The sequence below is a fragment of the Capsicum annuum genome, chromosome 5 (assembly GCF_002878395.1).
Source record: "Capsicum annuum cultivar UCD-10X-F1 chromosome 5, UCD10Xv1.1, whole genome shotgun sequence".
NCBI classification, from domain to species: Eukaryota; Viridiplantae; Streptophyta; class Magnoliopsida; order Solanales; family Solanaceae; genus Capsicum; species Capsicum annuum.
The window spans coordinates 197,680,258-197,741,205 of NC_061115.1; the positions used below are offsets into that span (position 1 = coordinate 197,680,258).

General features: G+C 36.2%; 1 protein-coding gene and 1 long non-coding RNA gene across 3 annotated transcripts; one reads left to right on the top strand and one right to left on the bottom strand.

Annotated features, from left to right (window-relative positions):
- Positions 1-6,141: 6,141 nt before the first annotated feature.
- LOC124898968 lies at positions 6,142-10,940 on the bottom strand. 2 transcript variants are annotated; one of them, XR_007056121.1, is made up of 3 exons: positions 10,315-10,940; positions 7,880-7,980; positions 6,142-6,583 (listed from the first exon to the last, which is right to left on the bottom strand). It is a non-coding gene; the product is annotated as an uncharacterized LOC124898968 (long non-coding RNA). The 2 variants fall into 2 exon arrangements; XR_007056122.1 differs by having other exon boundaries at positions 7,880-7,972; positions 10,315-10,921.
- Positions 10,941-42,173: 31,233 nt separating this feature from the next.
- On the top strand, positions 42,174-44,441 carry LOC124898597. The gene is made up of 3 exons (XM_047412232.1): positions 42,174-42,529; positions 42,674-42,788; positions 44,376-44,441. Exons 1-3 carry the CDS (start codon positions 42,174-42,176, stop codon positions 44,439-44,441), a joined length of 537 nt encoding a protein of 178 aa, XP_047268188.1.
- Positions 44,442-60,948: the final 16,507 nt, after the last annotated feature.

Consider the following 60,948-nt stretch of genomic DNA (forward strand, 5'->3'; position numbering starts at 1 on the left):
CCGAGTTTAAATTTTGACCTTTCGGAGTTTAATTTTTTGTCGGAATGGAGTTTTTTCTTAGTTTGTTTCTTGTAGAATTTTTGGTTCCGTAAGACTAGAAGCATACGCCTCCCGAATCTTCAAATTTTTCCCCAGAAATCCTCTACCCCCTTGCCTTCTTCCCCTCAATCCCTATTTATAGTGGAAGACACTGATTTTTCTATTTAAAAATAGAGAAGACATATCTCTAAAATTCGAATTCCGAACTGGCCCTTCTAATTTGGATTGGATTTTGGATTTTGGATTTTGTAACACACAATCTTGAGCAAGAAAGTCAAAAAGATGGCTCCTAGGCCTGCAAAATTTAAAGATAAGATGAAAAGATAGAGTTTTTTATGATTTTTGGATCTTTGTTGGTTGAGTTTCAGTGTTGGGTCGGGTATCAGTCATTGTTGGCCAAAGTTGGGTCTGCCGATGGTATCGAGTTGATTTATGGGTCGGAGCGGTTGGTGATTTTGTCATTATTTGTTGGGTGGTCGTCGATGTTGATGTTGACATCGCTATTGTGTGTTGTTGTTGAATACATTGGGACCACATGTAATTTCATCCAAACTCCACACTAGTATGATATTGTCCGCTTTGGGTCAAGTCCTCACGGATTTGTTTTTGGGCACCTCCCAAAAGGCCTCATACTAGTGGAGTTGGGTGAGACTCTTAAATATTGGACATGTATCCTCTATTTCTCCGATGTGGGATTGATTTTATTCCCAATAATCCTCCCCTCAAACCAAGACCACAACACTCGTGACCTCTCTTTCAGTGATAATCCATTTGATCTGGCTAGCCATCTTTTACCGCCACTACCAACCAGTGGGACACGCCGCTTGACCACTACTTGTCAAGAAGACTTTCGACACAAGGCATCAACCATAAATCTCAGCTACTGGGTCACTTCATATGATCTGCCAAATATCTTGTACCGCCGTTATCACCAAATGGGACACGCTGCCTGACCACCACTCCCTAGAAAGACTTTCAACACAAGGCACCACCAACAGATCTCCAATCTTGTCATCACACTAGGAATTTCTCACCAACCGCAGTCCACTACTCCGACACACCCAAACCTGGGCTCTAATACTACTTGTTGGGTCCGCGTGTAACTCCGCACTAGTATGATTTGTCCGCTTTGAGCCAAGCCCTCACAGATTTATTTTTGGGCACACCCCAAAAAGCCTCATACTAATAGAGTTGCATAGAGTTGCATGAAACTTTAAATATTGTACATGTTTCCTCTATTTCTCCGATGTAGGGTTGATTTGCTTCCCAACAATCCTCCCCCCAAACCAAGACCACACCACTTATGACCTCTCCTTCAGCGATAATCAATTTAATCGCACTAACTATCTAATATCACCATAACCAACTAGTGGGACACGCCGCTTGACCACTACTTGTCAAGAAGACTTTCGACATAAGGCATCAACAGTAGATCTCAACTACTAGGTCACTTCATATGATCTGCCAAACATCTTGTACCACCATTATCACCCAATAGGACACACTGCTTGACTACCACTCGTCAGGAAGACTTTTGATACAAGGCACCACCTGCAGATCTCCAGTCTTGTTGTTACACTGATAACTTCTCACCAAATACAGTCCACTACTCTGATACACCCGGTCCACTACTTCGACATACCCGAACCTGGGCTTTGATACCATTTGCTGGGACAACGTGTAACTTCACCCAAACTCCGTACTAGTATGATAATATCCGCTATGGGCCTAGCCCTCATGAATTTATTTTTGGGCACATCCCAAAAGGCCTCATACTAGTGGAGTTGGGTGAGACTCTTAAATATTGGACATGTATCCTCTATTTCTCCGATGTGGGATTGATTTGCTTCCTAATAGAATATTGTCCTTGAATGGGTTTTTTCCGTGGTTGTGTTGTTATCGTGTATTGCTGTTGATGTTACTCGTTTGTGGTAATGGAATAAAGAGGAAAGATGAGGATTTGGGTCGAGTTGTATGGAATGGGCTGGGGTAATTCTATAAAATAAAAAGGGGTTCTTGGGCCATTTAAAATATAGCCAAATGGTAGGATTAAATTATTTATTGAATAGCCAATATTTTAGATCCTTAGTCAATTAATTTAAATTTCAACCAAATTGATAAATTAATTGGTTAATTACATTGCAATTATGACCAAATCAATTTCAATTATGGTTAATTCAATAAATTGACTAAATTGAATCGAAATTCGAAATGATTTTACATCGAACTTAGTCCCGAGCTTCTTAAAAAACCAAACAAATAAATTTTCTTAAATAAATTATTTTGAGACTAAATTGTGGTTAAATAAAATCTCTAACTATTTGAATCAATTTTCAAAATAATGCTTGGTTAAAATCTATTTTTTGTAAATTGATTATTTAAGTAATGAAATTATACAATCTCGTATGTATGAATATGCAAAATATAATCGCTACTTGAAATGACAAAGTCACCTAGATAAATAATTGATTTTTTTATCTGAAAATTAAATATTATAATTTTATTTAAAATCAAAGACACTCAGGATTAAACTTAATCATGGAGGGAAAAATTAGGTATCAATACCTAGTCTTACTGGCAGTCTCTTCAACTAGCAGTCTTTCACCTACTCTATTTGTCCCTTAGCTAGACAACCTCATTTACCTTTTATTGATAACACTTTCTCTTTATCTTCCCCTTTTGAGTTGATCTATATTGATACTTGGGGGCCTTATCACTCCACTACTTATGATGGTTTTCGTTATATCCTCACCATTGTTGATGACTATTCCCGTGCTACCTGAACACATCTAATGGGTTCCAAAATTAATGCATTTGATCTTCTTAAGGCTTTTCTCACTTTGGTGGAAACTCAGTTCAATGCTTATGTTAAGGTAGTTCGTAGTGATAATGCTTTAGAACTTGGATCTTCTTTGTCTGGTTCTCAGTTCTTTTCCTCCAAAGGCATCATTCACCAAACTTCTTGTCTCTACACTCCTCAACAAAATGGAGTTGTTGAGAGAAAGCATAAATTTCTCTTAGAAACTGCTAGGGCTTTGCTTTTTCAGTCCCATCTTCCTATTAGGTTTTGGGGGGATTGTCTTTTAACAGCCACTTACCTTTTTAATCGGTTTCGTTCCCCTACTTTGCATCACAAGAGCCCTTTTGAATTACTTCATCATAAATCACCCTCCTATTCCCACCTCAAGGCTTTTGGGTGCTTGTGTTACTCAACTATCCCTATTCTTTATAGAAATAAATTATCCCCTTCTAATTCTTTGTGTTTTTGTTGGATATCTTTTTGCTAAAAGGGGTTACAAGCTTTATAACTTTCTCTCCAAGACTTGTTTCATTTCTAGGGATGTTGCCTTTTATGAAACCACCTTTCCTTTACATTCACTCTCTTCCCATACCCTACTTTCTTATCTATTTCATATTTCTTTCTTTGATGACCCTGCTTCTCCTCCAACTGCTTCTGTCTCTACACATGAGTCTACTGTATCCCCTGCTTTAGTACCCCTTATTCCAGCTTTTGTTCCCCCTTCTAGAAAGTCTTCTAGGGTGTCCCATCCTCCTGTTAAATCTTCAAGATTATATGTGTCATTCTTTCTTTCTTCCTTACTCCACCTATTCTCCTTCTTGGGCTTCTTTACATGGTTAACTATCTATTTGTAAGCCTCACAGTTACTCTCAGAAAGCTGTATTTCCTTAGTGGCAAGATACAATGAGACAAGAGTTTTATGCTTTGGAGTCCACTAATACTTGGTCTGTTGCCCCACTTCCCTATAGAAAGAAACCTATTGGTTGTAAGTGGGTTTACAAGATCAAGTATAGGGCTGATGATTCTTTGGAAAGATATAAGGCTCGATTAGTGGTCCAGGGGGTACTCAGGTTGAAGGTGTTGATTTTTATGAAATATTTTCCCAATGATCAAAATTTCCACTATCAAGACCCTTGTGACTGTGGCTATTAAGCATCGTTGGTCTCTCTTTCAACTTGATGTTAACAACGCTTTTCTCCATGGGGATTTGGATGAAGAAGTTTACATGAAACGGCCTCCTGGACTTACTGTTTTTGATTCTTCTTTTTCTATGATTTGCAAAATCAATAAATCATTATATGGGCTTCGGCAAGCCTCTCGTTAATGGTACGCCAAGTTGACTCATGCCCTTCAATTGAGGGGTTATGCCCATTTTCTTAATGATTACTCTCTCTTCACTAAAGGTTCGGGGGATTCTCTTGTCATCTTAGCTGTCTATGTTGATGATATTATTTTGACTGGCACTGATCTCAAAGAAATTACTGATCTCAAGTTGTTCCTCCATGAATAATTTAAGATAAAAAAAAAAAATTAGGTTTGTTGCATTATTTCCTTGGTATTGAAGTATTATATTGTGACACTGGTGTTCTCTTGCATCAAAGTGAATTTGTTCATGATCTGCTTATTGATTATCATTGTGATGTTTCATCTCCTGTGGTTTACCCTTTGGAACTAAATTGTAAGTTGTCTGTTGACATGGGTGATCCTTTGGAGCAGCCTAAGGTTTACCGTAGCCTGGATGGCAAGTTGAATTTTTTAACTCATACTCGGTCGGACCTCTTTTTTGTTCTCCAATATTTGAGTCAGTATTTGTAGTGCCCTTGTGTGCCTCACATGCAGGCTGCCTTACATCTTTTATGTTACCTGAAGGGTTCCCCTGGGTTTGGTTTATTTTTTAATAATTCTACTGACTTCTCTTTACAAGTTTTTTGTGACAGTGATTGGGTTTCTTGCCCGAATAGTCATCGTTTTGTCACTGGGTTTTGCATTTTAATTAGAGGCAGTTTGATTATCTGGAAGTCCAAAAAAATCCAGTGGTGTCCCTTTCATCTGCTGAATCTGAGTATCGCTCGTTGAATAAGGCTATGGGTGAACTCACTTGGCTTTTCCATCTCCTTTCTGACTTTGGTCTGCACTCTTCTCTACCAGTTCTAGTGTTTTGTGACAGCAAGTCTGCTATTCATATCGCCAAGAATACTATATTCCATGAGTGAACGAAGCACATCGAGTTGGATTGCCACTTTGTCCGGGCTAAACTAGGTGTTGTCTTGATCACTTTGCATCACACTCCGAGTGCTTCTCAAATGGTTGACATTTTCACGAAGGCCTTACTTGGTGCTGCTCATCACTTTCATCTTTGTAAGTTGGGAGTTATCTCACCCTCCAACTTGAGGGGGTGTTAAGCTACATGATAATATCATAGCTATTGGTGGAGTGGGCTAGTCCATTGTATTTGTGTATATATTTTTGTATGATGCCCATATGGTGTATAAGGCTCAATATCTTATTTATTATCTGGTTTTATTACTTTATTTCAGGTCATGTATATATATTATGTAACCCGCATTATGTGGAACACAGATTCATAATTGAAGAGATCAGTTACAAGCATTAGATATTTTCCTCTCTCTTCTTTCTTCTTAAAGCTTCATTTCTCACATAAGTTTTGCTCTGAATATGGTATATTCTTATTTCTAATATACTTTAATATATGATAGAATTAAAAATGAGGTTAAATCTGTGTAGGAGCTAATACATCACCAGCCGTAATTTTGATCCTCAAATCAAGTAATTAGATTAGTCACTTACAATGAGAAAACTAAAATGATTTTCTTTAACTATTAAAGTTTGTTTCTATTCATGGTGTTGGTAAAAGGGATAGATTAAAAAGTCTTAATGTAATGATCATTGAACAATTGGGGAAAGTGTATCAGTTTATAAAAATAAGGAAAGTGAAAGGGATAAGATGTGTTGTACAACTATAAATAAAGTCACATGTGTGGTGGGTGAGCTCTTAAGGGAATAGGCCAGTTAACGGGTCAGAGAATAAAAATGGCCCAATTGTAGAATCAGGCCCAATTCGTAGATATGAGTCCAATAGTTGAGGAGTCTATAAAGTCACCTATTAAGAGCGTGAAACGTATGCAAATTCTGGTAAATTCAGTTACAATTCCCTAACTACTTTTCCCTTCTTCGATCCTCTTCTTCTCCTTACCTAAATCATTTTTCTTCTTTCTTTCTTATGTTCAAGTTCACCAATGGAGTTAGTTAGTGATCAATGTTGTAATAGTATTTCTACACGATTAATAAAAGAACTCCTGTTTCTATTATTGTTTTGTTATCAAATTTTATTTTCAATTCTTAATACATAATAAAGTGGTATCAGAGCCTTTTCTTGGCACCATAACTATAACCGAAACTCATGCAAAATCTATGGAGGAAAGTGTCAAAAAATTGGAGAATCAATTTCAAAACTACATGACAGAAACTAATAAAAAATTGGAGTCAAATATCTCAAAAATGGACGAATTGCATTGCAAATTGAATATGATGATGGAGAAATTCTTCGCGAACAAGGATGGCATTCTGGGTAGTGGAACAGTAGAGAGGCATCCTTCAAAAACTTTGGGTAGTAGAGTTCGAATGATGGATTCCCAGGATAATTCTAATGGAAGGTCGTACAACCACTTCACGAGGTCCAAGGTAGAATGTCCTTACTCTGAGGAGGGTGAACCTCAGTCGTGGCTGCAAAAATGTGAAAGGTATTTCAGATATCACCACATAGTTGATGCTAAAAAAAATTAGAAACTGTCGTGCTGCATTTGAATGGGAGGGCCGAGTCTTGGTTTTTATCTTACCAGTTGAGTAAGGGTATAGTCAGGTGGAAGAATTATGTAGAGAAAATCTGTAAAAGCTTTAATGATTCTTATAATAGCAATCTTAACCTACTGGGGAAAACTAAGCGAGTAGAACAAAAAGGGACATTGACGGAGTATTTAGAAAAACTTGAAGATTTGAAGGCTTGGGTTTTTATCAAATATCCCACCATCTCTATAGATTTTTTGTTGTGATTTTTCATTAAAGGATTGAAAGAAGAAATTAGACATATTGTGAAAATATTAAACCCATACATTTTTAGTCAAGTTATAAAGAAGTCTAGACACAAGGAAGAGTGTTTAGATGCCATGAATAAGAGGAGTAGAATAACTATCAGGAAACAGTCAAGCCACTATAATACAGGCACTGGTGTTACAGGTCAAAATCTTCTAGTTATATGCCAATAGAGGGCAATTATAACTCAACATTATCAGGGTCCAAGTTGTTCGAGGCTAGAAAAGCAAGAAGGGAGTATTATAGGTGTGGGAAGAAGTATTTCATAGGGCATCAGTGTAAAGATAAGCAATTAAATACTCTAAGTGGAATCACTGGACAAGAAGAGAAACTTGAAGATTCAGTAGAAAAAGTTATGAGAGACCTTCAGATATTCAAGAAGTGATTCTGGATGAATCTATCAGTTTACATGCACTATCAGGTACTATTGCTTCAACCACTATCAAGTTGAAGGGGTGGTATAGGAAGCAGGGTCTTATAATTTTGGTAGACAGTGGTAGTACCCACAGTTTAATTGATGGTAGCAATGCTAAGCAACTTGGGTGTGTAGTACAAAAAAACTTTCCTATGAGGACGACTGTATCAAATAAGAGTCATTTGATGAGTTACCATTCTTCCCCTTACTTCAAATGAAAGATACATGGAGTAGATTTTGAATTTAAAGTTAGATTACTGGAGATTGGTGGATGCGATAAGGTATTGGGGGTAGACAGGATGAGGTAATATAATCCAATCTTATTTGATTTCATTGCTTGTAAATTGCAGGTTAGTATGAAGGGAAAAGGGTAGAATTAAATGGATATTCTGAAGAAAGAAAGTTACAGTCCTTGTCAACATCTGGGGTCAACAAGTTGCTGAAGAAGGGTTAACTTTTATGGGCTCACATGTTCACACTGGAAGCTATTGCAGTTGAGTCTAAGACAGTCATACCTGATGAGATCAATAGAGTCTTACAAGACTTTCTAGAGTTTTTCTCTAAACCAAAATCCTTGCCACCAAATAGAGGTCATGACCACTCCATCCCTATCAAACTTGATGTAAATCCAGTCAGTATTAGACCCTACAGGTATAATTATTTTCAAAAACATAAAATAGAGAAACAGGTTAACGAAATGTTACATAATGGTATCATACAACCCAGCCATTCCCCTTTCTCATCCCTAGTTTTATTGGTTAAAAAAATGGTACTTGGAGGTTTTGCATTGATTATAGGAAACTTAGTAAGATGACAATCAAGGATAAATTCCTTATACCATTAGTGGATGATTTAATGGATGAACTGAGTGGCTCTTGTATTTACTTTAAGATCGATCTTAGAGCAGGGTACCACCAAATAAGGATGACGGAAACTGATGTCTATAAAACTGCATTTAGGACATTATAAGTTCAAAGTAATGCCCTTTAGCTTGACTAATGCCCCTGCCACTTTTCAAGGGATTATGAACTATGTTTTTCAACCCTATTTAAGGAAATTTGTGTTGGTTTTATTTGATGATATATTAGTGTATAGTTCATCTGTACAAATGCATGCTTTACATTTAAGGAAAGTGATAGAAATATTGCAAAAAGAACAGTTGTATGCAAAAATGTCTAAATGTTATTTTGGACAAAACAAGGTGGAATACTTGGGTCATATAATCTCAGGTCAAGGTGTAGCCACAAACCCCACAAAGATTGAGGCCATGGTCACTTGGCCTGTTCCTAAGTCTATTAAGGAACTAAGGGGTTTCCTAGGACTCACAAGTTATTATAGGAGGTTTGTCTAGTCCTATGGCATAATTAGCAAGCCATTAACTAATTTTCTCAAGAAGAATTTATTTAAGAGGACTAAGGAGGCAGAATTAACATTTCAACAGATGAAACATACTATATCCACTGTACCAGTACTTGCCATGGTTGATTTTACAAAGCCCTTTATTGTAGAAACTGATGCTTGTTCTACTGGCATGAGGGTTGTCTTAATGCAGAAAGGCAGACCTATTGCTTATTTCAGCAAAGATTTAGCTCTCAAACACAGGGGTCTATCCACATATAAGAAAAATATATGTCTGTTTTATCTGCTGTAGACAAATGGAGGCATTACCTTTAAGGAGGACATTTTATAGTGATAACAGATTATCAAAGCCTAAAATACCTATTGGAGCAAAAGGTTACCACTGCTTTACAACAAAAAGGTCTTACTAAGCTTTTAGGTTTGGATTATGAGGTATAATACAAGAAAGGGGTCGAGAATAAGGTGGTTGATACTCTTTCTAAGAGGGAAGGGGAAGATTCTACTCTCATGGCCTTGTCTACCACTCAGACTACTTGGTTATAGGAAGTAGAAGACAATTATTCAGCTGATCCTATTGCATCTCAGTTATTTATCACATTAATTATCTCTCCTACCAGTATTCCTGACTATTCCTTATCCCAACGTATCATCAGGTTCAAGAATAAAATCTACATTAGGAGAAATATTACTTTGAGATAGAAGATTTTGGAGGCCTTGCATCAGTCTTCCTTAGGAGGTCACTCAGGTCAACAAGCTACTTACAGAAAAGTCACTTCTATATTTTATTATCCTAATTTAAAATTGGAAGTGTGTAAGTGGGTTAGTGAATGTGATGTTTGCCAACTGGTGAAGAATAACAGACCCGCCACTATGGGTTGTTACAACCCCTGCCTATTCCTCAACAGGCTTGGCAAGACATTTATCTAGATTTTATGGAAGGACTACCTTGTTCCCACAGTAAAAATATAGTTTTGGTGGTCATCAATTGATTTACTAAGTATGGACATTTTTTAGCAATCAAACATCCTTTTACTGCCCAAGATATGGCTGACTTATTCATGCGGGAGATACACAGATTACATGGTCTTAGGAAGACCATTGTCTTGGATCGGGACACTTGTTTCACTGGTCATTTTTGGCAGCACCTTTTTAAGACACTGGGGACTAAAGACACTGGGGACTAAACTTACTATGATTATAACCTATCATCCTCAAATGGATGGCCAAATTGAACAACTGAATCATTGTATGGAGGCTTACTTACATGCTATGGTCTTTGGATATCCTAAATCCTGGGTGAAGTGGCTTCATTTGGCAGAACTAAGGTACAACACTAATTACCATACTTCTCTTAAAACCACTCATTTTCAAGCCTTATACGACTACCCCCTCCCCCCTTCCTCCCCCCACTCAATTACCCGTAGGGTCTTTGCCCCTTTATAACCACGACCCTGCCAAAGTAAGTGTAGCTCAATGACAATAGGTGATTCAAAAATTTTGATATAACTTGACACAAGCACAAGCACGTATGAAGTTCTATGCAAACCATTTCAGAACTAAAAGATCTTTAGAAGTGGGAGATCTAGCTTACCTAAAATTACAGCCTTATTGTCAATCTCCAATTGATGTGCACAAGAATATCAATTTGTGCGCGCATTACTTTTGGCCTCAAAAGGTGTTATAGAGGGTCGGCGAAGTAGCTTATCGCCGTGAACTACCGCCAGGTTCACAGCTACATTCGGTTTTTCATATTTCCTAGTTAAAGTGATCAGTTGGTCCAGTTATATCTCCTCAATCTCAACCTCCGGCATGTGATGACTCCGAACACGTTTTGATTCAACCCATTACTATCTTAAGTAGAAAAATAGTTAAGGTTAAAGATGGTGTTGGTAAGAAAGTTTTAATTGAATGGGCAAACCTTGGCGTGGACAACGCTACTTGGAATGACTGGGGATATATCAAGCATCGATTTCCCAAATTTTTTGCTGCACAATAACATTGAGGACAAGGTCATTCATCGTAGGGAAAGAGATTATAATGTTCACTGATTAATTGGGGAAAGTGTATCAGTTTATGGAAATTAGAAAAGTAAAAGGGATAAGATGAATATGTTGTACAACTGTAGATAATGTCACCTGTATGGTAGGTGATCTCTTAATGAAATAGGCCAGTCAACAGGTTGGACAATAAAAATGGCCCAATTGTAGAATCAGGCCTAATTCGTAGATCTGAGTCCAATAGTTGAGGAGTCTATAAAGACACCAATTAAGAGCGTGAAATGTACGCAAATTCTGGTAAATTCAGTTACAATTCCCTAACTACTTCTCCCTTCTTCTTTGATCCTCTTCTTCTCCTCACCTAAATCATCTCTTCTCTTTTTATCAGGTTCAAGTTCACCAATGGAGTTATTTAGTGATCAATGTTGTAATAGTATTTCTATATATTGATTAATAAAAGAACTCCTGTTTCTATCATTGTTTTGTTATCAAATTTCATTTTCAATTCTTAATACATAACACTTAATGAGGATAACAGATGGCCCTTGAAATTCCAATACCAACAGAACTAAAGATTAATTTTAAGATTCCTAAACCCAAACCTATTAACATTTTTTTTTATTGTTAGAATACTAAAGTTTCTTACTGATTAGAGAATCTTACGATCTTACGTCTTATTTTACTGGAGATTCTTTTAACCTATTCTTCATAGTATTACTTTCTCTATTGACCATCTAGAAGCAGCAAATTACATGAGATGACCCCAACAGTGGGTGACTATATTTTTTTATCCTTCATAATTTTTTTTTAGAAATTAGCCTTTCTTTCTTTTTATGAATAGGACAAGTACCTTTTTCCCCTCTAACTTCAAATGTTTTTATACTTTTCATGTTCATTTGTCTCGCAAATTCTATTTCTTTTCTTCCTTTTTTTCTTTTCACTTTTTTTATTCTTCTTTTTTTTTAATTTATTTTTCTCATCCTTTATTTTCTTTTTTTCTTATCTTATTTTTCTCAAACATTATTTATTTTTCATTTTCTTTTTAAAAAAAAATTTACATGTATCAACCTTTATTTTTTTCTTTTCTCATTCTATTTTTTTTATTTTTCTCAAACTTTATTTTATTTTTTCCAACCCATATTTTTCTCTTCTCTTTTTTTTGTCTCGATCTTTATTTTTTTCCTCTTTCTTTTCTTCTCTTTTATCTTTTTGCTCGACTCTTATTATTCTTTGCTAATGAAAAGAAAGTTGAATAATTCACAAAGAGTATCTTCTTTCTTTGATATTGAAGTAAACTTAAGGGCGTGAAAGCTCTTAGGTTAAGTCTTGCCTCTAAGACAAGAGTTATAGAACATCTCATAATGTAAACCCCCGAGTCTGCACCCCAAATGCCACACGATGCTTACGACCCCAAAGGACCACAAGCTAACCTATGATTGAAATCTGTTGTGAGCACTGAGTAATAATACTGTAATAAATATGGAAAAATAGGCTGAAATACCATAAGGTTCAAAACCTAATATATTGATAAAGGATACCAACTGTAATAATAATTTGTACAACTGAATACTGTTTGAAAGTCTAGTTTGAAAGCCTCTATCTATCTGAATATGGAGTTGATGGAACAAGTCCCCAGCTAATTTAGACTACTGAAATTAATTGAATACTGAAATAATGAAATGATATGATAACTTTATCCTTGAATTATAAGGACTCACCACTAGGTCTGTTGCTAATAGTATGGGCTGCTAAGTTCGGTCAGGATCCCATGTGCCTGAACCTATAATATAAAACATCATAGCACAAAAGAAAAGGTATGCATTAGTACTTTGAATGTACTGGTATGATAATTGAGGGCTGATATACAAAGGTTCATATGCATGAACAATAACTAACTGAATAGCATGAATACAACTGAATGAGAGTACATGTATAACGAAAATTGATGAAATACTATTTATGCAATAATGTGCACATATCTACATACTCTATGTTTGAGATCATAGTAACACTGGATTTTGAGTTTTGATAACTGAACGACTAATACCCGAGTTTATGGATAACTATATTACTGATAGATGAGTGACTGTTTTTGATAGTCCTAATTCTGTAGAACTGAATTGAGTTATATATTGAGCTGGGTGACTGTGTCTGATAGTCCTGATTTTGTAAAACTGAACTAAGTTCTATACTGAAACTGAAACGAAAACTGTGAAAGGTAATCATATAATCGACATGCCCCTCTCTAAACTGATTGGGGTCCAATCTCTAACCCCATCTGGAAGGGTTTCAGTATTGTGCCACAAGTAAAAACAAGTGCTGAGTCACCCTCATCTAGAAGGTGCTCTGAACAAGTATGGTGGTACCCTAACTGGCAGGTAAAATACCCCCCTCAACCCTTAACTGGCAGGTTGATGTCTCAACCTACGCTGGCTACGTAGTTCTAAAATACCAGAAGTGCTTCTAAGTATCACACCCTCTCTGGCAGGTGATTCCCCAACCTTGGATTCACTCGGTGATGAATCCTACTCCCAACTGAATAGACACTAAACTAATTTCTAAACTGTTCTAGGCTAGACTGTACTGTTACTGATCGTGTTAACTAATTGAACTGGAATGAGTTCACTGAGTAGCGTAACTGATTGAGGGTTCTGAGTTTTATTTGCTGATTGGATATACTGAGTTTTGTACTGACTAAATGCTACTGTACATAACATTACTGAGACTATTCTGAAGCTACTACAGTTCTAGGTAAACAACTAGATTGTCAGGTATTAGATACCTCAGGACTCGATAACATGAAAAGTAAAGCATAGCATGATCTTGAAAAGCATTACAATGTTCATAACTCATTCATAGAGATATTTTAAAAAACACTTGTAAGATATAAGCTTGTACATATGCTAGCATTTCATGATTTTCCCATTTAATCCACACGATCAATTTATCAAACACTTGGAGAACATAATCTATGCACATAATACTAATCAACATGTAGGCATCATGATTTCCAATCCCAACTTAAAAATTCAAGGGCTTTAACATGATTCACATAATACTACACATATGTCCACTAAATTTACATGAATCTTGTAATAAATCATGAATTATAAATCCAATTTATATCATAATCATGAATACATTCAAGCCCAACATGGAATTCATGAATTCAATAAACTTGAAGTTTTAAAAGAGGTTCTTGAACTCCAAGGGTGGAAGAAAACCCTTGGATGAACTCTAACATCCTTGGTTGTTAATTCTCTAAAAGTTGTGGAGAATTTCTTGAAGCTTGAATTGGAAGCCCTAGGGTTTTGTTTCTTGAGTAATTTTGAGAATAATAAGTGTTTTAGCCCTAAAAATGACTTAATCTCGTGTTTTTGGGGCTGAATATGGGTGGAAAATGACCCAATTACTCCTCTATACATGGGCTTTTAATGAAAAAATGTGTCCAGTAATGCACAGATCGGCATGCCGCATTAATGAAATCAATGCAATGACCAACGCGCCGCATCGAGTTTGCTTTGGTTCACTAGAATTGCATTGAAAATTGGGAGAAAATTATCTGTCGACACGATGGGTGACGTGACGCTTTGAGATCGCATCGACCCACTATTTTGGTCACCTGAACATGGTTTAAATGAATCTTAAAAAATTTAAAACTCACCTGAAGTGACCTACTGACATTCCTAATCATGAATAAATCTATAAATCAGTACTTTAAGGTCATAAGGGTCATGAAATAGGATCTCTAATTTACGAAGGCTAAAATACTTCTAAGTATAAACACTTAGCTGAAATTTCTAAGTCTGGGACCTCTTTTCAAGCTTTAATGGACTAAGTTAAGCTTAGAATTTGGCGGGGTCTTACACATAAGTTTAGATATAATGTGGTAGTATCAACTCTTGCCCACAATGCGTAACTTGTTGTTTGAAAATCCTTGGACTAATTTTTCCTTTAAGGTAAGAGTTATAGAGCATCTCATAAATGAAGAAACAATGTGATAGTGTCAACTCTTGCTCATAAGGCGCAACTTGTTGTTTAAAACTTCTTGGACCGAGTTTTGCCTCTAAGAAAAGAGTTATAGAATAAAATCAAGACACAGTGTGGTAGTGTCAACTCTTTCCCATAGAGTGTAACTTCTTATTTTAAATTCTCTGTGTTAATTCTTACCTCTAAGGCAAGAGCTGTAGAACACTTCATAAATTAAGACACAATGTAATAGTGACAATTGTTGCCCGTGGGGCATAATATGTTCTTTTGGCGGGCTAATTCTTTCCTCTAAGATAAGAATTATATAACATCTCATAAATTAAGATATAATATAGTAATACCAACTCTTGTCCATGGGGCATAACTTATTATTTAAAAGTCTTTGGGCTAAGTCTTTCCTCTAATACAAGAGTATAGAGTATCTCATAAATCAAGACACAATATGATAGCCTCAACTCTTGCCCATAAGCATAACTTATTGTTTGAAAGCCCTTGTGCTAAGTCTTGGCTCTAAAGTAAATGTTTTAGAGCATCTCATAAATCAAAATACAATCTGGTTGTATCAATTCTTATCCATGGGGCATAAATTGTTGTTTGAAAGTCTATTGGCTAAGTCTTTCTTTTAAGGGGAAAGAGTTATAGTCATTTCACAAATCAAAATACAATGTGGTAGCATCAACCATGGGGTGTAACTTTTTGTTTGAAAGCCTTTGGTCTAAGTCTTGCCTCTAAGTCAAGAGTTATAGAGTATCTCATAAATTAAGACACAATGTGGTAGCTTCAACTATTGCCCACAGCATAAATTATTGTTTGAAGATCGTTAGCGTAAGTCTTTCCTCTAGGCAAGAGTTATAGCGCATCTCAGAAATCAAAACACAATGTGGTGGTGCCAGTTCTTGCTTATGGCAGCGTAACTTTTTATTTCAAAGCCCTTGGTCTAAGTCCTGCCTCTAAAACAAGAGTTGTAGAACATATCATAATCAATACACAATATGGTAGTGTCAACTTTTGTCCATGGGGCATAACTTGTTGTTTGATGGTCCTGTGGCAAAATCTTTCCTCTAAGGCAAAAATTATAAAGCATCTCATAAATCAAAACACAATGTGGTAGTATCAACTCTTTTCCATAGGAGAAAAATTATTGTTTGAAAGTCCTAGGGCTAAGTCTTGCCTATAAGACAATAATTATTGAACATATCATAAATCAAATCACAATTTGGTGGTGTCAACTCTTGCCCATGAAACGTAACTTGTTGTTTGAAAGTCCTTGGGTTAAGTCATACCTCTAACACAAGATTTATAAAATATCTCATAAATTAAAATAAAATATGGTATAATGTTAATTTTTTTTCACGGGGCATAACTTGTTTTTGGAAGGAATTAAAGAAAACAAAATAAAAATAATAAAAGTTGAAGAAAAAATATTTGTAAAAGAAGAATCAAAGAAAAAAAATATAAAAGAAAAAGATAGAAGTTTAGAGGAGAAAAGAAAAAAACTAAAAGAAAATAGGTTGAGAAAAAAGAAAAAAAAACAAAACAAAAATTAAGGTAGAGAAAGACAAAAGAGAAAAGAAAAAATAAAAATCAAACAAAAATAAAAAATAAAAAAATAAATAGAAGTTGAGAAGAGGGAAAAATAGTAAAGGTTGTATTTTTTTTAAGAAGAAAAAAAGAGGAAAGAAAAAATAAAATCAAAGTAAAAAATAAATAAAAAATTAGAAACTGAAAGATAAATAAGCGTATGTGGTTGTTTAAAGTTATTTGAGGTATAAATGGGAAAATAGGTAAAAGTCCTACACACAAAAAAAAAAAGGAAAAATTAATTTTATAGGATTTTTTTATGAGGGACAAAAAGCAAAGTCACCTACTATAGAGGCTATTTATGTAGTTTACCCGTGTAGAAGTAAGTGTTTGTTTTCCTTCAATTAGTCAATCAACAATATGTCTTGAATTGGTCCAATGTATAGATTGGATTTTGATCTGTAGATTCAGCCCAAAAGACATAACATTATTAAGGCCCAACAAAGCATCAGGGCTAATGCCACAATACCAATGAAAATGAAACTAACAGAATTTGTAATAATGATTTGCTTACATAGGCCATCTATGATCAAGATTTTGAGGATTAGATAAAAAAAAAAGGAATTTAAGTTGAATTTAGATGACTCTTGTTAATAAAGCTAGGGGTGTGAATCGGCCAATTCGGTTCAGCTTTGGACATTATCGGTTTGGTTAATTGATTTTTGATTTGCAAACACACTAAACGAATAACCAAATTAATAAAATATTTGTTATAGATTTCCAATTTATCGATTTTTGATCCTTCATGATTCGATTTTTAGTTTAACCCATAAGAAGATGCTCCTCTTATTTTATTTTTTTTGCTTTCTTTTCTTGTTTACATTTATACATATATATATATATATACACACACACACACACATGCATACACTACCTCCATTCATAAAAGTCTACAAAAATTAGAAGTAGAAGCAAATTCAGATACATTATTATTAAAATAAATTTATTTTTAATTTGGTTAAGTAGCAAACTTAAATGCAGTATCAATGATAGCAATCTCTCAAAAAGAAAAATAATGTCGGTATATAATTTACACTAATGTGTAGAGTCTCATTAAACCAACGACTTTAAAAAGAAAAAAACAACACTAAAATAATTATAAAAAATAGGATATGTATTTAATATCTAAAGCCACTGTTATATAACTAAGGATAAAAGTATAATTTTTATATATTCGTATTGGTTATCGGTTCAACCATTAACTAAAATCTTAAAATAAAAAATCAAACCGATAGCCCAATAAAAACACTACAAAATCATTATAAATCGTTAATCCAATAATTAGATACCGATAAATTAATAATATTTTTTTCAATTTGATTTATCAATTAAATTAATTTTTGCACACCCCTAAATAAATCGCATGAGAGAAATACATCTTCACACATTTGTGACTTGACTAAAGAACTACTATAATGATAGTATAAATTGTTATTTCGTTTGTACTTCGGGTACACAGAATCTGTACATTACAACACCAACTTCAACTTGAGTTCAAGTATAAACAAGAACACAATGAAGTATATCAAATACCCTTAACACAATATCAAAATGACCTTTTCAAGAGGTGTATTATATTTTTCAAAAATTAAGATGAAATAAAAAATAGCCAAGTCGTTCGAATTCACAAATTTTTCTTAAGGAGATAATCCCCCTCACTATGCCCAAGATTGTGAAATTTTTTCTCCCTGGATAAAATGGCTAACAGGCCAATAGTAGCGGTACCTCAAACGGTTGGAATATCTTCGAACTCACAGAACATTTTAAGTGATCACACAAAATATTTTTGACACAAGAAGAGAAATTTAAATCTGAAAATTTCATACTAAACCTGTGGAAGAAACCAGGTTTATATAGCCATAACATGCCTCTTCTAAAAAGAGTCAATGGTTCACTCCAAAGGTTACACCTTTGCTGTAAGTTCATGTCTGTTCATCAAAGATTGCATCTTTTCCTGAATAGTCATCTCATTTCATGAATCAGTGTGTCACTTCATTGAAGGATTACATCCTTCTGAAGCATTATTTTGAACCATTGCAACCTTCTGTAGCCTCAGTTCAGAACAATGTATCATTTCTTAAGCACTAGTTCGAAAATAATGCATCAGTTTACTTGAAACAGTGCAACAGTTACAGCATGTATATATAAATGGAGGTCCGAAACTGCAGAAAAAATTTGACTACATTTTTTCTTGGCATTCTTCGGAATTCAAATAAAGTTTGTCCAAAAATATAGATCTCATTGATCGATCATTTTCTAAATCCAAATCCAAATCTGAAGCCAAAGCTGAGCCGAGCGAGCGACGATGACGACGGTGTGAGGCATATATTATTTCTTGCCTCACTTGTCTTGTGGAGTAAGTGTTCTTGATTATAAACACTTTCAAGTTCTCTTCTTCCACCAATGTGGCAGAAAGAGTAAACTTTCTAATTTGGGAGTACACTTTCCATTTTAGTGTCTCCTTCCCCTCCACTATTTTATTCTTCATTTTTACATTCACACTTCTTTCATATACTATGTACCCAACAATCCCCCACATGAATGGAGAATGTCTATTTTCATAAAATTTTTACGAATAAGTATGTGATCATCAATCAAAGACTGATTGCATCTGGATAAGTGGGTTTCCCTTTGAACTTTCCATAGTGAACATATATCGGATGTACTCGGTCAATTGGTAGATTTGATATCTTTGAACCGTCGAGCTTTAATGTACACCTAGACAATACATGTCACACAACCAGTCTTTTAACATTTATGGTTCTCATGGTTTTGTTCTTTTCAGCCATGAACACGTCCCGGTTTCATGAGAGCTTAGAGAATAGGTCTTTACTAACATTCTCTTTGAAGTAGCTTCCACTTCACCCTTGCATAGGTGATTTCTAAATGTTCAATCCTGTAGATTAAACAATTTGGTCAAATCTACCAAATTTAGATAATCATTAAAAGACTTTTCACCTTAAGTCTTATCCTAGTTTACTACACATTGTCTACATCATGAGAATGGGTTGGGAATTGACAATGTTGAACCTGTCAGACACAAGTTTTTTTGATCTCCATGAACCTAGATCTTGGGATCTCCAGTCTGTTAGGTAGAGTTACCACAATGCTGACTCGTCCTAGGCCTTAAACCCATTCCCTTGGATGTTCTTTCTACTCCTTCTCTAGATAGGCCTTTTGTAAGTGGATCCGACACATTATCCTTTGACTTTACATAGTCAATAGTGATAATTCCACTAGAGAGAAGTTCCCTAACGATATTATGTCTCCGTCATATGTGACAAGATTTACCCTTGTACATCATGCGTCCTACCCTACCTATTGCCTCTTGGCTATCATAGTGTATACATACTGGTGCAACTGGCTTGGGCCAATACAAAATATCTTCCAAGAAATTTTGGAGCCATTCTGCTTCTTCACCGGCTTTATCTAATGCAATAAATTCAAATTCCATTGTAGAGCGAGCGATACAAGTCTGTTTGGATGATTTCCAAGAAACTGCTCTTCCACTAATAGTAAATACATATCCATTTGTGGATTTTAATTTGTTCGATCCGGTGATCTAATTTGCATCACTATATCTTTCAAGTACCGTAGGATATTTATTTAATGCAAAGCATAGTTTTGAGTGTATTTAAGATATCCCAAAACTCTTTTCATTGCCATCCAATGAGTTTTGTTGGGATTACTCGTGTACCGACTCAATTTAATAATTACACATGCTATGTCTAGTCGTGTACAGTTCATTATATACATTAAACATCCTAATACTCTTGCGTACTCCAATTGTGAGTCACTTTCACCTTCATTCTTTCGAAGTACAAAGTTCACATCTAATGGAGTCTTGGCAATACCAAATTCCATATCCTTGAACTTTTCAAGTACTTTTTTGATATAATGAGACTGTGACAATGCTAAACCTTGTGGAGTTCAATGGATTGTTATACCAAAGATCACATCTGCCACTCCAAGGTCTTTCATATCAAACTTTCTCTCGAGCATTCATTTGGTTGCATTTATGTCACAAATATCTCTATTGATGATCAACATATCATCCACATATAAACAAACAATGACTTGGTGATTTAGTGTGTCTTTAATATATACACATTTTTCACATTCATTTATCTTGAATCCGTTTTCCAACATGGTTTGGTCAAACTTTGCATGCCATTACTTAGGTGCTTGTTTTAGTCCATAAAGTGACTTAACAAGTTTACACACCTGATTTTTTTTTCTGGAACCACAAAACCCTCAGGTTGTTCCATGTATATTTCTTCCTCCAAATCTTCATTTAGGAATATGATCTTCACATCCATTTGATGGATTTGAAGATCATATACCGCCGCCAATGCAATTAACATTTGAATCAAGGTTATCCTTGTTACTGGCGAGTATGTATCAAACTAATCAAGGCCTTCCTTCTATTTGAAGCCTTTAACTACAAGTCTTACCTTGTATTTGTCAATAGTATCATCCGCCTTCATTTTCTTTTTGAAGATCCATTTAGAACCTAACGGTTTATTTTCGGAAGGAAGGTCAACCAATTTCCATGTATGGATGCTTAAGATTGAATCTATCTCACTATTGACTACCTCTTTCTAAAAGGATGAGTCTGACGACGACATCGCTTCTTTAAATATTTGAGGCTTATTTTCTAAGAGAAATATTACAAAATCCAATACAAATGAAGTTGACATTCTTTGACGTGTACTACGTCTTGAATTTTCTTCATTATGTACATTCTCACTTGGTTCATCTCGAGGTCGTTTAGATCCTCCTCCAAACTGCTCATGTCTAATTTATACGGGTAAATGTTTTCAAAGAATTCAGCATTGTCTGATTCACTTACCGTATTTTTATTAATATCCAGATGTTCAAGTTTATGAACAAAAAATCAACATGCTTTAATACTTTTAGCATATCCTATGAACACACAGTCCACCATTTTAGGTCCTATCTTAACCTTTTTAGGTATAGGAACTTGAACCTTCGCTAGACACCCCCACACTTTGAAATATTTCAAGTTCGGTTTTCTTCCTTTCCATTTTTCGTAAGAAATTGATTGTGTCTTACTATGGGGAACTCTGTTGAGTATACGATTGGTCGTAAGGATAGCTTCCCCCCATAAGTTTTGTGGTAAACTAAAACTTATAAGTAAGTCATTCATCACTTTCTTCAAAGTTTGGTTTTTCCTTTCTACAATTCCATTAGATTAAGGTGAATATGGGGCCGTAGTTTGATGGATTATTCCATTCTCTACACATATTTTTACAAAGGGAGATTTATATTCTCCGCCCCTATCACTTCTTATCATTTTGATCTTTTTATCTAACTGATTTTCAGCTTCAGTTTTATATTGCCTAAACGTATCTATTACTTCATCTTTACTATTTAGCTAGTAGACATATCAATATCTAGTGCAATCATCAATAAAATTTATGTAATACTTTTTCCCACCACGTGATGGTGTTGGCCTCATATCACAAATGCCAGTGTGTATTAAGTCTAAGGGATTAGAATTCCTTTCAACGGACTTATAAGGATGCTTTGCATACTTCGATTCCACACACATTTGACACTTTGATTTATTGCACTCAAAGTTTAGCAAAACATCTAAGTTAATCAATTTTCGTAATGTTTTGTAATTAACATGGCCTAAACGTTCATGCCATAAATCATAAAACTCAAGCAAATAAGAAGAATTCGAACTTTTATTTATTTCAACAGTCATTACATTCATCTTATAAAGGTCTTCGGTCAGATAACCTTTTTCTACATACATTTCTCCTTTGCTAATTATAATTTTTCTAGAAACGGTTACACATTTGAATCCGTTCTTAGCTAAGAGTGAAATAGAAATTAAGTTCCTACATAACTCCGGAATATATAACACATTGTTCAGTGTCAATACCTCACCGGAAGTCATCTTTAAGTAAATTTTTCTTGTTCCCTCCACCTTAGCAGTAGCGGAATTAGCCATGTAGATCATTTCTTTTTCTTGAGTCGGAGCAAATAATGAAAACAACTCCTTGTTGGCACATAGATGGCGGGTGGCCCCAGAACCATCCATCATTCGCGAGGATTCCCCGTCAAGTTGTATTCTGAGAACATAGCACACAGATCATCGCATTCTTTGTTGGATTCAATCATATTTGCTTGATTCTTCTTCTTGCCTTTCTTTGGGTCACGACAATCTGTGGACTTGTGGCCAATCTTGCCACAGTTGAAGCATTTTCCCTTGAACTTTTTCTTGGGTTGATTGCTTTCTTGTTCAGCTTTCTTCCTTTTCTTGGAATTGTTTTGGTCATCTTCTACAATATGTGCTCCATTAATTGTAGAATTCCCCTTTGACCTTCTTTCGGCATCTTTATTATCCTCTTCAATATGAAGTCAGACAATAAGATCTTCAACAGTCATCTCCTTGCATTTATGCTTTAAGTAGTTTTTGAAGTCTTTCCACAAAGGTGGTAGCTTCTCAATTATCGCTGCTACTTGAAAAATATAATTCATAATTAAACCTTCTGCTAGGAGATCATGTATGATGACTTGTAACTCTTGTACTAGAGAGACAACAGATTTGCTATCTATCATTTTGAAGTCCAGGAACCGTGTAACAAGGAATTTCTTAATTCCTGCATCCTCCGTCTTATATTTTCGTTCAAGTGCCCCCCACAGTTCCTTTGATGTCTTGGTTCCACTATAAATATTGTAGAGGTCATCTTGGAGACCAGTCAGAATATAATTCCTACAAAGGAAGTTCGAATGTTTTCAAGCTTTTACAATAACGAAGCGGTCTTTGTCCGAGGTTCCCTCGGATACCTCAGGAGCGTCTTCGCTAGTGAACCATTGTAGAAATAAAGTGGTGAGGTAAAAGAACATCTTTTGCTGCCACCGCTTGAAGTCAATGCCCAAAAATTTTTCGGGCTTCTCAACCGGTGCCATTATTGGCGGAGCATTTGTGCGACTTGAAGTGGCAATACTAGTTTCCCCCACAGACGTCTCATCCATCATTTGACTTTCGTTAGTCATCTTTCCTGTCAACACAAGACTGAAAAATTTAGTATTTTCAGAATACTACTTATAAAGTTAAATAACTTTTCAACTTTTCTTCTTGTTTCTAATTAACAATGAAGTTTTTATAACTTCAAATCGTAAACCGAGTGAACTTTAACTTGTTATGAAGATTTTATGTCTTCTAATCACTATTTAAATTCAAGCGGAGTAGAAAGCTTAAAGCTTTAATCTCCAAAAACAAGTTATACAAATTCTATAAAATTATTTATTTTCTTAAGATTGTTATTTTGTTTGTACTTTGGGTACACAGAATCTGTATATTACAACACCTACTTCAACTTGAGTTCAATTATAAACAAGGACACAATGAAGTTTATCAAATACCCTCAACACAAGATCAAAATGACTTTTTCAAGAGGTGTATTTTATTTTGTAGAAATTAAGATGAAACAGAAAATAGCCAAGTTGTCCGAATTCATGGATTTTCCTTAAGGAAATAATTCCCCTCACTGTACCCGAGGTTATGTAATTTTTCCTCCCAAGATAAAATGGTTAAGAGACCAACAGTAGCGGTACCTCAAACAGTTGGAATATCTTCGAACTCATAGAACATTTTAAGTGATCACACAGAATATTTTTGAGACAAGAAGAGAGTTTTTAATCTGAAAATTTTGTAAACTAGGTTTATATAGCCATAACATGCCTCTTCTGAAAAGAGGCAATGGTTCACTCCAAAGGTTACACCTTTGCTGTAAGTTTATGTCTGTTCATCAAAGATTGCATCTTTTCCTGAATAGTCATCTCATTTCATGAATTAGTGTGTCACTTCATTGAAGGATTACATCCTTCTGAAGCATCATTTTGAATAATTGCAACCTTTTGTAGCCTCATTTCAGAACAATGTATCATTTCTGAAGCACTAGTTTGAAAACAATGCATCAGTTCACTTGAAACAGTGCAACTGTTATTGCATGTATATATAAATGGAGGTCCAAAACTACAGAAAAAATTTTAATGCATTTTTCCTTGGCATTCTTCGGAATTCAAATAAAGTTTGTCCAAAAATATAGATCTCATCGATCGATCATTTGCCAAATCTAAATCCAAATCCAAATCCAAATTCGAAGCCGAAGCCGAGCGAGCGACGAAGACAAAGGCATGAGGCATCTATTATTTCTTGCCTCACTTTTCATGTGGAGTAAGTGTTCTTGATTATAAACACTTTCAAGTTTTCTTCTTCCACCAATGTGGGAGAAAGAGTAAACTTTCTAATTTGGGAGTACACTTTCTATTTTAGTGTCTCCTTCCCCTCCACCATTTTATTCTCTATTTTTCCATTCACACTTCTTTCATATACTATAAACCAAACATAAATTAGTAGGGACAAAAAATAAATCATGGTAGTACGTACTATAGGTCCAAAATTTATTTGGAAATATTCAAGAGCCGATAAAAAATGTAGAAAACTTTTGGTGCTAGTAAAATTAGTTTTTATAATATTAGAGGGAGCAGAGCTTAAATAGAGTGATATGAATACTAAGACGATGAGGATTCGTCAAGTAATTTTTATAACAGTAGAGACCATCAATATCTTTTTCTGAAGAGTCAATATTCTGATAAGGTATGACAGTACTTTTCCTTGGGTGTAGGTCGTATACATGGTCTTTTTCATTCAGAATTCCTCGTTTCCTAATTAGTCAATGAGAACATACGTTGCACGTTTGTTACCCTTCATTAAAATATTTTGTAATAGATAAAATTATCTTCTTACTCTCCAATCATCATTTAATGGAATTAAAATCCGATAAAATTAAGGACTCCTGAAATATAATGTTTAACACTTCTAAATCATTTAAAATTTTACTTTAATTAAAAGAACTACTCTACAACTAATTCTATTTAAGCCAAGATTTTGGTGTTCGATTGGTACAACCATGATCCCTCTAATTTTTTTTGGATCTCTTTTCCTTATTTTGTTGGGTAAACGCAGAATAACAACAAAAGTATTTGTGAAAAAATAATAGGAAAAAATAAAAATAATGATGCCAAGAATTTCACTTGGAAACCCCCTAAATAAAAATATCAAGGACCAAGAGGAGCAACTGATATTACTATACTAAAGAATTTTACAGTGGAGTCACAAGTATAATACTCAAAGTGACTACTGCACACTCAAAAGAAATAACCGTCTTTTGACTCCCACCTTACTAAAAATATCGCTCACTCTAATTTTTTCTTCACAGATTATTTTTATCACAGTCTATGAAATACCTCATTGCTCTCTATATTATTTTTCTCTTTGTGTTTGGTATGTATAACAAATGAGATGACAAGCTCCTTTTATAGAAAAACACCTTCCTTATCGATGTCAGCATTGACATCACTAAAAACAATATTTCAAAGTATTCATAGTGAACACATTTAATGACCCATTTCTACCAACTAAAAAAATTGTTGTTTGACATTTTATCTTGACAATTATTCCACCCTTGTAGCCAATGAGGATAATTTAGACATGGGATGGGCCCCACAAATCTCCCCCCCAGGCTCCAATCCATGCATCTGAAAGAGGTATCCCCGTCTTCTTAGAGAAAACTCATTCCAACAAGTTCTTTGCACAATTCAAATTTGTATTTTGGCACCACCTTTATCAGCTTATCTGCAGAATTTTTAGTCGTATGAATTGTTTGATATGGAACGATTGTTCTCCACTTATTTATAAATCCAATAATACCTCACATCAATGTGTTTGTTCTTGCATGGTACATGGAGTTCTTGCTCAAATCTATTGCACTTTGGTTGTCACAATAGACAACGTACTCCATTTGCTTCAGTCCAAGTTCTTAAAGAAATCTCTTGACCCATATCATTTCTTTGCCTGCTTCAGTTGTACACAATGTGATACACTTCTACAAATTTGACTGTCAATATAGGCTCCCTTGAAAATGTAAAGGAAAAACTAGTAGTGTATTTTCTATTATCAAGGTCACCTGCCATATCAACATTTCTATAGCCTTTCAAGATTATATCCTTCAGTATCCATTTGGCTATCCATTTGACTACTTCCCAATTCTTCTAGCCTGGATTTTTAACAAACCTACTAACAACACCAACCGTGGGAGCAATATCAAATCTTGTACACACTATTGAGTATATTAAACTTCTGAAACACAGGAATATTGAACTTTAGTGATGCTCTTTTTCTCCTCTTTAGTTGTAGGACACATTTTCTTGCTCAACTTTATATGACCAGAGGTATGTTAACAACCATAGCATTCTTCATGTTGAAGCGCTCCAGTACACATTCAATATACTTCTCCTGTGACAAGTAAAGCTTTTTCTCATCTTTAAGACGAGTAATCCTCATGCCTAAAATCTATTGAGCATTAAACAAGTCTTTCATATAAAAGACTTACATAACTTTTTTTCAATTTGTCAATCCTGGAAGCATTCTTGAAAACAATTAATATATCATCCACATATAGCCAGAGGATGATAAAATCATCATCAGAAAAACTTTATGCAAATACATAGTGATTTGAAGAAGTCTTCTTGCAGCCTTGCTTCCCCATGACAGATTCAAACTTCTTATACCACTGTTTAGGAGCTTGCTTCAAGCCATAGATACTCTTCTTAAGTTTGTGTATGTAATTTTCTTTACTTATACCTTGAAGCCCTCAGGTTGTACTATATAAATCTCTTCTTCAAGGTTACTATGAAGGAAAGTTGTCTTCACATCCATATGCTCAATCTCTAAATAAATACTAGTAGACAAACCAAGAATTATACAAATAAAGGTCATTTTAACGATGGGAGAAAATATTTTATCAAAGTCAATACCCTTTATTTTACCAAATCCTTTGACAACAAATCTAGCTTTGTTTCTGGTTTTCAAGTTGTGTTCTTATCCTGACCCAAATCCAAAGGGTCATGATGGCACTTATCATGACGAACCTTGACAAGTAAGCCTATCACCCTAATCGATACACAAAGAGGGAAAGGACTACCCCCAAGTTAAGGCTTTTTGTAACACCCTAATTTTTTTGCCTCTAAAAATTTTTGAGTTTTGAGCTCACTATATAGAGTTGACTTAGGTGAAGAGTCGTGAAGACTCTTCGTGAGTCGTAGGGTGCCAATCATTGTCTGACCAATAGGTTTCCCAAAGTTTCTATCCTAAGTACGACAAGGACCTCACAAATTATGAAGACTCATTACGAGCCATAGGGATCAAGTCATAGGCAAACTAGTAAGCAATGACCAAGTTTCTGTTGATGTCATGATTGGACTCTTACGAGTCATAAGGTCTGGTCACGAGTTGTAGGGTGGGACTCGTGACCAAACCAGTAAAGGTACCCTGAGTTACTATCTTTACCACAAGTCATGGTGATGACTCATAACAAATTTCTATGAGTCGCAAGGTAATCATAGTCACTAGCAACAGTTTTTCCTGTGTTTTAATTGGGAGCACTTTGGTCATTTTCCTCTTTCTTCAATCATGACCCACGACCATAAAACATCTAAAGGGGGTTTTTTTTATCTCTTAAAACATTATAAACTACTCTTAAACTCTCTCTAATTCTCAAAGCAAGAACAACTAGGGTTTCCAAGGGATTAAGCATCTAGGGGTCAATTTATATTCTTAGGCATGTGTCTCATCCCTACAAACTTATATTTCATTCATGGCATGCAATTTTCATATTCATATGGTTTTAATGTTGGTTTTGGAACTTAGGTTGAGGGTTTTGAATGATTGTTGTTTGAATGGTGTTCTCATGATTTTATATGTATTGTTTATGCTTTATTGATAGTTTTTGAACTGATTGAGTGCATAGGTATGGTAATATGGTATAAGGGTCATGGCATTCCCCCAAATTGATGATTTTAGTCTGGAATTAGTTTTGAAAATTCTGTTGCCCTAAATCTATTTGCATAATTGGCTTTTAAATATGGATATATCACATAATTTGGCTTACTTCCCTAAAATATTGCATTGTATAAATGGTTAAACAGATAAAAATGGTTTTGAAAGGTCTTGTTGGTCATGCATTGAATTAATTATAAACTATGGGGGTCGAGACATTCCCCAAGTTTATTTTTATAAACTATGGGGCTTGAGGTATTCCCTCAAATATAACTTGATAAACGAGCGCCTAGATGATCGGATAGCTACACAGTCCAGGCTAATATTTTAAACCTCATGTTAAACCTTACCCCTTATCCTAGCATATTATATATATATATAATTGTGTGTATATGGTTTTAGAATGATTTTTGGATTAATTGATCATGGCATTATTTTATCCTTTCCTTGAGTTATATGTTTGCACTCATCCTACTAATCATCCCCGAATATAGTATCCCCAGATAATGCAGGGTTCAAAGACACTTTTGCTTCTTTGCACATTGGTATGTGATTTCGGGATTATCTGAGAGTCAGCTTTAAAGTGGTAAGCTTTCATTCTCCGAAAGGCCCTTATTTCATGGTCTTGTCTTTACTTATGTCTTAGACTATTTCGGTGGGTTTTTGGCTATGGTTGGGGGCATATAATTACATTGATTTATATTTGTTTCTTAGAGGCTTTTGTGGATAGGATATGAGTGGGTTTCGTATTATGGATTCTTAGATCCTTTTCAGTTGATTTATCTATCTTTTTATATGTTCGAAACTCATCCACGACTAGTTATATTATGTTCTATGTGGCTAGGCTAATGGGGGCAATCTCTATTTCTTACCAGACTTGAGATACCCATCACGACTAGGCCTGGTTCGGGCCATGACAAGCTTGATATCAAATCCTAGATTTATGTTCATTGGGTGTCCATAAAGTCATGTCAAGTAAAGTCTCTTTTATGGGTATGTAGCATGCCACAATCATAAGGGAGAGGTTATGAGGCATTTAGGAATGTTTTCCTTTCTTATGATCTATTTTTGGGGCTATAGAGTCTAAGGTCTTGAAAACTCCTCCAATCTCCATTTTCTCGCATTTCAGATCATACCTTCTTGAAGATCTAATGATTGTGAAAACCCCTCTGTCCCATTTGGGAATAATGTGGATGAAATTTTCTTTATTTTATGGAGTTTAAACCATGGTCTAAAATCCTTGCTCCTGATTACATTGCCTCTCATGGAGTTTTACCCATCCCTACCAATCCTCCTTGAGCTTCTCGAGCTGATGATGATTACGCCCCACTACCTCAGGAGATATTTCTATCTTGAGTTTTGTCGATCTATTCATCGCTGACTTAGTTGGTGATTTCTCAGTCTCATCAGCCTAATTGTGTTTGCTTTGTTGCTCCATCTTCTAAGGTCACTACAATTGTCCAATTTATGAGGTTGAATCCTCTAACCTTTACAAACTCTAAGGTTGATGAGGATCCTCAAGGTTTTGTGGAAGAAATAGAAAACATCTTTTGGGTGATTCATACTTCTGATTCTGAAGGTGTGGAATTTGTTTCATACCAAATAAAGGAGGTAGATTATTAGTGGTAAAAGGAGTGAAAGCATTTAAGGGGTGATGATGTAGATTCTAATCTATGGGATAAGTTTTTGAGTGCCTTTATTTATCTATTTCCTCAAGAGATAAGTGAGGCTAAAACTAAGGAACTTGTGAACTTGAAGTAGGAAAGGCTGACTGTGAAGGAGTATGCTTTGAAATTCCACCAGCTGTCTTATTATGCCTCGGAGATTATATTTTGTGTGACGGTAAAAATAAGGAAGTTTGCTTTGAGATTATCTCAGAAGTTGGTACTAGAGTGTAAAGTGTGATGTTAAATAATGGCATGGATATTTCTAGACTTGTGTTATATATGTAGCAGGTTGATGATGAAAAAAAGAGATAGAAAGAAATAAGAAAGAGACGGAAAAAGAAGATCAGATATTTAGAATAGGGTGGAGGCCAGCAGAATATTGGTAGAGATGGTAGGCATTGGGGCAAGAAGAGGACTTAGGAAAACTTGGGTTCATATTCTATGACTAGTGCTCCTTATCCTAAGTTGTTTGGTGATCCTCACTTTCAAACTAACAGTGGGTTTAAGGCACAAGATGACTAGTCAGCCCCACCTTATCCTCCCTGCAGATTCTTTAGACAAATGCATCGTGGTTATTTTGATGAGGAGAGGAACATATGTTTCAAATGTGGCTATCCTAGTCATATTCAAAGGAATTTTCCTTCAGCTAAGGTAGCCACTGGGGCTAATAAAGTTTTGATTGCCACTTCATTAGTTTCTACACCAAAGTTTGCTACTTTTGGTACTGACACTGGCCAAAACTGTCTTTATGCTCTTGCCACTCATCAAGAATCTGAGGCATCTCCTGATGTTAACAATGGTATGTTAAAATTATTCTCTCGTGATGTGTATTTTTTACTTTATCTGGGGTCTACCCTTTTTTATATGACCTATTATATGGTTGTTTATTTTGGTTTTAGTCCCGAGAGTATTATTGAGCCTTTCTCTACGTATACCCCAGTGGGTGATTATGTCATGGCTGGAAAAGTCTATAGGGGTTGTGTGGTGTCCATCATTCATAGAGAGACATTGGTTGATTTTTTAGAGTTAGATATGGTAGATTTTGATGTTATATTGGGGATGGATTGGCTTCATTGTGCTATGCTTCCTTGGATTGTCTGACCTGTAAGGTCAATTTCCAATTCCCTAATGAACATTAATAGAGTTGGAGGTAAGTTCTTTAGTTCCTAAGAAAAGGTTTATTTCATATCGTAGAGCCCAGAAGTTGATTTCCAAAGGGTGCCTATACAATTTAGTTCGGGTTAAGGATTCTAGTTTTGAAAGTCCTCCTTGTGGTTAATGAGTTCCTTGAGATTTTTACCGATGACCTTCCTAGTATTCTTCTCGATAGAAAAACAAACTTTGGGATTAATCTTCTATCAGATACCCATCCTATCTTTTTCCCTTCATATAAAATGGGTTCGACTGAGTTGAAAAAACTTAAGGAGTAGTTAAAGGATCTTCTTGATAATGGTTTCATCCATCAATTGTCTCTCCATGGGGTTCTCTTATGATTTTTATGTGTAAGTAGGATGGGTAACTTCAGATGTGTATAGACTATCAATAGTTGAATAAGGTAACTATGAAGAATAAGTACCTTCTCCCAAGGATTAATGACCTTTTTGGACAGGTTCAAGATGCTAGATATTTCTCTAAGATTGATCTTTGATCGAGTTATCATCAGTTGAAGATAGGGAGGCGGATATCCCTAAGACTAGTTTTTAACCGAATATAGATTTATGAGTTTTTGGTTAGGTCTTTTAGGTAAACTAATGCCCCGACTGCATTTATGGATCTCATGAATTGGTTATTTAGACATTTTTTAGATTTGTTAGTCATACTGTTTATTTAAGATATCGTGGTATATATTAAGAGTGAGAAGGATCATGTCAATCACCTCTGAGTAATGTTGCAAACTCTTAAGGATCAGCGATTGTATGCCAAGTTTTTGAAGTGTGAGTTTTAGTTGAATGATGTGACCTTTTTGGGTCATGTTGTTTCCCACAAGGGGATCATGGTAGACCCACAGAAAGTTAAGGCGGTTAAGAAGTGTCCTAGACCCATGACTCCACCTGATATTTGGAGCTTCTTGGGTTTAACCAGGTATTATAGGAGGTTTGTAGAGAGCTTCTTTTTTATTATTGGCCCGTTGACTAAGTTGACTTAGAAAAAAGTGATGTTCTCGTAATCTGATGCTTGTAAGGGTAGTTTTGAGAAGATAAAAGATAAGTTAACTTTTACGCTAGTTTTAAACCTGCCTGGAGTAATGATGGCTTTGTTGTTTATTGTAATGACATTCGTGTAGGACTTGGTGATGTGATGACGCAACATGGTAAGGTGGTGGCTTATACTTCCAGGAAACTGAAGCTCCATGAAAAGAATTATCTGACTCAAGATCTAGAGTTGGAAGCTATGGTGTTTGCTTTGAAGATTTGGCACCATTATATGTATGGGGTGCATGTTGACATTTATTCAGATCATAAGTGCTTGCAGTATGTGTTCACCTAGAAGGAGTTAAATCTCAGGCAAAGGAGATGGCTTGAGTTTCTTAAGGACTATGATATGAGTCTTCATTATTATCCAGGTAAAGCTAATATGGTTGTTGATGCTCTTAGCAGGTTTTCTATGGGTAGCTTGTCTCATATGGATGAGGAGAAGCAAGGATCGGTGAAGGATATTCATCGGTTGAATAATCTTGGAGCTTGTCTTTTCAATTCTAAAGATGGGGTTGTGATTGTTCAAGAAATGGTTAAATCATCTCTTGGTGTTGAGTGAAGGAGAAGCAGGGTTTGGATCCTATTCTTATGCAGATTAAGGCTGATATGGGTCAGTAAAAGGTTATGGCTTTTGAGATTAATGGTGATGGTATCTTGAGATACCAAGGCAGACTATGTATTTGTGATGTGGATGGGTTGCGAAAAAGGATTTTGACTGAGGCTCATGAGTCAAGGCATATAGTTCATCCTGGTTCAATGAAGATGTACCATGACTTGAGGAGATTTATTAGTGAAATAAGATAAAGAGACATATGGCTATCTTTGTGGCTAAGTGTATGGTGTGTCAGCAAGTGAAGGTTGAGCACTTGAGGCCTGGCGGTATGTCTCAAGAGATTGAGTTTCCCATGTGGAAATGGAAGATAATCCACATGGATTTTACTATTAGTCTTCCACAGACTTAGAATTAGCATGATTCCATTTAGGTCATCGTGGATAGGATGACTAAACCTGCTTACTTTTTGCCTGTGAGGACTACTTATTCTTGAAAGTATTATTCTAGGTTGTTTATTCTAGAGATTTTCAAATTGCATGGTGCTCCAATTTTTATTATTTTGAATCAATATATGCAGTTCTCTTCTCACTTTTGGTGTTTATTTCAGAAAGGCTTGAGCACACGGGTGAACCTTAGAACGACGTTCCACCCTAAGATAGATGTACAAGTGGAGAGGACCATTTAAACTTTAGAAGATATGCTAAAAGCCTGTGTAATTGATCTTGGAGGTAGTTGGGAGGATCATTTTCCTTTCATAGGGTTCAATTACAATAATAATTATCACTCTAGTGTTAGGATGACTCTTTTGAGGCTCTTTATGGTAGGAGGTGTAGATCTTCGATTGGGTGGTTTGAGGTTAGTGAGACTTGATTATTTGGTCCTGACTTGGTTCACCAAGACATGGAGAAGGTTAATGTTATTTAAAATATACTTAATAATTCTCAGAGTTGCCAAAAGTCCTTCGTGGATGTGAGGTGAAGAGCGTTAGAGTTTAAGGTTGGTGATTGGGTGTTCCTGAAGGTATCTCCCACAAAGAAAGTGATGAGGTTTGTGAAGAAGGGAAAGCTCAGTCCCTGCTATGTAGGTCTGTACCTAATTTTGAGAAGAGTGGGTAATGTCGCTTATGAATTGGATTTGCCTTTGATTTTGGGTTTCATTCACCTAATTTTCCATGTATCGATGTTGAAGAAGTACATGGGTGATCTTTCTTTTGTTGTTCCTATTGACTGTGTCGGTATTTCAGATTCTTTGTCTTATGAGGAGTTTCCAATTGAGATTTTTGATAGGTCCATTGTTTGAGGACTAAGGATATGGCTTCAGTGAAAGTCCTTTAGAGGAACAAAAAGGTGGAAGAAGCTACTTAGGAATTTGAAGAGGACATGAAGTCCAAATAATCGTTCCTGTTCCCCGGTTTGGATAATCATGATTAAGGTATGCGTCTTCCTACTCTTTTTATTTTTTGACTTTGTTAATAGTTTTGTGATTGCAATTTTATTGCATTCGTGCTAATGGATTTCATGACTCCTAATTTGGGGACGAATGATCCTTGGGGGGCAATGTAACACTTCAGATATTTTGCCTCTGAAAATTTCTGAGTTTTAAGCTCACTGTCCAGGGTACGACTTAGGTGATGAGCTGTGAAGACTTCTTAGGAGTCCTAGTGTGCCAGTCGTTTTTTGACTACTAGGTTGCCTAAAGTTTATGTCCTGAGTATGACAAAGACCTCACGAGTGGTGAAGACTCATTACGAGCTATAGGGATCAAGTCGTAGGCAAACCAGTAAGGAATGCCCTAGTTTTTTATTGATGTCACGACTGGACCCTTAAGAGTCATAATGTCTGATCACGAGTCGTGGGGTGTGACTCATGACCAAACTAGTAAAGGTACCTGGAGTTATTCTCCAGACCACGAGTCATGGAGACTACTTGTAATAAATGCCTACGAGTCGTAAGGTGTCCCGTAGTGACTGGTGACAATGTTTCTTGTGTTTTAATTGGGGGCACTTTGGTCATTTTTCTCTTTCCCCAATCATGACCCACAACCATAAAACATCTAACGGGCTTATTTTCATCACTTAGAACATCATAAACTACTCTTAAACTCTCTCTAATTCCTTAATCAATAAAAACTAGGGTTTTCAAGGAATTGAGATTCCTCGGGTCAGTTTGTGTGGGTTCTTCTCCAAATTCTTGATATTTTCAAGCATGTATCTGTTTCCTACAAACTTATGTTTTGTTCATGGCATGCAATGTTGATATTCATATGATTTTAAATGTTGGTTTTAGAGCTTGTGTTGATGGTTTTGGATGATTGTTGTTTGAATGGTGATCCCATGATTTTATATGCATTTTTTATGATTTATTGATGGTTTTAGAACTGATTGGGTGAATGGGTATGGTAATATGGGATGGGGGTTGTGGTATTCCCCCAAATTGATGATTTTGGTTTGGAATGGCTTTTGGAAATCGTGTTGCCCTTAATCCACTTGCATAATTATCTTTGAAACATTGATAATCACATGATTTAGCTTACTCTCATAAACTATTGCATTTCATAAATAGTTAAACTGATAAAATGGTTTTGGAAGGCCTTCTTGGTCATGTGTTGAATTAATTATAAACTATAAAGGTCGAGGCATTACCTCAAGTTGATTTTTATAAACTACGAGGGTCGAGGCATTCCGTCAAATTTGACTTGATAAATCACGAGGATTGGTGCATTTGCCCAAAGTGATGAATAATTGAAATGGCATAATGATATTATCTTGCAAGCATAAATAGTATGACGATAACGGTGGTATATGTCATAATGGATTATTCTTGGTTAATGAATGGGAATGTGCAAACTATTTTAATTGGGATTAATGGGGGTTGTGTAGCTTACCGTGAAGGTGTAACTCCCAGGGAGGACGAACACTAGAAACCATGTTTGCCAGCATGGAGGTCTTGATGACCGTGTGCATAGTTCATACTTATATATATGTGTGTCTATGAGTGTATCCTGGAATAACGGGGGTCGGGGTATTCCCTAGTCTTCCTTGAATATCTCTGGTTCATGCGGGTAACATGCACTAGGGCCCTTTCAGCAGAGTGAGTTAAACCCATATAGCCCGTGGGTGCCTAGATAACATGGTAGCTACACAGTCAAGGCTAATATATTAAACCTCATGCTAAACCGTGTCCCTTATACCGGCATATTATATGTATATGTATATGATTGTGAGCATATGGTTTTAGAATGATTGATCATGGCATTATTTTATCCCTTCCTTGAGGTACATGCTATCATTCACCCTGCTAATCATCCCGAACGTTGTTTCCCCACGAGATACAGGGCTCGAAGACACTTCAACTTCCTTATGCAGTGGTGATGTGTGCGCAATAGCAAACACATTTAAGGCCTTTAACCCAGAGTAATTGCGAAGTCTTAAGCAACTTTTGATGTTTTTGATTGCTTTTACTGTTGTAATGCAAACACAAGTGATCGGGGAGGAAGCCAAAGAAAGGAAGTAGAAATCAGCTGAAATCTGGTGTAAATGAGCTATAGTAAAGTTGACGGCCTTTTTGACGTGCCGTCAGAACATATGACAGACTGTCAAAGTTTCCGTCTAGTTAGACAGAACCTGAAAAATTGGGATAAAATATGACGACGTTTGGAACGAGCCGTCAATAATGGGATAAGACGTCAAAATAGCCGTCAACTGTGACAAATTATGCTGATTTCCAGTGAAGATGTGATGACATTTTTCACAGGCCATCAGATATTTGACACGTCATCAGATTCGCCATCATAAAGATCAGAAGATAGTAATTCACTGGAAACCTTGACGACAGACTACAAACGCCATCATACATATGACGCGCCGTCAAGAATGTCATCACCTATCCCGTAGAAAATCTTAAATATTAATCTTATTTCCTTATTTAGGGTTGACTATAAAAGGACCTGTGAGGAGGATTTGTTGTGAGCTATTATACATTAACCTAGGGAAGAGAGTCACGTAACATTGCTCTCTTACATCAATTATTCTTCTTGTTTTTATCAACTATTTTTGGGCTTCTACCCGGTGATTCAATCGAAGAAACTAATTGTTGTTTTCCATCTAATTGTAAGTTATCCTTATCATTATGAATTCAACTTATGAATTCGTTCATCAAATCATGAGTGGCTAATTCCATTAGCCGGGGTTGTGGGATCCATGGATTAGGGTTTGATATGATTCTACGCGATTGATGGATTCAAAGAGTAGTAGAATATCTTAAAATTCTGTTGTTTGAACTGAAATCTAGTGGTTGCAAACATTAGATTATGCTTTAGGTTTTATTTGCTTCTAATGGAGAAATAGACTAGGGGACGTGAATTATCAACAGGGACTCGGAAGCTACCAACCTTTTGTTTAATGATTAATGCCATAGCTGGATTAATCTACCTGAGATAACATCCTATTGGAAATAGATAAGTTATCTAAGTTCGAGAGAATTAGATAATAAATTGTCTGGTGAGGTCGAGAGATAATTCAGATAGTATAATCGTCAGGGATATTCTATTGTTCTACTCATTCCAAAAATCTCTAGCATTACCTAGTATCTGTCAAATCCTAAAACCCTTGGTGAACATAGCTCTGGTTTCCTATTTATCTTGATTACAAACACTGAATTATTGAAAGTGATATTTAACACACTGAGAACTTAAATCCCCATCTTTTGAAAACAATAAACTACCAGTAAAGTCTTTCGTAAACAAATTGAAGTTCACACCCTAATCCCTATGGGATTCGACCCCAACTTAGTTGGGTTTTATATTGACACCGATCGCTTACACCCATTCAAGAGTGTAATTTGAGCGTTATAAAAAATAGCGCTGTTGCCAGGGAATACGGTTGTAGACTAAAAGTTTGTGTGCAAAAATTTGCTGATAGTTAAGTTTTCTAGATTTATGTTCGGTTGTTGTTTTTGTTTGTTTGTAGTATTTTATAGGTTATGCCAAGCACTACTCAATACTGAACCCCACCACATAAGCAGAATGGCAACCAACCGCTGCGGTATGAGGTTGCTGATGATGACGATGTGGATGGAGCAGGTGCAATGGGTGCGATCATTCCTCCTCCGTTAGCACCTGGAGAAAAGTTCAATATCACAAGCACAATGATCCAGCTCTTAAATCTGAAGGGGTTGTTTGGAGGCCTTCCTGGGGATGACCCCAACCTGCATCTGGTGAACTTTATCACCATTTGCAAATCCTTTGATAACCCAGGAGTGAGCCAAAGCACTATCCAGTTGAGGCTGTTTTCGCTGTCTCTGTTCGGAGAGGTAACATTGTGGTTAAATGAGTTGACGCCTGACTCTATAACCAACTAGAGGCAGTTGAGAGAAGCTTTCCTAGAAAGGTTCTTTCCACCATCCAAAAAGGTATAATTAAGGGATGATATCAACAATTTTAGACAGCTCCCAAATAAGGCTTTACATGAAACTTGGGAAAGGTTCAAGAAGAAGCTGACATAGTGTCCGAACCATAACATGACGGACATACACTTGATGGAGACTTTGTACAGAGCTTTTAACTCTGTGACAAAGCCAATGGTAGATAACGCTGTTGGTGGGTAATTTTTTGCTCTGTCATTTCAAGATGCTGCTAATATGCTAAATAGGATGACCAAACTAAGTCAGGCTTGCTATACCAGCGATTCAGTGGTTGCAAGTCCAACTATTCCTATTGAAATGAATGATGAACAACGCAGAAGAGATGAGGAGAAGGATCAAGATATAAACCATCTAAAGACTCAAATGGACCTGCTCACCAAGAATTTAGAGTCAGGAAGGATAGAAAAGGTAAAAGTTGTAATGATTCAAGACTGTGTCAATCTAAAACCTGAAAAAAAAGCTAACTATGTTACTAATCGGGGGGATGGGGGGTTTCGAGGCGTTAGCCAAGGGAATCAAGGTCGGAACGGGTATGACAATCCTAATCATAGAGACAGGGAGCATGAAAACTAGAGAAGCAGAAATCACAGAAGTGGGTTGTATGTTCGTGTTGGAGATCAAAAAGCGGCTGTAATTAGTTCGGGAAAGTGGTCTATGGAGGATATAATGAAAGAACTGTTAAAAGGAGTAAAGGCTACCAACGCAGGATTAACCAGTATGAGGAGTGAATTTTCTACTATGAGTCAGTTGGTTAGTTTACATTTAACTTTGATTCGGCAGTTAGAGCAACAGATAAGTTAAATTTCATCAACACTAAAAAGGGAATAAGTGGTACTTCACTTACACAAACGGTTTAGGATCAGAAGGCAGACAGTTCATGTCTGATGATTACCACTAGGAGTGGTAAGATGTTATCTGGTCCTTCTGTGGGCAAATCTGTGAACATTGAGAAAGTTGTAGAGGAACCAGCAGAACAACATCTAGAGGAGTCTGAGAAGCTGGATAGTTCTATTGATATGTTGGACGAAGAGAAGGAAGAGGAAGTGGTGTTAAAAAACCATCCCAAGGCCACCACCTCCCTTTCCTCAACGGCTGAGAAAGAAGGCAGATGATGCAAAATTTAGCAAGTTCCTAGCAATGCTCAAGCAATTGACTATAAATGTGCCTTTGATCAAAGCACTTGCGAAAATGCCAGGATTTACAAAATTCATGAAAGACATTATTACCAAGAAACGAGTGGTGAGTTGCGAACTAAAAGCAGAAATCCATCATTGCAGTGCTATTTCCACAAGGAACTTGATGCAAAAAAATTCGAATCTAGGTGCAGTCACTATTCCCTGCACAATTGGAACCATGGAATTCACTAAAGCACTATGTGATTTGGGAGCAAGCGTCAGCCTGATGCCTTTGACTATTTATGAAAAATTGGGCCTGGGGAATCCCACACCTACTAATATGAGGTTGGTGATGGCCGACAAATCAATAAAATAACCTATCTGTATGATGTATTGGTTAAGGTCTCAAATTTCATATTTCCTGCAGACTTCGTCATTCTAGACTGTGAGGTAGACTTCGAGGTACCTATAATCTTGGGTCGACCTTTCCTTACAACTGGAAGTGTGTTGATCTATTTGAGAGCAAATGATCTCATGTTCAGGGTAAACGATGAAGAGGTACGATTTGATATGGGAAAATTAATAAAGAAACATGAGGAAATAAGTGTGTTCTCAGTAGTTGATGTGTATTTTACGGACGAACAGGATATGGTCAGAACTAAACAGCTTGTTATTGAACCCCTAGCCGCGGTTGTGATAAACTATAATAATGAAGGAATTGAGGGGTATGAAGAGACAGTTTGTGCCCTGACTATCTTGGGCTCGTATTCTATGCCCCTAAAATGCTCAACCTTGATCTAGCAAATCGACCAACACCACCAGCCAATCCATCTATTGAAGCACCTCAGGTATTGGAATTGAAGGAGCTACCTGGTCACTTACGGCATGTGTTTTTGGGAAAGGGGAACACGTTACTTGTTATTATTGCAGCTGATTTGGAAGAACAACGGGTAAATGCACTTATTTCAGTACTTTAGAGGCACAAGGGAGCAATCGGATGGACCATCGCAGACATTATTGGCATTCCCCCGGGCATTTGTACGCATAAAATCCAACTAGAAGAAGATTGAAATCCTACCATTAAGCATCAGGACCGTCTTAACCCACCAATGTAAGAGGTGGTTAAAAAAGAGACTATTAAGTAGTTGGATGTAGGAGTGGTTTACCGTATTTCTAACAGCAAGTGGGTGAGTCCAGTTTAATGTGTGCCCAAGAAAAGAGGAATGACGGTGGTTGCTAATGATAAGAATGAGCTGATTCCACTCAGACCAGTGACCGGGTGGAGAGTCTGTATGGACTACCGTAAGTTAAACTCTTGGACGCTAAAGGGATATTTTCCAATGTCTTTTATGGACCAAATACTAGATCGATTGGCTGTTGGGGGTGGTATTGCTTCCTGGATGGTTATTCTGGATATAACCAAATCTGCATTGCTCCGAAAGATAAAGAGAAGATGACGTTCACATGCCCATATGGCACCTTTACATTTAAGAGGATGCCATTTGGGCTATGCAATGCACCCGCCACTTTTCAATGGTGCATGATGTCCATCTTCTCTGACATGGTAGAAGACACCATAGAGGTATTCATGGATGATTTCTCTGTGGTAGGTAATTCATTTGAAATGTGTCTGGAGAATCTAAATGTGGCCTTGCAAAGATGTGCTGAATTTAATCTAGTGCTTAACAGGGAAAAATGTCATTTTATGGTAAAGGAGGGTATTGTGCTGGGCCATAAAATTTATGAAAAAGGGATTGAAATTGATCAAGCAAAGGTGGAAGTTATTGAGAAATTACCGCCCCCATTTCAATAAAGGGAGTGCGTAGTTATCTTGATCATGCAAGGTTCTATTAGAGATTCATAAAAGACTTCTCAAAAGTTGCAAATCCACTTTGCAGGCTGTTGGAGAAGGAAGTGAAATTTCTCTTTGATGATGAATGCCTGAAGGCATTTGAGTGCCTTAAAAAGAAGCTGATTGAAGCCCCCCTTATTATTGTGCTTGATTGGAAAAAACTATTTGAAATAATGTGTGATGCAAGTGGGGTTGCACTGGGAGCTGTATTGGGACAAAAGAGGGATAAGTTATTTCACCCGATATATTATCCCAGCAAAGCCCGGAATGAAGCATAAAAGAATTACATAGTAACTAAACAGGAACTGCTAGTTGTAGTGTATACTTTCGAGAAATTCAGATCCTATCTGCTCAGGACTAAAGCGGTAGTCCATACTGACCATGTCGTATTGCGATACTTAATGGCCAAGAATAATGCTAAATCGAGGCTTATTAGATGGGTGTTGCTATAGCAAGAGTTTGACTTCGAAGTCAAAGATATGAAAGGTTGTGAAAATCAGGTTGCAGATCATTTATCTAGAATGGAAGGTGAACAGGAAGTCAATGATGAAACCAAGATAGATGATGTATTTCCTGATGAGGAGATCCTGACAACTACTGTGGGATCACTGCCCTGGTACGAGGACTATGCAAACTATGTTGTGAGTGAGATCATCCCAGACAATCTTTCATTTCACCAAAAGAAGAAGTTTTTGCATGATGTAACACACTACTTCGCAAATGAGCCTTATCTTTTTTAGCAGTGTGCAAAAAGCACCATACGGAGATGCGTACCCGAAGTAGATGTACTGTCCATACTGAAAGCATGCCATGCTTCCCCAGTTGGGGGTCACCCTACAGGTGACCCCCAACTGGGACTAAAAAGGTGTTGCAGAGTAGCTATTATTGGCTAACATTATTTAAAGATGCCCACGAGTTTGTGCAAAAATGTGATCAATGTCAAAGGCAGGGATCAATATCTAAAAGACATGAAATGCCATTGACTAAGATGCTTGAAGTGGAATTATTTGATGTCTGAGGCATTGACTTCATGGGGCCGTTTATAAGTTCTTATAGAATAGAGTATATTCTGGTTGTTGTTGACTATGTGTCTAAATGAGTTGAAGATGTTACTTTGGCTGACAATAAGGGAAAGAGAGTCATTTCTTTTCTCAAAAATAATATCTTCTCTCGCTTCGGAGTACCACGTACTATCATAAGCGATGGAGGATCTCACTTTTGCAATAAATCGAGAAGCCCTAGCAAAATATGGAGTGAAACAACACAAACTGGCTACTCCATACCACCCGCAAACCAGTTGGCAAGTGGAGGTGTCGAATCGTGAAGTTAATGCCATCCTAGCTAAGACAGTTAATGCTAGCCAAAAAGACTGGTCCCAAAAACTTGATGATGCCTTGTGGGCGTACCGAACTGCTTTTAAGACACCCATTGGCATGTCACCATTTCAGCTGGTCTATGCAAAAGTGTGTCATTTGCCAATAGAGCTGGAACACAAGGCTTTGTGGGCGTTCAAGAGGTTGAATTTGAATTGGAAGGAAGCAGCAGAGATGCGACTGGGGCAACTGAATGAAATGGATGAATTCCATCTCAGGGCATATGAACGAGTAGATTTGTATAAAGAAAAGATAAAAAAGTACCATGACTAGAAAATAGAGAAATGAGAGTTCAATAAAGGGGACTTGGTGCTTCTGTTTAATTCTAGGCTTAAATTATTCCCAGGAAAGCTGAAATCTAAGTGGTCAGGTCCTTTTAAGGTAAATCAATTACACTCATCCAGAGTGGTGGAACTTGAAAATGGAGATGGCAGTACATTCAAGGTAAATGGGCAACGGGTCAAGCTTTACATTGGCCTGGAAGAATCAGTGAAAAGCATCACCATCAGCTATCTTGATAAAGTCTGAGGTAATCGAGACACGTGAGTCATGCCGCAACATTAAATCAAGCGTTGCATGGGAGGCAACCCATGATCCCTGAAAATAAACTAGTTCATGTATACTCTAACTCTTAATCTAGTCTTTTGCCTTAGTTCTAAGTTGAGGGTGACTGGTATTCTATTGTTGTAAAATAGTTCAAAAAAAGGGAGGGCACAAAAGGCTATGACATGTTTTGCTCACCACTTAACCATCCTTCCAATGCCTTGCTTGATAAACTGTGCAGATTACATTTACTTGTGACCATTGTTACTCTTGTTGTCGCATTAATTATAGCTGTTTGATGATCATTACTGAATAATGGCATAAACTAGATAAGTGGTAATATGTGATATACTTGTGTGCCAGGTGTGTGAGCTATTACTTATTTCCCTCTGGATGCCAAAGCCAGAACTTTCCCGGTTAGTCTTGCTATGATCTTGAGATAGGAGTCAGGATAGAATCATAGGTTGTCGTTCATTAACTCACTTTTAGCCTAAATATTCTTCCCTGTATGTATAACGCCCTTTTGATCCCTGTTTAGAGCTTAGTTTGACCATTTATTTTGTATGACACCTTTCACCTTCCCATTGATATCGTAATAGACATATTTACCCCTGGGCTTCCTTGGACACTGAGCACCTTGATTTAGGCAAACAACCTAAGTTGAGGGTGGCTACCATAGAGGTGCATGGTGTAAAATGAGGATCATGAAGAATGGTGGATTAAAAGAGAATAAACTAGAGCAGGGTGCTATTAATGCTAATAAAGTAAAAAAAATAAAAAAAAAAGGGTTGTTACAGCACCCAACTTGAATGTGGATAGTCAAAAAAAGAGGAGAAACGAAAGAAGATCATTAGTGAGTCCAAGAATGAAGTATAGTGACAAGGAAGCATAGTCACTCTAAATAACCTTGAGTACCATACCAGCCCCAAACCATAGTACAAGCCTACAAGAAGCCCTATAGTGATCTTGAATGGCCTATCTGAGGTCTGGTAATGAAAATAAGGGCAAGCCTATGGTACTTGGCATACTTTGAATGGAACTTTCTTATGAGAGTGAAAGACTTATGATAAACCCCAATTTGTATGGATAGACATCTCGTATGAGGAGAGGGGGATTTCATTGTTATGAGGGCACACGAGTATCGTCACTAACTACTTGCTTGTTTAGAAAATGTGGTATTGATGTATGAATGGTTATCATAGCCAAAAATTGATGATACCACTTGATTTCTTTGTGTTACAGTACTGTTTTCAATGATATGCCCAGTGGTTTGGCTTTGAAAGAATAAATTTGTTTTGAGTTATGGGTGCTGAATGTGCCATGTGCTTTCTTACTTAGATTAAGTTGCTTGAGGACAAGCAATTGCTTTAAGTTGAGGGTGTTGATGTCTGCGCAGTGGCAAACACATTTAAGGCCTTTAACCCAGAGTAATTGTGAAGTCTTAAGCAACTTTTGTTGTTTTTGATTGCTTTTACTGTTGTAATGCAGACACAAGTGATCAGGGAGGAAGCCAAAGAAAGGAAGAAGAAATTAGCTGAAATTTGGTGCAAATGATCTATAGTGAAGTTGACGCCCTTTTTGATGCGCTGTCAGAACATATGACAGACTGTCGAAGTCACCGTCAAGTTAGACAGAACTTGAAAAATTGGGATAAAATGTGACGACGTTTGGAACGCGCCGTCAACAATGGGATAGGCCATCAAAGTGGCCGTCAACTGAGGCAGATTATGCTGATTCCCAGTGAAGATGTGATGACATTTTTCATAGGCCATCACATATTTGACACGTCTTCAGATTCGCCGTCATAAAGATTAGAAGATAGTAATTCACTGGAAACCTTGACGGCAGACTGCACACGCCGTCATATGTATGATGCGCCGTCAAGAATGCCGTCACCTATCCCGCAGAAAATCTTAAATATTAATCTTATTTCCTTATTTAGGGTTGACTATAAAAAGACCTGTGAGGAGGATTTTTTGTGAGCTATCAGACATTAACCTAGGGAAGAGAGGTACATAACATTGCTCTCTTACATCAATTATTTTTGTTTTTATCAACTATTTTTGGGTTTCTACCTGGTGATTTAATCGAAGAAACTACTTGTTGTTTTTCATCTGATTGTAAGTTATCTTTATCATTATGAATTCAACTTGTGAGTTGGTTCATCAAATCATGAGCGGCTAATTCCATTAGCCAGGGTTGTGGGATCCATGGATTAGGGTTTGATATGATGCTAGGTGATTAACGGATTCAAAGAGTAGTAGAACATCTTGAAATTCTATTGTTTGAACTGAAATCTAGTGGTTGCAAACATTAGATTATGCTTAGGTTTTATTTGCTTCTAACGGAGAAATAGACTAGGGAACGTGAATTATCACAGGGACTCGGAAGCTACCAAGCTTCTGTTTAATGATTAATGTCGTAACTGGATTAATCTACCTAAGATAACATCCTATTGGAAATAGATAAGTTATCTTAGTTCGAGAGAATTAGATAATAAATTGTCTGGTGAGGTCGAGAGATAAGTCAGATAGTATAATCGTCAGGGATATTCTATTGTTCTACTCATTCCAAAAATCTCTAGCATTACCTAGTATCTGTCAATTCCCAAAACCCTTGGTGAACATAGCTCTGGTTTCCCATTTATCTTGATTACAAACACTGAATTATTGAAAGTGATATTTAACACACTGAGAACTTAAACCCCCATCTTTCAGAAATAGTAAACTACCAGTAAAGTCTTTTGTAAACAAATCGAAGTTCACACCCTATTCCCTGTGGGATTCAACCCCAACCTAGTTGGGTTTTATATTGACAATGATTGCTTACACCCATTCAAGAGTGTAATTTGAGCGTTATCAAGTGGTAGGTGATTTCTAGATTGTCTGAGAGTCAGCTTTAAATTGGTGAGCTTTCATTCTCCGGAAGGCCCTCATTTCATGGTCTTGTCTTTACTTATGTCTTAGACTATTTCTGTGGGTTTTTGGCTATGGTCGGGGGCTTGTCCCAACTTTGATTGATATTTAGTTTCTTAGAGACTTTTGTGGACATGATATGGTTGTATTTAGTATTGTGGATTCTTAGATCCTTTTCAGTTGATTTATCTATCTTGTTATATGTTTGGAACTCATCCGCTACTAGTTATATTGTGTTCGGGTTGACAAGGCTAATAGGGGTGGTCTCCAATCCTTGGCAGACTTGAGATACCCCTCACGACTAGTCCCTAGTTTAGGTCGTGACACTTCTAGAATGAAGCTGAACCATACAAGTATAATAAATGCGGAAAGAAACATAATACTGCAATCATAACTCCCAAAACTAGGTGTCAACTATATAAGAACGTAAATAGTACAACTCGAATCCAAAAAAATAAACAAGATATTCAAATACAAGAGAAACTCTGTGTCTAAAAGGAAAATAAAGATATAGTCTATAAGGAAAGGTAGTAGAATACATCTGAACGCCTAAAATCACCAACTACCTTAAAAGCTCTAACAATCGCCCAAATCAAGCAATGTAGGGCGCACTCGAACATGGATCTTCCCCAGAATGGTAAAGTAGGAGTGAGTACGGTTTACTTGTACTCAATAGGTATCATAGGCTGATCGAGAAAAATAGTAAATAAGGTACACAAAATGCACACTAAGGGCACGTCACCTATAATCAGAAAACGTCTCATAATGATAGTCTACACCGCTTGCACTAATAGTTCTAATATATATATCACAAATACAACAACAATACAACAAGTATTACACAAGTATGCATTATATCACATGCAAGTGTAAACAGAGAAGAACATGTATATACAGTATGGTCAAGTATAAGTAATGAGATATAGAGCAAGTAAACATAAAACAAGTCAACAAGTAAATTCAATCACAACATCAACCCAATAAGGTAAATGCAATGTATAAGATGATGATGACGATGATGATGCACGAGGTTGGTACATAACCTTTAGTTTAATACATATCCTTGAGTTTGGCACACAACCTTAAGTTTCTCCAGCACAATCCTTCAGAGAAGGTCCATAATATCCAATATTCGATACCAATATTCTGTATTTACAAAGCACATACATGACATAAGAACAAATAAGTACACATACATGACAACAAGTAAATATAAAGCAATAAAACAAACAAGTGAAATGATGCATATGATGAAATGAGAATGATGATGCAATGTTCACAACCATACAAAATAAGTATTTCCAAAAACAATCTACATGTTGTTTTTCCATTACCAATTATATGATGTATTTCCATAACAAACCACAATGTTACAATTCCACAACCACGTGAGCCAATATTAACTCATTGTTTCTACTATCCATGAATTTTTCACATGATTAATATGCCCACAAAGTATGAATGTATCACAATACACCAAAGGCACAACAATAGACATTTCTAAAAACACAATACAATTATTTGCATGTATTCCAGGCTTTCAACATCACATAAGACCCCGCACGGTCACACATATCACATGATATCTCAGATTTAATAATTACATCACATTTAGAGCCCCACACAAACACAACATATAGATAGCCATATTTCATGATCACTTACCACCTTTAACATGCATTTTGGAATACAAATTAACCACCTAGACCAATCTAAAGAGTTATGCCATAACGTACCTCGAAGGTCGAAACCAGTCTACAACACTTCAATCACAAAGCCATGCTTCTCACGAACGGCTCTAAAATCAAATAAAATTAAGAAATATAGAATCTATGCATCAAAATAAATATAACGATACTCATATTGCCTACTTTTGGTTTGGGTTAAAATGGACCCTCGAAATGGGTTTTCACAAAAGAAGGGCAAAATCATAGTTTCACTTCAAAAATGTGTTACCCATACTTTTAGGAATCTAATCTACAGCTAAAAACCCAAGTCAAATCAAGTAAAAAATAAGGTTCAAATCAAAAGAAAATCATTTTTAAGCTTTTATCATATAAAATCTTTGAAATCCGTGTTAAAATCATGAATCAAAGTTATTTTGAAAGTTAAACTGATGAACAACCAGTACTCCCTCCGTTCTATTTTATGTGTCGCCTTTTGACCAGGCATGGAGTTTAAGAAATGAGTGATGATTTTGTAAAGTTTACAAAATTGCCCCTCTTAAAGTTTACCTTTTAGTTATTTTTTCTTATTAAGTGGGACCTAGTAAGGACAAAATGGTGATGTTGTCATCAAATAGCTATCAAATAATGAAAGATGACTTCTTTAGGATGACCTAAAAATAAAATGATGACACATAAAATGAGACAGAGGGAGTAATTAGGAACATTATTCAAGTGAAAAGGAGTGAAATTTGGGGATGGATCAAATAAGGTTTTGGGAATTTCGAACAATTAAATCAAGAATTAAAGTAAGAAAAGGATGAAATCTCACCTTAAATCCGTAAATAAATCAAGACATAGATGTTAATCTAGCTTCTCAAGCACCCACAAGCTTCACTTTTAGGCTCTCTTACTATTTTAAGGTCTAACTCTCAAGAGGCTATATGAAAATGAACTTAAGTCCGGCAAAAGGGGCTATTTATACATCACACCAGGTTACCAGGTATTTAAAGCATAAAATGGGTTCCTCAAATGAGTTTTTCCCTTGGTTTTCCAAGTTGCACCGGATTTTTTTAAATCCAAACGGACTTTGAGGGAATGTTCGGGATTCTTTTGAAGTCTGATATACGCAAACAAACTATGCAACCACACTAAATTCGATGCTCCGGACTCAATGGCTATATCATAATTTTGAAAAAAAATATTACTTTCACAAAGGTGACCCCCGAAACCTGAAATCACAATTTTCCAAATCGAGGGTCGAAATGAGATTTAAAAGCCACAAAACTACACCAAACATGTTACCATCGTAAAATTGATATTTCGGATCTGCTAGCACAGTTCGTTCATCCATAAATCACACGAATCAAAAAATAACCACAGAAGTCCAAAATATGGCTCTTGAAGCCACCAAAACCCACAATATCACATAACTGGTACCAAAATGCTTCAAAAATTGTGTCAATCACTCCCACACCCCAAAAATACCACAGTGCAACTATGGAGAGGGATAAAATAATCAAATCACACAAAACAAATATTTTACACATTTTATCAAATTTTCACATCGTTAGATCATCCACCACTAAAAATCTAGTTCATCCTCAAACTAAGGTAAATAAATACCTGAAACAACGAAGAGCTGGGGATAAGAACTACGCATATCAGACTCGACCTACCATGTAGCCTCATCAACCGGTCCATGTCTCCATTGAACCTTCTTCACAGGAATACTTTAAAGCGCAACTGCCTATCATCCCTAGCCAAAATGGAGATCATCTCCTCAATAAAGGACAATCGCTCATCTAACTTAATCAACTCCTAGAAAATTACATGAGACTCATCAGGAATATAGCAGCAAAGCATAAAAACATGAAAAGTTGGAAAAACAACTTACAAATTTGAGGGCAAAGCCAACTCATAGGACACATCACCAATAGTCTGAAGAATCTCAAATGGATCAATATACCTGGCTAAGCTTGCCCCTCTTCCCAAAACTCATCATACTTCTTATGGGCGAAACTCGAAGAAAAACACGATCACCAATACCAAATCTCAAGGCATGAAGCCTATGATCTGTATAACACTTTTGCCTACTCTGAGCTACTTGAAGTCTATGCAAAATGATATGGACACTGTCCAAAGACTCACAAAGCAAGTCCATACCTCGAGGTCTCACCTCTGAAACATTAAACCAACCCACTAGCGAGTGACAACACATCAAAAGGAGTCATATCAATACTATAATGGTAGCTATTATCATATGGAAACTCTGCTAAAGCCAAATATCGCTCCCACGAGTCATAAAAATCCATCACACAAGTGCAAACCGTATTCTTTAAAACATGAATAGTCTGCTCGGACTGACCGTTAGTCTAGGGGTAAAATATTGTGCTGAGATCAACCTAAGTACCCAACTCATCCTAAAAATCTTCCAAAAGTGAGATGTGAGAACAAAACCTCAATCTGAAATAATGAACACCAGCATACTATACAAACGCACAACGAATGTAAATATGCTGCCTCATATTAAGTTCTCACTGGGTGAAGAAGTATTAAAGGCTATGATAATCTGAGAAGATCTCACAATGGACTCCATACAAGTAGTGCCTCCATAACTTTAAAGCAAACACAACCATGCACAACTCCAAATCATGGGTAGGATAATTCCTCTCATAAGGGATTCAACTGACGAGAGACATAAGCAATCACCTTGTCTCCTGTATCAACACAGCACCTTCAACACTTGAAGCATCATAAAAATGGTAAAGCCCATGTCTTCCTTGGGCAAAGTCAATATAGGAGATAAAGACAACAAATCCTTAAGCTAGCCTCATAAGTATCAGACCACCGAGAAGAGACCTTCGTCTAAGTGAACTTAGTCAAAGGAGATGCAATAGAAGAGAAACCCTCAACAAAATACATATAATACCTTCCAAGCCAATAAAACTTTGAATTTCGATGAGTGAATAGGTCTAATCCAATCACAAACTGCTGCAACTTAGGCTGGATTAACTATAATAACCTCCTTAGTCACCAAATGACCCAAGAAATAAATAGACTCTAACCAAAACTTGCACTAAGAGAACTTAGCATAGAACTTCTCATCCCTCAATCTCTGAAGCACAATCCATAAATGCTCCTCATGATCAGCTTCACTCTTGGATTAATCCAAGATATCATCTATAAATACAATAACAAAGAAGTTAAGATACTATCGAAACACTTGGTTCATCAACTCCATGAATGCGATAGGGTTATTCGTCAACCCAGAGGACGAGTCCAAAAAGTTGTCTTAGAAATATTCAAAGCTATAATTCTCAATTAGTGATAATTGGGCCTTAAATCAATCTCCGAAAACATCACAAAATACTAAAACTAATCAAATAAATCATCAAAGTGAGAAAGAGGATACTTAATCATCACCTTGTTCAACTGCCAAAAATCAATACACATATGAATAGATCCATCCTTTTTTTTCACATACTAGGTCAGATAAATCCTTTATCCAATAACTCCTATAACTGATTCTTTAATTCATTCAACTAGGTTGGGCTATCTTATAAGAAGGAATAGAAATGGGCTTGGTGCACAGCTTAACATCAGCAGCAAAATAAATATCACGATCCGGAGGCCTACCAGGCAAATCCATAGGAAACACATCCATAAACTCACGAACAACATGGACAGAATCTAAAAAAAGAGGTGAAACAACACTAGTATCTTGAATATAAGCCAAATAAGCTAAACATCCCCTCTCAACTAATATACGAGCCTGAATATAAGATATAACCATCTTAGGACTCGAATGAAGCGCAACCTTCCAAGCTATCCTTGGTACACCTGGCAAAGCTAAAGTCACGATCTTAGCAAAATAATCTAGGACTTTATGATAAGGAGCAAACCAATCCATACCCAAAATAACATCAAAATATCTAATTTCTAACATAAGAAAATCTACCAAGGTATCACGCCGGGCAAAAGTAACACACAAGATTAGTAGACCCGATCCACTATTATAGAATTACCTACTAGAGTAGATACACCAATAGGCATGGAAAGAGACTCACTAATAGAATCAAAACCCAAAGCAAAATACATGGACACATAGGAAAAAGTCAATCTGGGATCAAATAACACATATCCAGGTCTAAAATAAATGGAGATAATACCTATGATCATAACATCTAAAGCCTCTGCCTCAGGTTTGGATGGTATAGCATAGCACTGCCCATGACCACCAACTGCCTGAGTGGCCCCATGACCCCCCACGAGCTCTACTATCTCTTCCCCTCGCACCTCTGGTAGCACCTCTATATCTCACTGTTAAAATATGATTAGCCCTAATGACACAACGGGGATAGTCCCTGGCTAAATGGCTAATAACATTACAAACACAACAATCTCTACAACCCGCCTCAATAAGAAAAGATGCAGTTAGGCCTAAATAACCACCCTGAACTACTGGACCAAACGATCCACTACCATAACTTTGTAAGAACACCTGTATTAACCTCCTTAATATCTATGAGAACCTCTAAAATCCTACCATGAGAAGAGTGAACTTTGAACTCACCAAAATAGCTTACCTTTTTAGCGCCACCCTGAGATACTCGAAGAATACCCTTTGTCATCTTGGCATGTTCTATAATACTCTGAAAAGATGCCACAAATACAACCATCTAAGATGTAGCCAACTGAAGGAACACATCCAGACCCTTTATGAACTTCTAAATCTTCTCAGACTCAATGGAAATACTAGTATAAGAATATCTCGACAAGCCATGAAAGTGTGCCTCATACTCTGCTACAGTCATGGAACCCTACTCCAGTCGGTAAAACTCATCACGCATCCAATTCTTCAGATGTAAGGCACAAATTTCTCAAAAATGGTATCAACAAAATGATCCGATGATATCTTAGAAGAATCAATATATCTATAACTAATAACCAATCTCCATCAATCTCTAGCCACATATCTCAAATGATAGGTAGTATAAGCAACCCCATGTGACTCTAATAAACCCAAATTATATAACTTCTCTCAGCAATCAATCAAAAACTCATAAGTATCTTTGCCACAACACCACTAAATCTTAGAGGACCCAAATGAGTAAATCTCTCCAACCTATTCTGATCATCAGAAGACATCACAGTACTCACAATAGAAGAGGCATAGTGAATCTAGCAGGCTGTGATCCCATCTAAGGAGGTAACATAGTCGAAGGCTAAACTCTTGATCTCAGAACACCATGCTTAGATGTTAATGCTGAAATAGGAATAGGACTCAGGGTCTAAGGAGTACCTAAATTAGAAGTAGGTGCAATAGGAGGAACCACACTCTGAACTAGAATAACGCACGACATAACCAAAGGAGAACCCTCTAAATGGGTCAGCAAATACATCAATAATCCATCCAACACTGGGACGATGAACTCTGAAGAACTGGACTAGAACCCACACCTCAAACCTACTCAACATGAGGCTTAGGGGAGAGTTCCCTAGCACTCCTCATAGATGGGGATGAACCACGAGCCCGTCCCCTCTATCGAGTTCATCCACGACATGAGGCTTACCCTCTCGACTAAACTCTCTCTAGAAGAAAGATCTGTATCTCTAACCTTGCAGAACCAAGTCAACACTATTTGTAAAGAAAAAGTGAAAAACAACTCTAAACACAAGGTATGAAGGAACTTTGCACGATAAGGAATAAAATAAGAGAAGTTTCCTAATTACATTCTACGGCCTCTTGAAGACAGATACAGATGTCTATGTACCGATCTGCAAGACTCTATTACACCTCCTATTCTTATACCATCGAGATCAATAAAACCTAGCTACTCTGATACTAATTTGTCATGATCCAAAATCCAAAGGGTCATGATGTCACCTGTCGCGGCGAACCTTAACAAGTAAGCCTATCACCCTAACCGATACAAAAAGGTAGAAAAAACAAAATATCCCTAAGGTAAGGCTTCTAGAATGAAGACAAACTATACAAGTATAGTAAATACGAAAACAAACATAACAATGCAGTCATAACTCCCAAAACTAGGTGTCAATAGTATAAGAGTATCTAGTACAACCCAAACCCAAAATAAATACACAAGATATCAAAATACAAAAGAAATTTTATCTCTGAAAGGAAAATAAAGAAATAGTTGATACAAAAAGGTAGTAGAAAACATCTAAACACCTAAAAATCATCAACTACCTTTAAAGCTCCAACAAATCACCCAAATCAAGCAACATGGGTTGCACCCGAACCTTGGTCTACACTAGAAGGGTACAGTAGGACTGAGTACGGTCCACTTTTACTAGGTATAATTGGTTGACCGAGCAAAGTAAAAGATAAGGTATAAAAAATACACACTAAGGGAACATTACCTGCAATCATAAAATATCCCACAATGGTTGCCCACACAGCTTACTCTAATAGTTATAATATATATATATATATATATATATATATATCAAATACAATAATAATACAACAAGTATAACACAAGTATACATTATATCACGTGCATGTAGAAACAGAGAAGAACATGATATACAGTAGGGTCAAGTATAAGTAACAGGATATAGAGCAAGTAGACATATAATAAGAAAATATGTAAATCCAATCATAATATTAACCCAATAAAGAAAATGCAATGTATAAGATGATGATGTTATTGTTGTTGCTGCTGATGATGATGATGCATGAGGTTGGTACATAGGCTTGAGGTTGGAACATAACCTTGAGTTTGGCACACAGCCTTGAGGTTGGCATCCAACCTTGAGTTTGGTACATAGTCTTGAGTTTGACACACAACCTTAAGTTTGACATGCAGCCTTAAGTTTGGCACACAACCTTAAGTTTCTTCGACACAATCCTTTGGAGAAGGTTCATAATATCTAATATTCGATACCAATATTCATTATTTTCAGAATACATAATATTCGATACCAATATTCATTATTTTCAGAATACATACATGACATAATACACAAATCAAGTAAACATACATGACAACAAGTAAATATAAGAAAATAAAATAAATAAGTGAAATGATGTATATGATGACATGAGAATAACGATGCAATGTTCACAATCATACAAAATGAGTATTTCCACAAATAATTTGTATGGTGTATTTCCACAAACAATCCATATAATGTATTTCTACAACCAACCACAATGTTACAATTCCACAATCATGTAAGCCAATATCCACTCACTATTTCCAATATTCATGAATTTTCCACATGATTTATATGCCCACAAATTATGAATATATCACAATACGTCACATGCACCATAATAGATATTTCTAACAACACAATACAATTACTAGCATATATTCTAAGCTATCAACATCACGTAAGACCCTATACGGTCACATATATTACATGATATATTAGAATTAATAATTATATCATATTTAGGCTCCCCCACGAGCACAACATATAGATAGCCATATTTCATTATTAGTTCTCATCCTTAATATGCATTTTGGGAAAGTAACTACCTCCCAGTCTGAAGAGTTAAGCTATAACCTACCCCGAAGGCAAAACCGGTCTACAAAACTTCATCCATAAAGCTCCACTTCTCATGAACAACCCCGAAATCAACTAAAACCAAGAAATATAGAATCTATGCATCAAATAAAGCTAATGATACTCATATTTCCTACTTTTGGTTTAGGGTCAAAACGAATCACCAAAATGGGTTTTCAAAAAAGAAGAGCAAAATTGTGACTTTACTTCAAAAATGTGTTCCCCATACTTTTAGGAATTTACACTTGAAAACCCAAATTGAGTAAAAACGAGGTTCAAACTGAACAAAAATCATTGTTAAATTTTATCGGGTAAAATATTTAAAATTCGTGTTAAAATCAAGAATCAAAGTTGTTTTGAACGCTAAATCAATGAGAAACTAGTAATTATAGGATTAAAAACATTATTCAAGTGAAAAGGAGTGAAATTTGGAGATAAATCAAGTAATAAGATTTTTAGAATTTTGAACAATTAAATCAAGAATTAAAGTAAGAAAAGGATGAAATTTCACCTTAAATCCATAAAAGAATCAAGAAATAGATGTTAATCTAGCTTCTCAACCACCCATAAACTTCACTTTTAAGTTCTCACACTATTTTAAGATTTAACTACTAAGAGCCAAAGTAAAAAATGATCTAAAATGGGGCAGAAAGTGCTATTTATACATCACACCAGGTTACCAGGTATTTAAAGCATAAATCAGGCTCCTCAAATGAGTTTTACCCTTGGTTTTTTAGGTTGCACCAGCAACCTGGTGCACCAGATTTTTTTAAGTCCAAATGAATTTCGACGGGATGTTAGAGATTCATTTAGAATCTGATATACACAAATAAACTATACAACAACATTAAATTTGACACTTAGGACTCAATGGCTATATCAGAATTTTGAAAAATTGTCAGTCATATTGGCCTCCGAAACTCAAAATCATAGTTTTCCAAATCAAGGGTCAAAATGAGATTTAAAAGCCACGAAATCACACCAAATATGTTATCACTCTAAAATTGACGTTCTGAAACTGCTGGCATATTTCATTCATCTATCCATCACACGAATTAAAATATAACAACAAAGGTCTAAAATGAGGCTCTCAAAGCCACCAAAAATCACAATATCAAAAAAACAGTATTGAAATACATCAAAAACCGTGATAATCACCCCCACAATCCAGAAATACCACAATGCAACTATTGAGAGGGGTAAAATAGTCAAATCATGCAAAACACATATTTCACATATTTCACATATTTCATCAAATTTTTAGGACGTTATAGTTCTTTCAATTTTACTTTGAACACCCACTTATTCTTTAAAGCTTTCGTGCCTTAGGCAATTTCACAAACTCATAAGTGTGATTTTCATGCATAGATTTCATCTCATCTTGCATGGCTTCAATCCTTATGCTCATCTTCCATGGCCTCCTTATAAAATTCAGGTTCTCTCTCGTCAATGAGTAATATATACTCATTAGGAGAATAATGAGAAGAAGGAATATGTTGTCTTTTAGACCTTCTAAGTATGACATTTTACTCGTCCACAACTTTTTGAATTGGAGCATCATCAACAACAACAACTTCGTTATCATTATCAATATCAACATGCTGATTTTGGAACATGGTTATGGGCATCACCAAGATTATCAAGCCCACCAACATCTTGTGCACTTGTATGGGGAACTTGATCAAGATTAACCACACCATCAGAACTTGAAGATTCTGCTTTGTCAATATCTTTAATGGTTTGATTCTCCATGAAGAAAATGTCACGACTTCTTAAAAGCATCTTCTTAACTGGATCATACTATTTGTAACCAAACTCATCAAATCCATAACCAATGAAGATACACTACCTTGTATTGACATCTATGACCTTTCATCTTCAGGCACATATACAAAGGCTTTGCAACCAAATACTCTCAAATGATCATAGAAAACATATTTTTCATACTAAATTTTATTTGGTACATCACTTTACAAAGAAATAGCAAGAGGTAGGTTAATAATATGTTGAGTGGTCAATAAAACCTCACCCCAAAAGGAGTTCAGCAACTTTACTTCAAAAAGCAAACACCTAACTCTTTCCATCAAGGTCCTATTCATCCTTCATACTAACCTATTAAGCTGAGGAGTTTTGAGAGAAGTCTTCTAATGTCTAATACCTTATTGCTTGTAGTATTCATCAAACGGTCCACAATATTCACCACCATTATCGGTACAAATACACTTTCAATGAAAGATTGAAACTTCTTAAAGACACCCAACACTTGATCTTTAGTCTTCAAAAGATAGACTCAAAGTTTCCTTGAGCAATCATTAATAAAAGTAACAAAGTAAAATGCACCATCCAAAGTCCTTGTCTTTATTGAACCACATAAATCTGAATGCACCAGCTCAAGCAACTTTGTTTTTCTTGAAGGGGGATGTAACTTAAAAGAAACTCTATTTTATTTTCCCGCCAAAAAATGCTCACATTTTTCTAATTTAGAACTTTCAAACTCTGACAGTAATTTCTTCTTGACCAGAACATTAAGTTCTTTCCTGGTAATGTGGCTAAGACTCTTATGCCATAATGTTGAACAGTTAGTACTTTCAACTGCATTCACTATATTAGCATAAGTAGAAGTTGTAGTCCAGTATAGACCACAAATCTTGTCTCTACGAGCCACAATAAAAAAAACTTAATGAGTTTCCATTTTTGACACAACTGGGCTCCTGGGTTATGTCGTAATGGGCATCTTAAGTTTGAACCAGACCGGATACGACCCCTATTACCTAAGCCAACTCACAGCCGCCAGCCCTGCATAGGATGAATTCCGAATATTTAATAAGATAGAGTCAATGTTCTCATTTAGAATCTGGGATAGGATTACAACCGTGATCGACCCAACCAAGTCTAACTGTACCTCACCAATATCGTCTAATGATGTTAGCCTACTAGCTTATTCCAATGCCAAGGCCTACACCAATACCGATCCCGCCCATACCAACCCTCACAAGTACCACAAAGCCACTATCCAAAAGAATAAACAAATTTGGTTGGGACATGCCCCCAACCATGGCCAAAACCAATATCCAAAATAAAAAATAAGTGTCTAAATACATCCATAATATGAAACGATGCCTTCCAAAAAGATGAAACCTCACTACTTCAGTCCAAATATTGTCCTCGAGTCAATCACTATGTAGGAGGAGTCAAACGGCCAGTTCCTGCATAGCGTGGGTATATAATTGGCAGTAGACGGGGTTAGCGAGTGACCGCTAGCATAAAACTCAAGATAAGGATAAAATAATGTCATTCATAAAACCTAGTAAAACTATCCATAATGCATACAACCATACATATATAAGTTTCGGGAAATAAAACTGAGTTTAGCATATATTTAAAACCTTTACCTGGGCTTTGTAGCTTTGTCGTCCTATATGGGTTCAGCTCCCCCTGCTGAAGGGCTTCAGTGCGTGTAGCCGCATGACCAGGGAATCTCCCATGGGATTACTAGTACATCCCTCTAATATAAAATGTAACACTCGCACGTGACCATCGAAGACCCCTCATATTGACAAATATGAGTTTTTAGTTTTGGTCCCCCGGGACCGCCACCTTCCATGGCTTAGCTACACACCCCGCTATTAATGCCCAATTAAAACCATGTCCAAACAATCCATTAACCATTTCTTAACCAAAGCCAATATTAGTGGTATCGTCATACAACCCCATTACTTGCAAGTAATATCCATAGTCAAACCATTTAGGTTAAGGGAACCTTAGGTGCCCTTCTAATTTTCAAATTAAATCCATTTGGGAGACTTACATGTTCTCCACAAGATTAACCATATAGCCTTTAGCCTTTTCAAACCATTTAAACCATGCATAAATCCTTTATCAAGTTTAAAACATGCAAGAGTTCCATTAAAAGAAGTCAATGCAATGAACATATTTTTATAAACATTTCATCAAACACCTTGGAGGCATAATATAATCAAAACTAATTCCAAAGACCATTAAACAATTACCATGAAATCCAATTGCCCAAAACCACCATTAATGCATAGAAAAAGCATAATCAAAATGATGTGAAAACATAACCAAGCATTCAATATCAAAGCCCTCAAATAACAGTTAAAAACCATAATCATGAAATAGTAAACACAATGAAACCAACATATAAACCTTTTTTTAGTTGAATTACAATGAGGGAAGCGAATCATGTCTTATACCAAAGAATTAACGGAAAGAATTCACCAAAGCAAGCCCCAAGGCAATCCCCAAGATGAAACTCTAGCTCTTCCTTTCCCCAAAGCTTTCGAGAGAATTATGGAGTGTTTTGGAATAGTTTTTAAGTGTTAATGAATAGAATAATATGGTAAATAACCTCCTAAGTGTATTAGAAGTTATGGTTCCTAATTAAGGTAAGTAGAAAAATGTCCAGAATACCCCTACTTAAATCACTTAAAACTTCATCACAAGGATACGACCAACCAATATGAGTCGTACCCTCCCATACGATCGATATCTACCACGCGTATCCAAGCCTCAACCCTTGTATCAAACACTATATAGTATACAACTCATCCAACCAAGTCGTAACCACAGCTTATGATCCGTACCCATGACCCGTATCCCTAGCAGAATGAAATACCAGGAGGATCAAACACTAACTACCTTACGAGTCCCCGATACGAATTGTACCAAGCCTTATGACTCATACCCCTAAGTCATACCCATTCCAGTGACCAAAACCATCCCACCAACTTATACTGGTCAGCATAAGATAGGACTATACCACTCGTACCCCAGCATACGGCTTATACCTATAAGTCATATTGGGTCCAGATAACGAATTTCTAGAAAATTTTCTAAGGCTCAGAAACTAGGGTGTTTCAATTTTCCACCACCATTGGTACTAACATATCCCTCATCACCCAACACGCCAACAGAAATTAAGTGCAAATGAACATCAAGTGCATTCTTTTTATTGTTAAAAAATAGTTTAGATCCAGTACTAGTTTCTAAACAAATTGTACCAATACCAACCACCTCAAATACAATCTTATTGCCCATACTCAAAGTTCCAAAGTCACCCAGAATATAAGATAAGAAGAAATCCTTCCTTGATATTATGTGAGATGTGGCACCAAAATCCATAACACAGCTTGACTACTCACAAGCAATATTTATTAGAATTACATCAAGGACAGTAACAAAATTTTCAGTGGTGACAGTGGCTATGCAATTTTCATTATCGTCTTCTTTGTTTTCCTCTTTGTCTCTGATATCCTTCTTCAACTTTTGGTAAAAAAAAATCGGTGTACTCTTTTAACCCATAATAATAGCACTCAATATCCTTAAATTTGACTCTAGATTTGCTTTTGTAATATTCTCTATTTTGAGAACCACGATTCTTACTTCTCCCCCTAGTGTCAGTTACCAAAAATCAGACGAAAAGGAACCTTGAGACTTTCGTCTCATCTCTTTATTAAGAATGCTGCTCTTGGAAAAATCCATGGAGATCATACCATCAGGAGTAGAATTTGACAATGAAGTTCTAAATGTTTCCCAAGAGTATGGTAGGGAACCAAGTAGAGGCAAACCTTGAATTTCTTCATCAAACTTAATGCCCATCAAATAACGGGTTCGTGATCTCCTGAAAATTATTTAGTTGATCTGTCATCAGAGAACCATCATGATATTTTAACCCCAATATTTATTTTATCAAGAATATCTTATTATTTCCAGTCTTTTAAGAATACAAACTCTCAAGATGCTCTCATAGGGATCGAGCATGTGTCTCCTAAAAAATATGGTTCAATACATTATTATCAACCCATTGCCTAATAAAACCAAAAATCTGTCTATGTAACAGATTCCACTCTTCATCGATTTTATTTTCAGGTTTTATAGTGCCAAAGACTGATTGATAAAAATTCTTGACATAGAGTAGAT

Excerpts from the sequence above, each read along its gene's own strand:
- LOC124898597 (XM_047412232.1), top strand. The coding sequence starts at position 42,174 with ATGGAGGATCTCACTTTTGCAATAAATCGAGAAGCCCTAGCAAAATAT. Across the intron at positions 42,530-42,673 it reads GCAGCAGAGATGCGACTGGG|GCTTAAATTATTCCCAGGAA; the intron begins GCAACTGAATGA and ends GTTTAATTCTAG. Across the intron at positions 42,789-44,375 it reads GAGATGGCAGTACATTCAAG|ACACAAGTGATCAGGGAGGA; the intron begins GTAAATGGGCAA and ends GTTGTAATGCAG.